Consider the following 71,757-nt stretch of genomic DNA (forward strand, 5'->3'; position numbering starts at 1 on the left):
GGCATGTCCTTGATCTGTATTAGTGTGTGTTGCCGGTGTTAGACGATCATGTGTGTTTGATCATTGCTCTGAAAATTGTCCCCCTTTACTCTCAGACCGTACGCTGAGTAGGTGGGTGGAACGATACCCGTTCGAATGCTTAAGTGCTTCGTATTGTCTTCCCAGGGCGGGTCAATTTGGTGTCACACGATCGCGGAACATTCCCGCTCGCTGACTAAATGGTACGCATCCTTTCCCTCGAAAGAGGGCGTTTAGCTATGGCGTGGCTAATTTCGTCACTACATTTTTCGTGAATTCCCTCCCAATCCGGGGCTGTCGGCTGTCCGAAATAATCGCGTGCCTCGAGCGCATGATTTCTTCACCCACTCGGCCGAAATAGGTCGGCCAGTGTTTACCAATCACCGTGCCGTCACAAAACAACACTTACTCTCCGCCACGGTCCGTGGATCGGAAAACAAAACCCAGGCAATGAGTGAAAAAGAGAGCGAGCGAGAGAGGCTGGAAAAAACCCCTCTGAATAGGATGGCAGTGGAGCTGCGAGTTGGATAAAGGAGAAAAGAAAAGCACGGTCGAGGGCTGCTACTTGAAATTTGCATTTCATTATGAATCGTGTAGTAATATCGCCCGCCCTTCAAATTCACCAGCGGAACCGAACGGGCCCTCTACTGCGGTTGGATAGCAGGAGGTTGGTTTTGCCTGCAGCGAGATTCCAAGCAGCGAGATGTGATCTAGTCCAAATGGCCCAATTCCTTCGGTGCTGGTTCTGCTGCCCGTACGATCGCGTTGATCGCGCTTAATTTGTGTGCTTTGGAGCACTAATTGCAATCAGCGATGCAACGCGATCGGTTCGCTACTGACACGAACGGACAAGCCGTTTTGATAACCGGCTGATTAGGTTCTCTGAAAACCCATCTCCGAAATGATGATGTTTGCCTCGGGATGCTCGAGTCTCCTTTGACCAAAAAAATGATATGATACGCGTCGCAATGGCGTACCCTTCACTTGTCACTGAAAGTCGTTCACTGGCCAGCGAAGAAGAAACGTGGCGATCGTCTGCGCGAAGCGTCGGTCATTTTTCGACCACCCCAGCTAAACGGTACATGGCTCATCGACTTTACTGCTCCACATTTACAAGCCACTAATAATGGGCTATTGTGTTCGGGCTGCGAAATACAGCCGCCGAGGGAAGCATAATTTCGCAGCCGTCTGGGGACGATAAAACGGTTCGTCGTCCGAGCCTGGATGGTGTAGGCGGCCGCTAGTTACCCTTGCAAAATAGGAAGCATTCTTTCTTCAATATTTTGCCTTTATTACGGTCCGGGTCTCTTCCGTGCTTGGAATGGTGACGCAAGCACCCGAAGACGCCACCATGAATTTGGGTCTGATTTTTTTCAACAGCGTTTTCAGCCATTTATCGTAACGCCATAGAGGCCTGTTTGCTTCGCCGATAGGGAGACAAATGGACGTTCAACGAGAGTCGCGTGCCAAGTGAATTGCGTTGAAATTATTTAGAAGGGGTACTGCGTGAATGAACGAAAAAAAAAAACGCATACCAATGGTGCGGGTAAAAATAGATGGAATGTTATGAAGAGATTATTCATCCATGGCCGAAACGTGGTCTATACCACTCTCACCGGATCGGAATTTCAACGATGGGCCCATTGACATTTTATGCTTTTATGCGTTCATAATGGGGTATGATTATTCGCGTCGAGGTTCGCGGTTGGTTCGCTTTTCCTATCGCAATCTACGAGTAGGCATGACAATGAGCATCAAATTTGTGAGACGATCAATTGGATCAAACTATCAGCTGTAGATATTTGGCGAATCAAAGGTGTAGTATAGTGTTAAATCCCCAGCTTATACATAGCCTATTACAGACATTATCCAAAACACGGAAATTGAGCGTCAATTAGCTTTTAATCAAACTGGAACTAATATGGTTCATTTTTTGTTACTATTCGGTTTTTGAAGGCTTTTAACTTCTACTATGTATCGTAATATTTTTTCAATCATTTTTTTGAACTGCACAAATTATAACACATTTGATATTAATTATGTTTTTTTTATCGATTTTTACCACAGATAGGTCAGTTAGTTGAACTTTGCTCATACGAGATTATTTATTGTAGCAGAAATATCATAAAAACTGTGTTCATTTTTTTGGGCAAATTATAGATTTGGCTATACTTTGAGGACGGTATTTCCTTTGTTTGGCAATTAATTCCTTTTTCGGCTCACAATACACAACGTTTGGTTGCAATTCACCAGAGTCCATCTCGATCTCACTCTCTCTTTTCCTCTTTTTCGATCAAATTTGCCCAAATCATCCTGACAGTTTTATTGACACGGCTCCACGGTGCCATGGCGAGGAGTGCGTTAATGGGCACGTGCTACCGAAACGCACGCACAATGAGCCGAGGACGCGCCGAGGCTTCCCGGGATGCTCGCGGGCGTACGCCCAGGGCCACCGTCAACGAGATACCACCAACGATGGCACCGGTTCCGTCGGTATTCGCTAAGCCCCTAATGGGCTAATGTGCGTAACCAAGGTTAGGAAGCTTACGGACGGCCCCGTGAGCTCGATCGAACCGGGCCAGACGGTTCGTAACGCTTTCAGCCCGTCCAAGAGGGCGAACTTCGTCCTGGGCTGCGGGAGTTATAAAACTATTTTCGCTAATTCTGCAAGATCATATTTTTTCAAAGGTGTTGGAGTGATGCGACGCCTCCGACGCGGCCTGGGATGCCGTTTTGGTGAGGATTATGTTTCGACAGGCTCACGCACGCCTCGGTTAGGCATGATTTATTGTTCCCTGTGGCACCGGCGCCGAGCTTCGCGTGCTAATTCCAAGCCGAATTTCTGCTCGCTTTTTTCGCGGAAGTCTTTCATTTTACAGGCCGTCGGGCTCGTTGGCGGTACGGTTGTTTTATGATCGCCAGTGCCGTCTGCCCGAGGGACCAATTAAACGCCTGCGGATCGAGCAATCACTCCGCTTTTGTTGTCACTCACAGAACGACGCTCGGAATCCGGAAGTATGATCTCAAGCAACGTCGAGTGATTTACAGAAACAGCACAAAAAATTTCCTAATCGTCGAAAACAAAAAGGCGAGTGAAATTTTATGATCTCCTCATCCGGGACCCACAACACCAATTTGCATCGCCCGAGGTTTTGCTTGACGAGTCGAAGATCCACTGGCCCCCGGGGGCAAATGATGTCCTCAAAAAGCGACCGCATCGGCGACCGAGCCAAATTCAACGAGTTGTTAAGATGACGGACGCAAGACAAGAAAAAAAAGCTACAAAGATTCCGCACCCAGTCTGGCCTCAGGAAAAGGAAGTCCGAGTTGAACGAGGGGAGCTCGAATAACACCGGAGGGAGTAATTGACATTTCGCGGGTTGTTCATTAAAGGCAGAGGCTCACTCGCTCGGGGCGTTGAGGAAGCGCCGCCGTGTCGGGTTGAACGAACGGAGAGCTTGGCCAGTGGATGGTTCCGGCTGATGGTCAAGTTCAAGGGGAAAATGCACCCCGGTGATTCGCGATTTAGGGTTGCCGAAATTTAATCCGGCTTTGCGACTCGATTGTCACGTCACGGATGGGAGAAAGTTTATTTTTTTAAAGCACTTCCTGCTGCTTTTGTCGTGACGGGATACTGGGCCGTGCAGAAAACGTATCTGGCTTTCCATTTGTGCGATCGCTCGGGGAGAATAAATCAGAAGATAATGTCACTAGTTTGCTGTTTAATGTTGGAGCTGTTCGATTCAAGTTTGCTTGCGAATTTTTTAAATAAAACCTTACACACGTGTACGATTGGTAGCGTTTGGCTGCAGTTTGTTCCCACCCATTCGTGATAGGTACGATGTTACCAGTAACATGAGCACGTAAAACGCTTCATTTGTAGACGATTAGATTTTAGCTTAGATAAAAACTATCGCACGTAACGTCAGAGCACCTGTTGGATCTAGTTGCGGTTTGAGAAACATCTTTAATATTTTCCAAGCCCCCTGTTTCTTTCCTAACTCCGTTCTCGGAAGTTTCGAGTAGCACCTTCTGATTGCGCGCCCTCGCCCTAGAACTAGAACTGCGGCCGTGGGAATACTCTCCGTACAGATTAGAACAATTGGTTAAACAGCGTCTGAATAAAGCTTCCTTTGCACAAGCCGGCGGCGCGGGGTCGTAGGGCGCCCATTGCAAATTTCCCGGAACTGTTCCAGTTGGGTAATTATCGTTGGCCGTTGCTTTGGTTTGATGTTTGGAGCTACACCACCCGGTCGAGGCTGAACCATGTCACGGCAGCACCATTTTCCGAAAAGGGCTTCCGGATGTACTTTTTAGTTTTAATTTTCGATGGCCAAAGAAGCGTTCGTTTTCCGGGATCTTAGCAGCAAGGTGGAGCAAGGATGTGGCAAATGTGTTTAAAACTGACTTAATTTTCACACACCTCACACGCGATTGTTCTGTGAAATTCTCCCACCGTTCTCAGTAGATGTGCTTGTCAAAATTTTCTCATAATTTCGCATTACAAAAAATAAAACGCGGCGAGTTAACGAACAAACGGATTTCGTGGTAAGTCACTCCGATGACACCAGCTGAGCGTGAAAAATTGTAAATGTAAAATGTTTTATTGCCATTCCACCCTCCTGGTCGGGCAAATACTTGCGCCCTTGCCTCAGAGAGATTGAATCGTATAGTGCGGCAATTTAAAGTTTATAATTTCCTCATGAAATTCCCCATCTACACGGGTGGCTCCCGGATAAGCGCGAACAAAACACCGAAGGAACGTTCCCATGCAGTTCCGGGATGGGACAGGATCCTGGGGCCATTAAAATTTGTCCGCGTTGACGTCTTGTACTTGTGCTTCTCGTTCTCCAGCGGTGCGATAGTTTGGTTGATTGGAGAGCATCCCGTCGGTCATGGGCTTTGGAATGGGACACAAAGAATCTCCACAAAGGAAAACAAAAACGGTCCATGTTCGGAACATCCGGGTGCGATGGAAATCAGTTCGCACCCGGGAGGACCCAACGGGTGCCAAACCGAGCCACGAAGCCCGCGCCTGCGGTGGTGCTGATTTGCTGATTAATGGCCAGCGATGACGATCGCAAGACGCGCCTCAGGCAGACGAACTGGCGGTGCCTGGCAATGGATCGAGGATCGAATTTTTTTATTATCATCCTCAGGTGCCGTTGTTTCGCATTTTTTGTTTTGTTTGTTGCTCTTCCCTTCCTTGCGATCGCTTCTAACAAGCGCTCCATCAGATGGTTTGTTTTCTTGCATTCAAACGACCTCGATGGGATTTCTTCCTTTGTAATATTGCCCATTCTGCTATTCTGCCGGAAATGGAATTCAAAATTACAGTGCGTAAGCGAAACGTGCCAATTGAATTTAGAAGTTTAACTGGCTTTTTCCTGCTCTCTTGCTCGGGTCACGACAAAGTGAACGGAACCTGCTTGGGGGGTTTCCCCGAGACGGTGTGAACGTTCTTTCACGGATCACGGAGCATGTGGCGTACGAGGGAGGAAGAAGGATTTGTCGCTGTTTTGTTTCGCCGGGAAACCCGGAATGTTCTGCTGGAATGACTCCATTTGTCGACGCAAAATGGCTTAGCCGAAGGATTTAAAATTCCTCTCACTGTTGCTTTCCATTTTGACATGATATCCGATTTTCGGATGTGCGTCATGCTTACTAGAGGTTAAAATATGCATCGCATCGAAGGAAACGGTGATGGGAACCAAAGCTGGTCGATTGTAGACCAATCAGCTGAATCTTGTTACTGTCTGCTGGGTACATGATACATGCACGATAATCAACAAAAGAAAAGAATGTTAACTACGCGAAGCACTTGAGTAACGAGGTGGTTCAGCAAAACTATCGCGTTCTAAAAATAGCTTTGACCCAACGGAACGGAAAGCGAAATCGCAAACAATCTTCGAACGGGGCACAAGCTACGGCGCTGGGAAAAGCATCGCTTACCGCTACCGGAAGCAGAAACAGTTAGTGAGGTTTGCGCAATTAATTATCGGAAAAGGTGTTATGGTTTTCAGTTAACCTTTGCATGTCGACGAAGTACACAATTACGGTTTGCCGCGAATTCTCCTTGAGAAAAATTGATTGACGGAGCGTCAATAAATCATTCATTTCAATGAAAAGCTAACAATTTGTTCATTGTGTCGTCATAGCCGCCGTGGCGGTTTAGCGTACATGCGTAGATGACTCTTAGTAAATCCGGTAGACGATGGGCTTGTGGCAAATGACACCATACACAATATGAGGTGTGTATGCCACAAAACAATCATGGCTTCATTACCTGAGTGATTAAGGGTATAATTTGTTCCTCTAGCTACGCTAGTCTAAAGAAGATATAAATGATGCGAGATAAACGTTGCTGAAATCATTCAACTTGGAAATGTCCTGAGTACAAATCTGTGTTCGCTCGAAAAGGCTCTACAACACAGATAGTAACCTGACCCATGAGGTGATCATCAAGAATCCACAGGAAACGATGCTGACGCACATCTCTAAATCATCCGTGTTTATCTGCATTCCAACGCATGTATATGGTGCGATCGTTCAATCGACCTATCACAACCATATTACTGAAAAAGATGATCGTTGCAAGGGAATTTCCTCTATATCTTTATAACGTACTCAGCCATCGAAAGAGGACATGGTTCGATTCTTAGAGCGATCGCACTAACCATAAACATTGTCTGATGATGTTGTCTCTAGGATTCTTCTTCGTTTATCTAGCTCCTCCTCGTCCATTTATCGGAGCGCTTAAGAATCTCGGTTCAATCGAGGCTAAAAATTACTCATTACCATGGGAAATAAAACCCGACCACAACCTGCCGATATGGAAGTGAATCCAACGGGCTAATGGACCGTCGGGCGGTACTGTACACGCACGGGTTGAACAAAACGGTGCTAAAGTCCCTCGACCCGATCCGCAACGAGCACTTGCATTCGGTGCACACGTTGCTTAGTCATCGTTTTAGTAGCTTTGATCACATTAAGATCGCACAATTTATGACCCTGTCTTTGAGGCGCTCCAATGCTAGAGCACAGATTAAGACGCGGACCTCTTGGAGGTCCCGCAGAAGACGCCGAACATTTGAGGACACCCGATCGGAATGCGATCTGCATCCGGCTCTGGGGCCAGCCAAACGAAATCACCTTAACCTACTGTTTGTGTCGGTTGGAATGCCGGTAAGACCAGTATCAGACACTAGCTAGAGGTAGAATCTTCTGAAACGGGCTCCGATCTGTGCCACCGTCGAGGAATGGTTTTACTTCTTTGTCATACCCAAAGAGGCCACCCAGACTGTAGCGGGGACGTAATCGAGACCATGTCCCACCAATGTGGTGAAGAGTGGATGAAAAATCACCACCGAAGGCTGCTGTCAAGATCGAGGATGGACGATGGACGCAGATAGCACGGAGAGACCACCGTTTTGCCGCTATGCCGGTCGTAAGAATCGAAAATTGATTACACCTCTTGCATTCTCGTTTAAACGGGCGTAAGCGCATCAATCAAAGCGCTGAGTTCGATCGACCGCTTCGGGTCCGTTGCGGTGTGGTTTTAATTGGTTGCCTGATTGGGATGTCATTAATTCCAGCGTACCGAGGCACGGTCGGACAATGACAAGCACGGTAATAAGTTTGCGCTAAGTGATCAATTTTTCTCCACCAATTCACACGATGACACGATGTTTTCGCCACCGAGTCCAGCGCGGAAGGGCCAGCCAATGGGTTGGGAATTCGTCCAATAGGATACGTTCGTGCATTGGACGGTCGCGTTCACGGGACGACTGAGAAGCTCTCGAGCCATTCGCGATATTGTCGATCACATCGAACGAACCGAGCACCAAAACGGTAGGGATTTTCGGGTCCAGCGCGTCCAGCAACGGGCTGCCAGCATCGGAGAATGATCAACCAGCCGATGCTGGGGTGAACGAGAAATTTGCATCTTTCGCTCGGTTGAGAGCGAGTCACTCATGAGTAGCACGGAGGGTTCGTCGCTTTGCCGCATGATCGCGCCCTAAGTCTTCGCGGAGAATCGCGATCTCAGCCGCGGAGAGTGAGCTCCATCGCGTGAGAGCGATCGCGTGCGCGGGATTTCCGTGCGTCTCGATCACGTCATGAAAGGAACGGGTGCTGCTAAGATCGACTTCTAGCCGGTGTCGACGCTGGCCGGGAGCGTGGCTCTCAAGCATGGGGGTGCTTCACTCACGCGCCAAATTCCACCCGGATTCATCTGCTTTCCTCCCACCCCATGGTGGGCCCCTCACGGCTGGAACGGGTTGAGAGAAAGATCGCGCGAATCGGACGCGGCCGGGCTAAGGAAATCCCCGCCGCCGCGGCACTGCGGGAGCTATATAAAGTGTTGATCTTGGCGACCCGCACTCATAGTTTAGGTGGTCGTTCACCAAAATCGTTCGTTTTGCCGACTCGTCTGGTTTTCGTTGAAAACCCGGGTCGAAGCGACATAACCCGCATCCGTTGGATTGCACAGTGCTGCGACAGAGCAAATTACGAACCCAAACGAACCCGAAAACGGTGCGAAAGCCCGTGCGAACCCAAGTTAGAAGCGGTCTTACGGCTTCCCGAACCATCATCCGCCTCGAACCGGGAAAGTGAAACGAAACCGAAAGTCCCCACAGGTGTTGCGTGTCTTTGCGCGTGCAGTGAAGTGCAGTTTTGGAGTTTGGAGTTTGGAGCACGGTGTGGCTAGAGCAAATGTAAGCATCGCGTGGTTACGGGAACTGGTGCCAACTATCGTAAGGACAAGATGACGATCAAACGCATCCTGAGGGAGTGTAAAAATGTGCTTGGTATCGGATGCAAATCGGAAAAGCGTTCAGTGGCTGTAGCGCAAGTTATATCTTTGCAAGGAACAAGTAGCAGACAAAACAGCATAAAGAACCTTGCGTAAATACATGGGCCAAAATTTGTCTGCCGGATTGTCCCATTTGGCAATTTAGTATAAGGCTTCACACAGAGATCTGCTGCATGTTTATAATCGTTCGAAAATGTTGTGCAGTTTTGCAGCGTTGCGGTGTTGTACTTTTTTGGGTGGTATAAATTAAAAGACATCAACGACCGGGAAGCGATGAACGGTGGCTTACACTTTTCGGCTTGTTCGAAGTTGCACGTACACGAATTTCTGTCGAGTGAAATTCGAACGAGCGATACGATCGCGATCATGCTGTAGCGCTGGCGGTGGTGTGCATTCATAATGCAGCGGCAAAACCCAACGAAAACTGCAGTGTGTCTGCGGTTTGAACGATGTTAAATTATAGTTTTTATCGTGTTAACGATGAATGTGCAAGATGATATTGCGCCCGTTTAGCGATTTCCAGCGATCATCCTGGTTCGTCTCGAGTTTGTGTCTCGGCTATGTCTTTTTGATTCATTTAGCATTCATTATGCTTCTGTATCCATGTCGTAATTGTTTACCAATTAGCTGTTCAGTTTGTATTTGGTTTATTGTCTTTGTTTCAAGGCGATCAATTATATCGACTTAATGCTAAATTTAATTTCACAAAGCTCATTTTATATTAATGCTTAAGTTTGAATAAAATGAGTTTTTGATTTGCAAAATATCGCTCAATAATTCAGCGAATTGAAACGTATAAAATTATACATGTCTTTCTCGCGCCGCTCTCGGCTCTTGCAAAAACCACCACCCATGGATCGAAATCGGTGAAAACGTTTTAACATTTGACACATCCGCCTGCCCAGCTACGCAAGAGCCACGGATCCTTAATAGACCAGCACATATCGAATTCCGAGCTAGTGTCGGCGCTCTCCGTTCGCCATCGCTACATTTCGAGCACGTGCTGCAGGCAAACGTGTGCTTGCACACTGAAACGATCACGCGACCGACCTGTGCCGAACTGTAACGGTTCGCCTGCCTGTTGGACAAATCGCGACAGCCCGCGGGCAAGCGTGTCAACGGATTTCGAGTTAATCCGAAATTGATTAAACACTTTCAATTATCGTTGACTTTGATCTCTTTCCACCGCCTGGCAGTGGGCCAGCACCACCGAGAATTGCCCTCGAACCGCCTTCGGCTCAGCAGTTCGAAGCAGAAGTTTGTGAAAGTATCCATTTCTTCTCGGGTGTCCGAATGTCCGCTGGAAACCGAACACATAATATTAGAGTATCATTAATTACGCCACGATGAATATTATTTCGGCTTTTTCTTTTCACGGCCCCGGTTCGCGAACCGCTAGGAGCTTAGCCGAAATTCAAATCCTTCAGCCCACGGCCCGAAATGCCACGGTAGTTGGTTGGCAGCGGTGGACGTGCCAACAAATAAAAAACACAAAAAAGACGTCTGAAAAATGGGCCCCCAGGGCACGGTCAGGGTCTGTAATCGTGTCGGGATCGCTTTGGATGAGGTGTATTGCTATCCTCTTTTGTACCGCCGGGTTTCGCGTTAGTATTAAATAATGCAACTGTAATTGACACTTTATTTCTGACTCCCTGAGGGCACCGCGGCCAGAGGAGTGACACCGGGCGAAAACATTTTTAACGACTATCATTAGTCGGCTATTAGTTTCCGAAATGACCGGGGCCGTTCGCTAAAATCGAGCGGCACGGTGAGAAAAAATTAAACGGTTTGAAACAGGATCAGAGGGGAAATTGAAACGCCTGTTGTATAAACCGTTAAATGATATTCGATGAACCGATCGTTTGGATGGGAGCTTATGCTAAAACGGAGTGAACAGCAAAAAGAAATGGAAAGTCTTATACGTTCGGGATTGTGGCTTTCAAATCACATTAAAAAAAGCCTTTCGCAGCTGATTTGATGCATGCAGACATTATACGGTGTCAGTGTGTGGTTTTCATATTGTATACGGTTCAGCCAAAGCTTTTCCATATGCGTAAATGGAGCTTAAGCGTCATAAAATCCTCTCTTTAGGCAAATTGACATTTCAAGACATAACTAAGCAGCTGTTCTTAGAAACGACACTCTCCTTGCTGCCCATCTGTATGCTTGTAAAAAATTGTTGTCTTTTGATAAATTTCATGACTGATCGTCTGTTGCGCAGCTGTTTGGGCTCACTTCGAGGCTCCAGTAGATGCCTTGAAGCCTTATGTGGCCGAAAAGTGGAAAAAAATTATGAAAACCGTCCCACAAACTGGAATGGCCAACTAACGCATCGTCGGTAAGGTCAAGTTGAAGACGAAACGGCATCGAATGCGCGAGTCTATCTGGCACCTCGCTCGAAGCCAAATCAATCGCTATTTTCGGACAAAACGCACCACCTCAACGCAACGGAACGTCTCCGATGCTCGTTACCCAATCCTATCGCATATCCTCGCTCGAGGACGCCCGACAACAGGTTCGTTTTGGACTGCGTGGAGAAATATGTTTTTGCTCTCGTCCCATCCGGACAGGTCCGGGTACGATCGGGTGTTTTATTTTCATTTTATAACATCTAAATTAATTCAGCTTGAGAAGGGTTTTTGAATGTGATTGCTAAATTTTATCTCAACTGATCTGTGGGAAGTTTGGTCATTACGAGCTGGCTACAAAACGCGAACGAGTCTCATCCTTCGTTTCGTTTGACAGTTCAATTGCTCGGTTGACAGTGCATGCTTGTAGCCGTGCGATTAGTTCTCAATCATTTCCTCCGGGTTTCCAGTTCCTATGGGCTAAAAAAGTGAATATAAACTTTAGGATATAGCTTCGTGGCCGCGCGGTTGCTGTCGCTTATGCAATCGGGAAACTGGTTTCAATGTTGTGCCATTTTTTCGTTTTTTCACTGTCGTCTCACACCCGACGCCCATTTTCAATCCACTTCCTCGCGGCAGTCCATTGACGGCGGATGAGGCTCGGCATCCTTTCGAGCTATACACCGTAACGGTGCACTCTTTTCTTCCCGGCTCTTTTTTTTGTGGTGTTGAGTGTGCTTTTTGGCTTCTGGGATGTTTCGAACCGATTTGACCTGGTTCGAAAACGCTTGTCGCGCTTTTTGCTTCATGCCCTAGGTCAGGTTTGGGATGCCGCAATCATGGGATGCCGTTGCATAAGCGGGTCATCCGTGGCGCCTGATCGTGGCCGATCTTTTCGCCATTTGGCAGCATGGTGACAATGTAACAATCGTTGATCATTGTTTCCAGCCAGCCAATTTACACCTTCGGGAATCGGTTCGAAGCCACCGCGGAAAATTACTAGTAGGCGCCAGTCTGGTAGAGTTACTTTCTTCTGCAACTCTTCCGTGAGAAAGACGAATCGTTTCCGGGACGAAACGGGAGGTTTTCGAAATCGAGCGGAGGGAAATCAGTTAGACTTTCTGTTAAGCGAGCGATCAGAAATTATCAGCACTGCACTAATTGGTCGGTGGCACAGTAATCGAAAAGGGAGAGTTGGAACGAATGGGTTTCAGGGCATAAAATTTCAATTAGCACTCTGCAGCAGACAGTACGGTCGAAAATGCGTAATAATCAAACAATTTATTGACGCAAAAATTCGGTTTAAATGTGATTGATTGTAATCCTCTACGATCACGTGGTCGTAGCCAAAGCAGCATATTAATTAGTACACACTTAAGAGTAAATTCTAAACATCGAAAACGTTGATATCCGCCTTTGAATTACGGCAATTTGTAACTTTGTTCACTTCCTTGAGTGATGTCAATTCTGACATTGGCCTCACGATTTGCCTCTGCTTAAAATCGCTCTCATCAATCTAGAACGTCCCGTGCGGACTAAGGAAACATCTCTTCTGCAGGGAGATTTGAACCGTTTTGCACTTTGAACCGGCAGAAACAGCTGATATTCAAATGCGAGGCGGCCCATCACAGCCTCCTCACACGCCCGTTAGCCTTGGACGTTGAGCTCTAGGCAAGCGGATTACAACTGATCGTGATTACCATCAACGCGTGGAATGTTTGACCGCGGAGATTACGCGGGCAGATAGAACACGAGGCTAGATCTTCAATCTCCGCCGGTGCTAATCATCAAACTGCGAACGAGGAAGAGCTACACTCGAGCCTATTTGATTTATTCATTCAAGTGTGATTTGTTTTGCCACACGGATTATTATATTTGGATAGGCCCTTTTCGGAGCGGCGTGTTTTATTTAAAGTGGCTGATGCCGCATCCGATAAGCCTAACTAGTGACGTCGCCGACACCGCAGGCACCCGGGAACGAAGAAGCGACCTTTAAGGACATATAATTATTTGATAGCCCGCGCTGAACAAAAGCGACTATTTTGTGAGGCTCGTTTTGTTTAGTTTTTTTCGGTTTCTCGCTCAACCGGGGCCCGTTTCAAATTACACCCGAAATGGCCAGCAGCATAATATGGCACCTAGTGGTGGCGCGTTTGACAGGCGGACCATTTGGAGGCGTCACAAGGTCGTCACTTCCGCCACTGATGTCCGATCGGCTGGCGAGCCCTTTCGGGTGCCAGGTTGATCCCAAGCCTCGACCGAGCCTCTCAGATCGATTCCACTCGTGCCACTGTGGCTTATTTCTCCGGTGGTTAAGGTCACCGGGTGGTGCGTGGCCTGACTTCTCAGTCCAGGGCTCCCTTCCGGTGAGGAGGATGAGCGCGACGCATCGAATCGTCGACGTGTTTGTGTTGCACACTCGAAAACGGTCGAACCAACCCGCTTGGGCTAAGGTCGAGCAGGCCGTGCATAGTTTTTAATATATTTTTTTAAATGTTAACTTAATTTTATTCGTACACCGCTGGTGGTAACGTTAAATGTTTTTTCGATCGCCACGAAACACACACGGCCCTGGTCAAGACTGCGTGGTGTTGCGCGGAGAAAACGCAGCAAAGAAACGATCGGCCCATCAGCCTGGCTTGCGCCCCGGGGTGGCAAAAAGGCAGCGAAAGGTGCGCGCGTAAATAATGTGGATTTAAGAGGCCGGCGGTAGTAGCAGCAAACAGCAACAGCACCAGCACTCAGCACCAAAACGGCAAGCAATGTGCGAGTGGGAAAATAAAAGGAAAACAACACAACGGCCAAGAAACAAGTTGTTCAGGCCCTGGGATGGGAAGATGATCACGAAGTTCAAGGTTGGCAAGTTGATGCTGTTTGTCACGGGTCGGTTCAGTGGTGGGGTGGTTTTTTTTCTGTTGAAATTTTTCTGTCCACACGCACTGGGAGAAAAACGCCCCTCCGCACAAAACGATCGATCCGAAAGCCGGGGAAATGATCGCGTCGGTGATCGCAAGCCCGCGCATTGATACGCGAGACACAAATCACGCACGCTGAACTTACGCTGGGGTCGATTGAGAAACAGCTAGCCCGGATGACGGTTTCGCAATGATCCTCGCTCGTAGGCACGACCAACACAGGTGGCCTAATGAAGCTGTCGATGGTGGCGATGGGCTGATGGACGAATTATTAGCATATCGAGCGATTAGGATGCCTGTTGCAATGATGCATTCCACGCCCGGCTATTTCCTGTGCCCGGTGTTCGCACGGCCACCATGGCGATTGACACACTATGGCTTCTGCACCCGCCCCAAGGGCCTGTGCCGCAGGCATAAAGGCGAGCATGAAGATCACTCGTGAGATAATCTAACAGCCGAAGACAATGGCCTTCGGTGGTGCGACGGCGCTGGACTAGGCACAGGCCAAGTGGATGGGTTAAAAATCGATTAGCGACGTTCAGTGGCGAAGAAACGCTCCGGTGGCCTTACGGTGGCCGATCCATGCGGTATGTGCAAGCTTTTTCGTGCCCCTTTGCTGCATCGCAACACCACGGGTTAATGAAAAAAAAACAAGCCATCTTTACATTTTCGTGTTCCCTCGGCGTACGTTCGAGATTTGGATGTGAGAACCTTTTTTTGTTCTTCAACTGTGTGTGAGAGAGAGAGATGAGAGAGAAAGAGAGAGAGATAGAGGTAGATTGGATTCCATTGTGTATAGGGCTCGCGACTTTGTGGGATGCGTTAGGTACACACGTTGCGTAAACTGAACCGTTCGGCCGTCTTGGAAGGGGTTCGTCGCTTTGAGTCTCTTGTTTCTTTCACGCGCTAATGAGGGAATTTCGTGCCGCTTAGCATCCTCTGCAATGTAGCTTTGTGTTGTGGGTCGTGTGTCTGCAGGTACTTTAATTCTCGCCCTCTTTTTTTTCCCATCCACAGATGAACCGTCGAACGAGGGCCCTGGTGGGGCTGCTGTGCCTAACCGGGCTGGCAACAGGCCAGCTGAACCAAAGCTACCGGCCGGAGTTCTTCTCGCCCGGGCAGGGTTTCCAGTCGGTGTCGGCGCAAATCTCGAGCAGTAATGTTCAGCAGTTTAAACGTCAAGCTCCCGGTGGAGGTGGCGGTGCTGGGGCTGCCGATGTCATCCCGCATGACCAGAAAAAGCAAACCACCTTCTGGTGGGTGGCACCGGACACCCCTTTCAAGGCTACTAAAATCGGTGGTGGTGTCCAGAAGCCGCCCGAAAGTGCTGATGGGCAAGACGGTGCGGCTGGGGCGGCAGCAGGTGGTGCGGCGGCCGCAGGAGCCGCAGGAGTGTCTCAAACAGCCTTCCAGACTTCTGCGGCTCGTACGACGAGCCAAGCTGGCCAAGCGTTTGGTGCTGGCGGAACCGCGACGTCGATCCAATCGGCATCGCGGACGGTCGGTACACAGACACAAGGGTTCCAGGGGGCGGGTGTGGCTACGGGTGCAGCGGGGTCGACACGGACTAGTATTGCCAAGAGCAGTACGAGCACATTCGGACAGACCGGTGTCACTCAACCGGGTGTGATCGCTGGATCGTCTCGAACTAGCTCCACTACGTCGAGCACGCAGGTCAACACCGGTACGACTCAACCAGGTGTTGGAGCAAGTGGCGTTCTTACGTCCTCTGTTATTCGGCAGTCAAAGACGCAAACTACGACCGGAGTTGCGCCCGTTCCCGTGCCACCTCCGCCACCACCGACCACGTCTATCCAAAGCACAACGACGGGCGTGCGGACGGACACGATCACGACTAACGTTAACCAACCGCGGACTTCCGTAGGCGTCACTAACGTAGATACGCAGCGTACCAATACCAATATTCAAACTAACCTCTATCCGGGCCAGCCGGGCCAACCAGGCCAACCGGGCAGTTCAACCACCACGACGGTCGTGGGGACGACCGGCACCAGGACGATCGGAACTCCGCCAAGTAAACTGCCTTTGCTATGCTTTCTATCCTTTCCGCTAATCTCGTTTCAAGTTGCAGCCTACGCGATCTGTATTCCGCTTGTCCAGCGTTCCGAAGTGCCGTTCCGGATTGATCGATAAAGAAGTAGTTTTGCATGCCGTAGATTAGACTAATCTTGCTGGTTGATGTCTCAATTTCTCGCCAATGGTCTCTTTCTATTCTCTTTTCTTCTTACTTTCTTACTGCCCTCTCGTTCTTCCGAGTCGGCAGCGGCATTAACTTGTTTGCATGAGATAGTTTTCGCATGTGGCTGGCTTTGTTTTTTCTCGCCTTTCTTTTGTCAGTAGATTGATAGAGCTTTGAGTACAAGTGGCTCGTAGATGATCGTAGATCTGTTTGGACCAAACCCGTTTAGTTCGAAGGCTCGTAAACTAATGTTCCGATTTGTCTCCGCGTGCAGATAACTACGGTGGTACGTCGGTCACGAAAACGCAGAACCGCTCGGACAGTGGCATCACGAGCAAGGTCATCACCACTGGCACGATACAACAGCCCTTCTTCAAGCAGACCACCGTTTCGACCGGGTACCAATACCCTGTGCCTGATACGGTGCCGTGTTACGAGCCGAACAAGATTTGTGCTCCGAACCAGTACTGCAACAACGGACTCGTCGAAGAGTCGCAGCTGAATCTGTTCAACACGAACAACCAGGTAAATGGAAACTTTCCCAACCCCACTGAGCCATAAATCACAACCCATCAAACGCGGGACATTATGATATGAAGGAGAAGCAGCGAACAAGACTCGCTGAAGGAAAATGGGAGGTAGATCTACGGGTAAATCGAATGGTAATTGGAGGGAATTATTCAATCGGCATCGTCCTCACAGCGCACCTTGGGAAATGCACCCACGGAATAGGTTATGCATCCCGGTGCGATAAGATGTCGCCCGCGGCGGATGATTGATGGTGTTAGCTTAATCATTCGTGTCCGCGTGCAGGGAATGCTACACTCACTCTTTAATCGAGCGTCGATTATTGTTTTGAGTGGTATTGGCATTTGACAGTGGCACAGTTGGCATTGCATGATAGGAAGATGGCATTGTCGACGTATGCATTCCGTCTGCCTGCTGCCACTTTTGTGTTAGTAGGTTAACGGATCGATCGAAAGGACAGTGCCCGTTGACGGTGGCTGTACAATAGTTTTCGATCGGTGCGATCGTAGAATAAGGAATAGTAGCCACCGACCGAGACGTTGGTTAAACTTTCACTTTCAACACAACTACGCCGCTGCGGACACTTTGCTACCCGGCCCGAAGCACTAACTAAAGTGACACAAATTGAGCAGTTTGTGTCGTTGTAATGTTCGGTACGGCCATTTCAGATGCTCATTGAATGTGATCATTAGCCATTTGCGAGTTGCTTATTGAAATGTCACTGCGAAGAAGTACGACCGCAAAATACCACCGCACTAGAACCACGTGCGTGTGTCTGGGGCGTGACATTTTGCCTCCAGGGGGCTTCGCAACATTTTAATTCCCAAACGACGCCAGTTGCGCGTTCACAAACGTCGTCATCCAGGACGGATCCGTCGGGGTGGTGGTGCATGATTAATAAATTCATAATTGACGCCCCTTCATTCGGGTCGACCACGAGGGGCCACGGTTTGAAGATTGATCTTCGGTGCGATCGTGGTGACCCAAATCGCGGAGGCGAATGCCCGGCACTAATTCGCGCTGTCGATAGGATATCATTCAGATTGGCGCGTTTTGGTGATATAACACAGGTGGATCGTGGGTGATCTCCCTCCCACTCATGGGCGCAGAGTAAGAGATCGCGTATCGAAGAATGGCGGCTCTTTTTATCGCGAGGTCGGTCCCATCCTTTGGGCCGCCCGAAAATCGAGTGACATATCAATAAGCGGAATGCGCGAAATGTGACACGCCGTCAGCGAACAGCACGGCGGCGTTCCGAGTCGCATCCAAAATTAACGTTGGTGTCGGTAGCCGTTTTTGGAATCTCCGGTCAGACGTGCTGGATTTTGTTTTGGAATGTTGTTGTCCCGCGACAACGACGCCGACAGCGTGGAGTATTCATGGGGAGTATTTTTTTTTTGCTTCTCTCTGTCTTCCCGCGCTCGATTTGTTACCGAATCGAGCAACATCTTGTCACCGCGATCGACCGCGATGGACTGATCAGGACGTGCGGAGGATGAAGAAAGCACGAAAACGGATCAAACAAGCTGACTCCGCTTGTGGTGAGAAAATAGTCCACGAATGTTGTGCGCGTTGTCAGTGGTGCCAAATAAATTGCCATCGTCGCACGTGCCTCGACAAAAATGGTGCTCATGCAGCGGAAAATCGCCCATCGAATGTGGCAGGTGAATGCGAATGGAATGTGAGGTCTTTCTTCTTTTTCCTACTCGTTTCCCGCGCGTGAGATGCCTCCAGTCTGGTGACAATTTGTTTGCGATTTCGTGAACGCATGTCGAAGCTTCCCGGCTGGCGTAAACGCAAAGACATTCTCTTTCGATCGCGCATACCATGCACCAGGCGCCTACCCATGCGAGGTGTCATCGCGTGATGCTACAGTGTGATCACCATTTGCATCCTTATTGCATAATGCTGGCCAGTCTGGTCGGGTCAATTTGTCATTCAAATGAAGCAACCTTGCCATTTCTGCGGCTCACCATGGCGCTTCGTGCCGGTGGGATGAATTATTGCTATCGAAACAGAAGCTCCCGCCGGTTGGTGGCGCACTACGATCGGTAATTAAAATGGAAGCATCAAGCGATAAATTTAGCGAAAGATAAACATTCCTCGCGAGCTGCAAGTGCATCAACCAAACAACGTCCATGTAACGACGACGATGTTGTGCTCGTGTCCCGCTGGGAAGTAATCTAAGATCGGCGCTAACGACGAATGACCGCTGGGGTCAACCTTAGAGTGGCGCTATGCTGCTGCGTGACGTGTGAGCAACCGTACCGAAAAGGTTAAACATGGGTGCCATTTAAATCGGTTTTAAATCATCCACCGTATTGTAGAGCTGATTAAAACGTATCGTCTGTCCTGGACGAGGACGATAGATGCGTTTGAGCACCGGCATTTTGGATGCTTCTCGTACATACGGCTTATACCGGTTGCAATCAGCTGGTGGGCGCGTTGAAAACGACCGATTGTATCAGCAAGCAGGTGGTTCTGCTAAAATATGCAACCAGAGACGAAGCATAATAAATACTCTATCATAAACAAACCGTTGCTCCTCATGCTCCACACCACAAACATGCAAAGTGCATTCATGGTGCATTCGCGTTGCATTCGTATGCATCGTTAAAATGAAACCCACGCATGGGATCCGCAGCACAAAGCGTTCGTTCGCATTTTTCGGCTTCGATCTACGGGGGGAGCGTTGTTTCCGTGCGATGCGGTGGCCATGGGCTTTAATGATGCTTTGGCATGCTCTTGTACGCGCCTCAACCGGTAGGAAGCAAGTTGATTCCCATTCCGGCGAGGTTACGAGTGGATTAGGCCACCCATTCGGCATTGGTTTGGGTGTTTACGAGGAACCAGCTGACTCGATCACGCACACCAGAGTTCTCCACCAGATCGTATGAAACCCTTGCCAATCCACACTCACGCGACCATTCCTTCTCATCACATGATGTCACCTGAGATTTGCTCGGCTCAGCTTCCTGCCAGAAAACCTTCAACTGGGTACGATCGATCGATGTCATCGAATTATTACGACCGGCAACGCCAGCCGCTCCCAACCAACCAAACCAACCACCCAAGCATCACCACCCGGGGTGGGCCACCCTTCGTGGGTGCGTCAAAGCCGCCGCGGAACAGGGGTGCGTGTGCGCACCTGCTTGTTTGCGCACGAGAATTCTCACACGCATAAATATTCATCGGCCCATTGTGCACGGGCGACAGCATTAGTCAGGCATTCTTTGGGGCCGGGTTTTATGTCACTTCATCGCGCACGAATGACTCCCCAAACCGGGTGTTTGCAACTCGCAACTCACCATTTCCTACTCTTGCTTCCTTCTCACTCGCAGAACTGCAACTCAGCCACGGAACAGTGCTGCAAGATTCGACAGACGCCGGCCACGCGCTGCCCCGACGAAAGCTACGTCTGCGTGTCGCCCAGCTTATGCAACAACGGTCTGGTGAACTTCGACGCACAGAATGCCATCTCCACGAGCCAACAGGTAAGTCGAGCGCCCGTTCTCCCTCTCAGCCGCAGCGATCACAAGGAAAAAAGAAAAGCAATCCCGTCCCGAGAGTCCTGCGACCGTCGTTATTCAACCAATGCCATGTCTTCCTGTCTTACTTAATGGTGTCGTTTTTCTTTGGTTCGGCCTTTACTTTTGGGCCATTTTTTGGAGGCTCCCTTGGGGACGTCTCCCAGACGGCCTTGCCGTGTGCGGTTGACTTTTCACCTCGATGCCGATCGGGGCACCGAATTGGTCCCCAAAACACCTCAACCTCAGGTCTGCGGCTTCCGTGAGGTTGCCACGCAAGCGTGAAAGCTGCAACCCTGCTTCCCCGTTTCGCTTTCGTTTCGGTTTTGTTTTGTGATCCTTTTTTTTCCTCCGGAGGGTGGGATATTTTTTGCGAAGGAGTCTCGCTTCACTGCGTCCCGTGCGATGGCTCCTTCTCTCTATCAGGACCACGCGAACGGCTTCGCTTCCTCCAGTGGGTCACTTCCAGCTCACTGGCGGCGGCGTGGTGTGAAATGTTTTATGTATGTTTGCTTTCGACTTTTTTTTTGCTGTTGTTGTTTTCATCACGATTTTTCCTTCCACACACGCTCCTTTCCTATCCGGTGATTGGCGATCAAGTAGCCATCACACGACATCCTGGGAGGGAGAGCGAGATGCCACGTGCGCGAAGGCGACAGACTCCTACGATATAATTGCGATCGACCGCTGGGGAACTCATTGCGTAATAGCCAACCGCTCCTCCGTGCACCCCCGTCTCGGTACGTCTCGGTCCGGCTCGAGGATCAGCTGCATTAACAACCGCGAACGCGCGCTGTCAGGCGAGATATCGACATGTTGATAGCGAACTAATAAACGAGGCGGAAAGAAGACCAGTGTCCAGAGGGGTGAGGTAGAGCATTGAGTGGTTAAGGAGAGATGGCAGGGAACGAGGAAGGCGAGAAAGCTCCATCGCAAGGATCGCAACCGGGCACTCGTGCCACTGGCGTAACGTTAATTTTGCCTCAAGGATGGGCGCCGTTGCGGACGACTGTGCAGGTCCTCGAGGTTACGTAAGGATCTCGCTCTTCTCTCTCTCTCTCTCTCGCTCTCTCTCGCTCTTTCACCCTGTCTTGTTCCACATGCATATCCTCACGAAGGTCGCTCACCCACTCACGCGGATCCTCGACGCGGATTCCCGGTAGTCGGGGCGTTCACCGTGAAGCCATCCTCGCTGGGAAATGACGTCAAGCCATTCCTGGGATGATGGCGTAAGCGTCTGTCTGAGGACGCGTGCTCGCACATGTTTAGTCAACAACGGGAGCAACGGCAAAACGGCACACACGAAACCTAACGCAAATCCAGGGCTGACGAGCGGTGAGCGTGCCGTTTGCCAAGCTCGGGCGTAATGTTGGCTTAACCTTGACTTTCGGCGCAGTGCGTTAGCGTACGTCGCCAAGGAGGATGGAAGTAGTGGTTCAACTCAACCAGTTTGCTGTAACCGTCGTCATTCGCGATGTTGTGCAAGGCGCTTCCTACCACGTGGCGCGGGCGCACCGATCCAGCACCTGGCGTACAGCGCCCCCTGGCGTTAATTACTGGCGGCTAAGGCGATCGAGTCGATGTTGACTTTTGAAATGCCAAGGAACGATTTGTGGGGGGGCTGCTTTCGAAGTTCCTCTTGTTTTTCTTTCTGGTTTTTTTTTTCACTTCTCGCCATCGCCAAGCTCGCCAAAATAGCAAGGCTGCCAGCGCACCGTTGTTTGCCGAATTCTGCTGCTGGAGGTTACGGCTGTGGTTATTTTGCGGTCAATCGCGCAAACAAACGGCACACGCGATCGAGCGGACGGACCTTTAGGCGTCATTGCGAGCGTTTGGGTGGCGATTTTCTGCCCGATTCGCGACGATAATGGGCGTGTGATAAGGCGGAGAGCGAATGTTTGAGTTTTATTTTGTGGTTGTTTTTTTCTTCTTCCATCAGCGATCGTAGAAGATCGCGCGCCTTTCAATGCCATCGCCATCTAGCCATGGTGGTGGTTCAGTGTCAAAGGTGACAAATGTGGTGGCGAAATTCGTGTGTGGTTTATTGATATTTTTTTCTCTGCTATTTCGTCGCTGTTCCTCGCCGAGTTCCTTCCGCTCTATTGCTTCGTTTGGAGCCGATTCCGATGCTGATTTATTTTGGACGACAGCCGAAGGTGAGATGACGCCGTCGTCCTCCGTTGAGGTGCCGCTTGTTTGAGGTGATTATGGTCGATTAATGGGAGATTATTAGCGGTGTGTTAGGCGCAGGTCCCGCATATGGTTTTGTCAAGGATTTGCCTCCGGAGCCCGGTTGCTGAGCCGATTGGAACTGGACCTGAGCAGGCACTCCGAACGCGGGCTCCGAATTCTTTTTCCCGCCAAGCGTGAAACACGACCGCGCGGTTTGCTTACGCAATCGGCTCATCGTTCGGGCGAGTCCTGCGGTTGGGTTTGCCCGCACGTCCCCATCCAATCAATACGTCTACCAAAAAATGATAAATTTTACCGCAGACCAAACGGTTGCGTAGCTCGCAAGGAAATGGCGATAAAATAAAGCGATGGAGGACGGCGCGAAATGCGAGTACGCGAAACCGCAACCGCGCCCTGGTTGGCGGGCATTCGTAAAAATTAAATCGTCAATTCATATCCTGCCCCGATCGAGATCTTGTTTTGGAGCGATCGCGCACTTCGGGCGTGTACGTTGGGCTTACTGTTTTCTTGTTTCGTCGACGGTCTCATGTTTTTGGTGGCGCAAAAGGAAACTTCCCTCGAGGCGTAGTGTGTACCGCATTATTCCACTTCATTAAGTTGTAATTGATGAAAATTAAGCAAAAACTCAATCGAATGCAAACACGATCGACGACCAGTGGTCGTATGGAATCCGTGCTGTCCTCTTCTTCTGTTTTTTTGGGACCAATTGGGCCAACGGGTTCAATTTTTCCTGCCAGCACGGGAGAAGATGTGGGCTTAATGACAACGATTAAGCGTTATTTGCCTGCCTCCGGACAGGAGCAGCCCAAAAGGCCGGGTGACGTGAGATTAATATGACTTACTCGGAAGATCATTTTTCTCGCATCCCCACCGTGATCGTACTCGCATCACGATCGTCAATTACGGTCCGGGGTGTTTGCGTGTTGTGAAAGAAACAATTTCATATTTAAACGCAATTACGAGAAGCTAAATTATTTCCTTCTCCATCGATCCGACCGAAAGGGGCTCAAGTTCAAGATCGTTGCGATCGTCACTTTCGGTTTCGTCACTTTCCCTACTTTCCAAGCGAAATGCCGCCTCGTCCCAAGGCGACTGGTCCCAGAGATCATTTTCTCTTTTCCCCTTGCATCACGGTGACCCCTTTCGAAAAGGTTAGACGACCGCACATTCGCTGATCGTCACTTATTCAATACCCAAACGAAGGACGCTCGAAAGTGCCACAACCCGACAGGCAAATGTACGTCCACCTTAGTGTCCTAATCTGAGGATGAACTCGCTGATGAAGATTTCATCGCGAACGTTTCCCATTTCGATTGGTCGGCCCAGGACGACCCCCGACCGGGCCTGGGTGTGGATGGTGATTTGCACATTGATTTGAATTCGAAACTCCCGGGACCCCGGGGGTGCCCCAGAGCCGTTAAAATCGGCACCAAACTGGCAGAGAAACGGGACACATGGTGGTGTCTATTTTTTTCTTCCTCCTTCAGACACTCCCTGTCCGGCCACTGGTGACTCTCGATTTCATCTAAGAAATCGAACCCAGTGTAGCTGTGTGTAGCAAAGAAAAGGGTGAAAAAAGCACGTACGCCAAGTTCCACTGACCGACAAACTCCACCGACTCGTCACGGATTGGCATTTCATTATACATGTGCGAGGGTTTTGGTTTTTTTACTTCAACACTCTCGTTTTCTGAAACATCTTTTGCTCACGGCAATGCCTGCCCTCGGGTTCATGAGGATCGATTGGGAAGGCCAGGTCAACAGTCCCTAGGGGTGAAGACGACTCGATGAACGGACGCCCCAAACCGATCGGTTGATGATGCACGCTGCAGTTCGAACGATCATCGACATCATATTGCACAATACGCCACAAAGGGAGAAATGAAAACGAAGTATACGCAGCACTTAAATACGTACCCAGGGACGATGCAATGAGTCGTCGAGGTGACGTTCGATGGCCAGTAATCCGTGGATGTTGCTGCCATTAGTACGTGAATGGCTCGCGACAGTTGTGATGTGATTCGCCCTCATCGTTAGGATTACCGGAGCATCTTGCACGGAGCCGATCAGGACAGTCGTAGGATAAATGATTTGCATCTTTCGCTCTCCGTTTAATCCGCCTTCTTCTGCAGTGGCGGGAATCGACGGGTGCGACTTGTCCAGCGAACTCGAGCGCGGGTGGACGTTAAGACGAGGTTTACGGTCGTGCTAAAAAAATGTTGCGCAATCGTTGCTGTCTAAATGTCAGCGTAAGCCGCTTTGACGGAACCGTCCACGAGCAATGTGCGCCAGTGAGCAGTCAGTCGTACGGTTAGAGGCTGATGGTATCGACGAATTCTTATCGACGATTACATCCGAACACGCCTAGACTCACACGAGCCATTCCAGGAATGTTCTGATGCATGCCGATTAGCTTCCCCCGGTTTGATGGACAGCTAACAAAGCACGCGCGGCCCCGGGTGGTTCCGCATTTTTCCATCGCATATTTTTCCATCAATTGCCCCGAATCACGCTAATGACAGCGGCACGAAAGCACTCCACGGTGGATTCACGCGAGGAATAATTCGAACCCGGATTTACGCCCGCTCGAGAGTGAAGCGCACTAATGGGGGATGGGATTTTTGCCTCGTGGGCATCGATGCAATCGGTGCGAGAAGTCATGCGGCCGGAAACCGATTGCAATCACCGATAAACCAACCTACTTGCGATTAGGTTCTCTATTTTCTGAGGGATGCTAATGAAACGGAAGCAACCACAGGGAGCAAATAAAAAGGCTTCCATTTTTAAGCGTCCCACACCGGTCGGTCCGATTATGACGGATTTCCCGCCGTAAATTGTGCTCTTCAAGTGGCCAGTGAAGTCAGCCGTTAGTCATTTGATGACAATCGGGATGAAGAAAAATTCTGTTGACAGGCGAACCACTTCGCATCCACTTGACCGCGCAACGGTCGGTCTGGGTCGGTTCGTATCCGGGTTCGTCGCTTAGTGCCGCGTTGATGTCTCTTGAACGTTAGAGCGACGCTTGCGTGAGTTCGCAAAAAAAGCGCCGTTCGAATAGAATTATTCCAACCCGTTGTGTAACGCGGCATTGTGGTGAATGAAAAAAGACATAAAACACACACCTTTGTGGTGGTTGACCATCTAATTGGACGAGTGGTGTGAAAGTATTTAGGCAAAATATTCCCTCGCCAAAGAGTTGCATAAGTAGGCGCGAGGGTTTGATTCCACCAAAGCCATTCAGTGGTGTGTTATACTAGATGTAGGAAAAAAAGCAACTTTATTCTCTCTATCCCCTAGTATGACCACTGGACGGCTTTCGTCCAATCGATTAGGAGCTACTGACTCTTCGATGGTGGAGCGTGAAAGAGCAGCAATCCCAAAGGCACACAAAAAAAGCAAACTCCGCGATCCAATTATGCAAATGATGACCAGGGACTAATTATAACCGATTACGAATGGGATTCGCGATCGATCGGGATTCGATGGAATAGCCAAAGCGAATTATCTCTCGTGTGTGCCTTTTTTTATCCTCCTTTGCCCCGGCTTGCTTTAGCGTGCCGACTTTGTGTGTCGTTTACGGCTTCTGACCGAATTCCAGCAACGGTTACGATTTTATTATCCTTCCAACGGGCGGCTCACACAGCCGGACGATGATCAGAGATCCAATTTCAAAACAATAAACACACTTTCGGGGAAATTGTTCGAAATATTGCGGGCACACGTCCCATTGCTTACTCTGTTAGGGCGTTCGGTTCGATTGGAGGAATGATCTGCGTTGCGCAATGATCCGCTTGCTGATCGCGGAGCTGTCATTAATCAAATTTCCCATGATTTACGATCGGTTTCCCATGGCAGGTCGATATCGCGGATTGTGCCCGAGGTTTTGCGCACGAAATGCGTTGCATTATCGTTTCCTGTGCATTTGTAGCGTTGCGTAGACGCATCCAAGCGGAATGCGATCGAAAAGTGCAATCTACAACTGTGCGTATGCATTGTTCTCGTGAGACGAAGCGAAAATAAAACCACACGGGCAACCGCTGTTGGGTAGAAATGTATATTTTTTTCAGAGTATTTGCTTTCAGTATTTGCTAACAATTTACCACTTCAATGGTTGAAATGCCGTCGTCTCTGCCGATCGATCATCAGACCGCAATCGATGAGTGGAACGAAATCAATTTACTCCTTACCGGTACATTTGCCGTACGGCAAGTACCATGTTGAATATGAACATGCCGCTTCTTGACCACTAATTGACGCTCCTTTGCCCTCTTCCCTGCCTGCAATTAGTCAATCTCGCTGCCAAAAGATCAACGCGGCAATCGAGCACCACGTCCGACACCTTCGACCGCTGGACGCGCGCGTGCTCATACTTTGTTGCACTAGGATGTTACCCTGTCGTATCGCGATCGTAATCGCAGGTCACTTTGGCGATGGATAAGCGTACAACGTTTGATCCTATGCAACGAAACGAACGATAAAAAACACATACATCTTTTCGATCACAGCTCGATTCGTAGCCAACGTGAATGGTGTATCGATTCAGCTTGGACTCACTGGCGTATTGTGACGGCCGTTTGGCGTGCGAAGCGTAATTGATTGCGGATCTCACGCTGAACGGAACGGTTGGGCCGCTGATGGGACGCAGATTCTAATCAGTTAATTAAGTACACACGGGTGTACAAGACAATGCGCATGTCGAATTAATGACGTGCGGCGTCGCAATCGCACTCTAGCAGCGTCTGACGCTTTGAGAAACATTTTCATCCGTGTCGGTGAGAAAAGAAGAGGATCTTTTTATTTCGACGCTTCTATAAGGCGTTGTCTTTTCGATGGGAAAATCGAGCACCCTGTTTGTCGGAGCCATTCATCGTGGATTTTCTACGAAAATCTTAACTATTCGTTCTTAAAAAATGAAAACCGGAATCAGGAGATAAGTTATGAGCGCAAATGTCTGGAGAGCACAGTAGCATCGTGCCTCAAACGCAAATGATGCTGACATTTGAGCGGACGCGATAGCAAGAATACGCCCGCTCCCGAGCACCCTTCTAATTGGGTGTTTTGAGAGGATTTTCATGCTAATGACTAGACCTCCTGCTGTTTGATCCCAAAGAATCCACCACAATTATGCCGCCATCGAACCGATAAGCCTCGCGGGGGAGCGCGACGATCAGCTTTTATGAGCAAATAATGAAGCAAGGGCTTCGCAAGGGCTCCATTCTTGAATCGCTAATCAGGCGTTTTCGGTTGATTATTCAAATGAAGTGAGGGCAACTTTTTTTGGTTAGCCAGTTAGTAGTCCCATTCAACGCACACCTTTTGTGTGCTGGTTTGTGGTCGTTTGCACAGCATATCTAAAGGGTTCGTTCTACTCGTAGGCTTTCGATCGGTGGAATTTGCTGACGAGCCGTAAAGCAAGCCATTATTTGTCGAACATTTCCGATAACCAAGCACTTATGAAGGAAGCTAATCGCTGGTGGATTTGCTTATTCGCTGATATAAGCCAACCACATCAAATAACGAAATTATTTGTACGTCCATTGGCGAAGGTGCGATCGAACTACCATGCACTGTTTGTTCCTTCGTCGTGCGAGTGGGAAGTTTGCAAAGCATTCGAAACAAACCCTGACTGGGCGCGTGTTTGCCTTCATTTGCGCACAAAATTCACACTTATTGCACGCAGCAAGATTTGCGCTTCCGCGCACGTATTTCCTAGCGATCAGTGGGCACGCAAACAAGTGACTTCAACGGAAATGGTTAAGCGACGAACCTGCCCGCGATCGATCATCGATCCGGTGTGCGAAAGATCTCACGGCAAACAGCAGGAACGCAAGGCCATTGGCACATTGTATGCAGTTTCATTAACCACCAGATGAACCCCGGAGATCTCGGATGGACCGTAATTATTTCGGCACCAATCGCTGACCCGATGGGTCCGAACCGGTTTATCGGCAGCCTCGATTAGCGCGGGTGACATTCTGGGGCGAAAAATGGTGCCGGTGACAAATCTTCACCGATGACAGCAGAAAACCATTACCGCTCATATTAAGGGTAAGCCAATATCGTACATCGCGGCACGCTGAATGTCACACCGTCGCGGCCCGTCGTGGAAAATGTGAACCAGGCGTCGAGGAATTGTAGCTGATCTCTAACGTAGCAACTCTCGGCTGAGGCCACCTCTAGGCGCACACCATTAGACGGATGCTTCAAGTTGTAGGCTTTTTTCTTCTTTTCGAACCCTCTTCGGCGTAAAGTTGATGGGTGGGTTGTGAAGGCGCCCAATGCCTCGCTTGGGAGCTCATTACGTATTCCGCCTACGTGCATAGCACGCGCATGCTCGGTCTTGTGTCTAACAAGGTTAAATCGGCACCGCAGTCTCGACACCTCGGCGTACGGATGGTGACAAAGAAAACAAAATGAAAAAAAAAATCCCACCTCTCCAACGGTGCCCTATCTTGATGCCAGAAAGTGCGCTAATCCCACGTAAATTGGGTGCTTCCGTCAGTGGTTTTATTGCTTAATTCGGCGGCGGTAGTGACTCACCGTGGTTTGTGCATTGACGGCTGTTCGGGATCCACGTCGTCAACAATTGGATTACGATATTGATTGGGGAAACGCCGTGCAAGTAGCAAACAATCACCGCTTCATTATGCTTCATGTTGCTGCGTTTTACGCTCGTTTGTTTTACCTTTACAAGCGGATGCCGAGGTCACTAGAAAGATTCAGAGTGATGTTTTACCATCATCAAAGAGCCAACTGATCGCCATTCTGCTGCCAGTCAAACTCATTCAACTTTTCGTTACGTCACACCGAGCTCTGACCGCGTGCGATTATCCGCAAAAGGCTCCCACAATCCGTTGGGGTGTTTGGTTTTTGGTTTTTCATTCCGTCAACACGGCTGACCTTTCGAACCTTACGAGCCGCGGTGTTATTTCTTCTGACGGTAGATCGTTTCGATTGACATGAAAACCTATAAATCCCTCTGTCGATCGTGCTCATCGAATCGAACGGCTTCAAGACGCGAGGGAAGAAAAAAGTTCCACACAATACAAAAAAAAGGACGAGAGACATTATTCCAAAAAGTCACTTATCACGCGGCCGGTTCCGCGTGCGGTGATCAGCTGGGAAATGCACATAAATTACCCGCGTTATGTCAATGCTCGGCCGAGTGCAGGGCAGTAATTGTTTGGGTCCCTTTTTTGTGCGGGACCCCAAGGCCCATTGTGCGTTGTTTTCCTCCCAAGCGTCTCCGTCACCGGTTAGCCAGAGCCCGAATTCACCCTCGAGGCAAATCCCTCAAACAGAACCACAATTACGTGGCCAATCGACCCGAGTCTCGTGTTGCGGAGCCGTATCGGGAAGCGGAACCGTCCAGCGGGTTCGGTGGTTGCGGTGCGGCATCTTATCCAATTCACAAATTGGTCCTCCCGCCGGTGACACATGACCGGGCACGAAGAATGCGGTTTTTCGGCAGGTTTAACCGTTCGCTTGGCACGATTCGGTGCGATTTCCTTACTCCAGGCCTAGGACGAACGACGAGGCGCTCAAACCGGTTCGCGTTACCTCCAATGACCTGGCCAGGGTGAAACCGAGAGAATTCCGTAGTCTACGTCCCCGCAACAGGTGATCACGGCTAGCTTTGGGGTTCGGTGTTCCTTTTTTCACATTTCGTACACCTCACACTACGCCTTTTGCTGCGTTTCCAATGGTTAAAGAGAGTGAACGAACCCGAAAAAACAACCCCTTACCAACATGGCAATGCGTTTACTTGTGTCGTTTTTGTAACATGCACGCAGTGATAAGTTATCACCACGGCCAGCTGGTTAGTGGCACGAAATGGGCAATGGTCTTATGCAATGATACAATTGTACCGCACGCGCAATGGAAAGTTGAGCCCTTTCTTGGACATTTCGAGCTCATTTCGGCTACAATGTTGCCGTGCAATTGCTTCATAATTGCTGAGCAATATGGCGTTACTGCTTAATTAAGCGGTACTCTCACGACAAGGATCTCTTGTCCTCGGGTAGTTCCGGAGTGCTGTATTGATGGATGAAAACTCCGAGTGTCGTCACGTCAGCGCGGGAATGCACCACGCCATGAATCATCATGCGCCTCCACCGTGGCAATGAACGGTGAAGGTCGATGGAGCTGGCAGCAAAACTGTTCCCCCTGTCGTATGGCACACATTGTGCGAGCGATCGTTGACCTTTGAGGTAAATTAAGAACCTATAAGAGAACTAGCGACATCAAAAACAACACACATTCATCTGTTAAACTCGCTGGAATTTCAGACTTTGGAATGTGTCAGTATTATGGCTTTTTATAGCAAAAAAATACCCCATCCTAGCTCGGTTTTAAAACCCATCACGTCCGGTTCCTAAGCAAACAAACGATAATTTAATTACTATCCACCGCAAAGCCACCTCTACGTCGACAAATTAGCTGACGTTCTCCATCGCGGAATGTTTCGCCGAGGTCAACCGTTTAGGTGGCCGATTTTATGGGTCTCTTTGAAAGAAATGTCCGTTTTTCTTTACTCGTTTCGTAACGCTGGCAACGAAATAGCTGGAAAGGAATTTCGCGGCTAGGTTTATGATCGCGTTGGATCAACGGCGCGAAATCTAGTGCGGCATGAAGCACACGTCACCCAACGTTGCGAAATGGTGAGATTAAACGATAAGACATGACGGTTCAGCAGGCGCCAGCCCGTGGGTGGCTAATTGGACCGCTTCGCGGTATGATCAAGGACTCCTGAGAGAGAGAAAACGGTCCTGTCAAAGGACGTTTGTGTCCCGGCGCCAAAGGTGGCAATAAAACGTGAAATAAACGGAGCAAAGCGTGCGATGGGGCGTCGTTTACGATCCCTAATTGATGGTGATAGAAAGGAGCAGCTGTGCAAATGGGGAAAAAGAGACTGGAATGAGTGCCATGAAATTAGATATGGCTAATATCAGCCAGAAACGGCCCCATACGTTCGAGCTAGTTTGGCCAACCTGACCGTTGGCGTCGTGTTTTGGTAAGCACACTTGTTATTTTCTATTTTCGGACCCCCTCCATGAGCCACTCGACGAAAATTACGAGCGTGGTTTACAGCCACTTGTGGGCACCATCGGTGGCTTCCAGTGGCTTCCCTAGCCTTGACGCCACCGCCACTAATGGGTTGTTTCGGTGCATTTTATTTACCACAAATGCTGCAGCAACAGCCAAGGCCATCCCAGTGTTGTCAAGCGATTACCTTGTCAGTTTGTCGGTGGTCAGATTTATGGCTGCCCTTTTTTATTTTGCTCTTCCATACGCTTGCCATCGTGCGCATCTCCGCGCTGCGGTTGCTGGCCCTTGGGTTCGTCTCTAATTTCTTACGATCGAAGGAAGAAGCGGAGATAAAACTAGTCACGGAGGCACCGAAGGGCGATTAGATTGCGAGAAACGCAGTGATGTTGATGAATGTTTTTTTTTACTTGTTAAACATGCCTCTAACACTACTCGAGTGCTAAGAAAGTCATGTTTACGCAGCTCTTTTTTTTGTCACCGTGGCGTTTCATTCCGGTTCGCTTGGTTTTGTCTCCATTTGCGACCCCTTGACGATCGCTTGAGAGCTGAAGATGTTTTCCCGCTCACGGACGCTCCAGTAGCAACCTCGCGTGTCAGTGTCGATGGCGCGTAAGTTCAAAGATCACCCCCGTCCGGCATGGGACCCCAAACGAGGAAAAACCTGTGGGTCGTTCGTGCGATGCGCCACTCGACGTCGCAATGTTAATTCCGAAATCCGCCCGTTTGCGGTGATGAATTTCTCGCACGCGGACACCTCAATGGGGCTCGCGTTGTCTGCATTCGAGCCCAAGAACTCAATCTTGGCCAATAAATCTCCCGCGATGGCGGTGTGTCCTCGCGCGGATGCGTTCGCAACCAACCACCGTCACGCCAGTCAATCATAGGCGACTCCTGAACGGCCGCCAGTCGTACCGTACCGGTTCACGGAGTATCATAAAAAAACGCTTGCTGTTGTCGTCTGTAAATCAGGCAACGGCCAACGGCGGTGATGAGCACCCACGGCAGTAAAAAGTACACCCGCAAAGGGCCTCCACGATCGCGCGATCGATTGTGTTCCGTTCTGTCAAGTTGACATTTGTTTACGGCCGACAGCACAACTGTGTCAATGGCAAAGTTGGCCACCGGCTGCGATCCGACTGTGGCTTAATTTGAGCACATCATAACCATATTGGCCAGCCCGATCCGATCCGGGCCATGTTTCACTATCGGCGGACATCGGCGGTTGCCACGGATTGTCATAAATTCCAGCTCGAGCTCATGTTTCGCCCGAGAACGAACGCAACCCGGACACGGCTAGTCAACGTACATGACCCTTACTGATGGTTGGGCAGCCGGGCCAGATACCATCTGGGGTTTTGGGATTCTGCTTCTTTTTTTATGGCGCGTTCTTCACCCCCCCAACACGCCTCTCTCGCTCTCTTGCTCCTGTCGGCCCTTCCGCTTTCTAGGCGGGCAAACAAATGACGGGCGATTAGCATACGATTTGCATACATCAGCGTGATGGTTTCGATAACGCGGATCTAGCTACGCAATCCCTACGGTTTGACCGGCTGGACCAACTGACCAGGATGTAGCAAGATGCTTCGGAGAAAAAAAGGAGCCGTTTGGAAACGTGGAACCGATATTTTCGATCCGATCGCTGAATTGCCATCCTGCCAACCGAAGCGAGAGATTTGGGCGTCTTATAAGGGCTGTGTTTTTTTCAACCGGTTTTTTTTGAAGCGATAACTCAAATATTGATCGTTCCCTTCGCTACCCAGTCGCCCAGTCGTTTGTTTGATGAATCGACAATTTGCTGAACAATTAACCGCGGCAAACATTGACAGTGACTACCGGCACACACCGGCAGTAGGTGATCGTGACGTTGTCACGCCCGCACTCGATATTGGGTCAATATTTTCCTATTACACAAAACCCGATGACCCATCGCAAAAGCGGGTCGCAAAACAACTCCCTTCGCGTGCCCCCAGGGTGGGTCTTTTGGGGTTCCAAAGATGACACCGATCTGGTACCGGTTGGATCGCGCCAGTGGCACGTTTTGCTCGGTGATCATTTATTTGCCGATCGTGATCGACCGTCCGATTCGTCCGCTTGGTTGTGTCGTGTTTTTTTTTGTCTCTACCGGCTGATGGGGACATTTTTTTGTTGGACTCCTTCCCCGAGTTCCCCATCAGCCTGCCAGGTCGGTCCTGCCGATCGAACTATGCTGACCCAATCAGGTGGTGGGTTATGTAAAAAATGAGCAAAACACGCGGCGCAAAAACACCCAACGCATGGTCCGTAGCATAGCTACGGAAGGGAAAATAATAACGAAAAGAAACGAAAAAAGAACGCAGGTGGTTCCACGATCGTGCCGGGTGCGAGCGCGCGCATAATCGCTGACCTACCTACCTGGGACTGCCTACATCCGGGATTGGTCCGGTTTTTCTCACCCTCTTCGTTGGAGCTCGGGTTTATGAGTTTGGTTTTTTAGTTGTAGTTTTTTTTTTTTGATTTGGTTTTCGGAGATCCCGCTCGCTCTCCAGACAAACCGGCCGGCCAGGACCAGCCACGGGAAAGGGCCAACCAATCCGTTGCAAAACGATCCCTCCGCCTGGTACGAATCGCGAAGGATTACGAAATGTCCACTGATAAGAGCGCGAGTTCGCGCCATCGAAAGCACGATCCTCGATCCACCCAAGCGGATGGAGTGGTGAATTTTTTGGGGAATTTCTACGCCACCACCGTCGCCACTTTATGACAGCTGTCACGGAAAGCCGACCCCGAGTGGGGGAGAGATTACACACGCTGTTAAGCAAAATGTCGCCAGCTACTGGCCGTTTCGCAAGCGCACACCTCGTGCTTTGGGTCAGGTAAATGGGTAAAGCTGGTAGCAATTAATTATGCACGTTCGCTCGCACCAGCGCACCCGCCATGCGCGGATTGAACGACGGCATCAATCGCCATATTTGGTCGCCAACAAAACGCGCTAATGCTCATGCGCCGGATGCGAAGGATGATCCGATGAGCTAACTTGGAGGTGTAGAGAACGCAACATGCATTTGGAGGGTTTGCTTACTCTGGCCAAAAAGGCACTCCATCGCATCGCAAGGTTGAGCAAGATTAATTGGACGATGGCTCGCGTGTGATCGATGGGCTCGGTGAAGGACTTTCGGACCAGCAGGTGGTGCAGACTCCTTGAGACATCCATCTTCAGAAATCAATCATCGCTCGATCGAACGCTCTAACGGTGTGTTTTATTGTTTCTCTCTCTCTCTTTTAGACTGGCGAATGTTACGCACCGGAAGTTTGCTGCAAACAGCAATCCCTGCTGTCCGAATCAACTGTCCTGACGAATGAAGGATACGTCGTTAAGGTACCGGAAAATCAGTACCTCCCACCAGAGGGCCAAAACACCGTCACAAACATTCAAACTGCACCCCCACCACGACCACCTACCACCCCACGTCCACCACCACCACCACCAACCACACGCTATGTTCCACCACCGACCACCACGCGTTACGTGCCACCACCAACCACCACCCGGTACGTGCCACCACCAACAACGACGCGTTACTACCCACCGCCCACCACGCGACCACCATTCCGCGGCGACGAGTACATTCCACCACGGGAAGAGGTGCCAGCACCGTCCAATGACGACCCTAACAAGATCAGACCTCCGCAGGACGAGATCCCGAATCCGGCCAACGAAACACCGGTGGTGTTGAGACCAACGACCCTACGTCCGTTCCAGCCCCGTCCGGATGATCCTCAGGCTCCAGCACCATTGCCACCGGTTGGTTGCTCAGCTGCGATGAACTGTACCGAAGAGGAGTTCTGTTCTTCGACAGGTGTCATTTCGAAGACACCTGTCGTGTTGACAGAAGAGCAGAAGTTGTTCCGTGTGCCTGTCACCGCTTGTCGGAATTTGGAGCGTAATTTCGTCGGCGTGTGTTGTCGTGATCCGGACTACGTCGATCCTTGGCCCGTTGGTCAGCTTGGACAGTACAATCCGGAGATTCTGGGCTTCGATGATGGCTCGTACAAACCGAACGGCAATAATGGTAACACCGTCAATGGCAACGGAAATGCACGTCGCCCGGGTGAGCCAATTCAGGCGTCACCATCGCAGGTAACGTCTACACAATCGTTTGCACCGAACCAGTTCGTCAGCCAGACGGCGTCAGTCACACAGTCGAAGTCGCAGTATGATCGCGGCGTAACGGCGTCCGCTTCCTTCCAGTCGACTGTTGGGCAGCGCGTGAATGCTGCACCGGCTGGGTTGCAGTTTACCAACAGTGGAAATACCCGGTTCCGGCCGTTTCAGAACCAACGCTCGGAGAGTACCGTGACCAGATCGCAGCAGTGTGCCCCGAGGAACTATGTAAGTATTGCGAGCGTGTGGAGGATGATCGCGAGCAGCAGGTCAAAAGGTTTACAAGGCGTCATAAAGACCACCTTCATGAGGCTAATATGCTAATGCATCGCTGTAAACGGGGGGGCGTACGAGTGTGTGTCGTACATCATGGAACCATAAAATTGATTCTAAAAGTCATTCAATTGATTGCCTTTTGATGTGGGATGATGTCTTACTTGATTTGTGTCTGATGCACCATTCAACCTCTATCGTTTCAAACAGAACACTCAACCGCGCGGTGCAGGACCCTTAGGAACCGGATTCGGAGAGTTCCCGTGGCAGGCGATGGTATTGCTGGAAACGAACAAGAGTCTTCTGTGCGGTGGAGCGATCATCTCAGACAACACCGTCGTAACGGCTGCTAACTGCGTCTACGGGTTAGAATCCCCCGGCGCGAGATCGCAGGACTTCGTAATAAACCGCATTTTGTGTTTCTCCACAGACTCAACCCACGTACGATCCAGATCAAGGGAGGTGAATGGCGCCTGGGAGTTGACGCCGAACCAAAGACATTCCAGATCGTGCGCGTAAAGGACATTGTGTACCATCCAGCGTATAACCCGACCACACTGAACTACGACGTGGCTATGCTGGTGTTGGAGGATCGTCTTAAGTTCGACACGCACATTGGAGCGATCTGTTTGGATGAGAACGATGTTGTACCGAGTGCGTCCTATGAGAACTGCGTCACCACTGGTTGGGGCAAGGAGGTCCTTAAGAGTAAGTGCTAAAGCCACAGTTAGGCAGCTGTGGACGAGATGATGATCCTTTTTTTTTGTTCGTTTACTCCTTCTCCAACCAAACAGTTCACATCCAAAACGCGCTGATGCAACAGATGTCGATCTCGCTGCTGTCGGAAGCTGAAAGCCAGAGCCAGCTACAAGCGAACGGTTTCACCGCGGAATCGCACATCTGCGGGCGACCGTCGGGAGATGCCTGTGAGGTTGATGTTGGCAGTGCACTGGCGTGTGCTGATACAAGCGGCACGTACTACCTGAAGGGTGTCTACTCGGCCGACAATGGTTGCAATCGTCCGGATCAGATCGTGTCCTTCTCGAACATTGACGTGCAGTGGCTCAAGCAAGCGTTGAAGAACCCAAACCAGTTCATCACCCCTGTACCGAGCTATCAAACTGCGGCCAATAGCCCACAGGTGACGCGAATTCAGCTTCAATCCACCCAGGGACCGGCGTACAACAACAAGTACCTGCCACCGTACTAAACAGGGCCGGTACAGCTCCCGGGCAGGACACAGCAGGACACCAACTAACATTCAGTGATAGTACACAAACACCGCCCACCACACGAACACGCAGACGGATCCACTCGTCTGGGGAGAGAAAGAGTGATCGACTTTTCCGGAGCGAGCGAGTGATCCGCATTAAACAATGCATACACCATACCATTTTCACACCGTCACAGCCAACATTCCGCACACGATCATTGAGACACGCATTGCATCGACGACAAGGACACATTTTACAGTAGATCAACACACCACACCGCTGCATTGTGCTGCGTTAGTTTAGAAAGTTTAAGGATCTTTTATTTTTACCCCGCCCGAATTTCTCTCACACCGTGGAAAACCGGAGCAACCGGAGTCCGTTCATTGCCCCGTTCCCAAACGTAACGATTTTTCTTTTTTCTCCCATTGCCTGTGTGTGAGTGTGGTTGGGTGTCGGCCCTCTGTGTCCGGTTTCTTTTGCGTAGCTTTAAGTCCTTTACACCACACGTGCACCAAGTAATCGCAAACACCGAAAAGCGCTCGTATCCAGATCAACGCACACGCATAATCACCCGGATGGCCCGGAAGGAACGACATCTAGAGTATCATTTATTGCAGCGCATTCGCATGACAAATGCCGCCATTCGAGTGGCCATTCGCGAGCATATCCTGCACGAGACGGACCGTACGGTCGCTTCAAGAACACTGTTTCAGGAGATTCCAGACCGCGGGCAGCTGCATCTGGCGTAACGTTACCAATGCAAATGCCACTGCTACGATGCGGCTGCGTTGGCTTGGTTGCATTAAGCCTTTTGTTTTCGTCTTCTTCTTCATCCTTTTTTTTAACGAGAACACCGACAAACATTCACCCCACACTAGGCACGCGCGCGCGCTATTGACCGGCGTGAATAGGCAGAAGCACACAGAAGCGTGGCGTTACTATTCTTTTTGTATCTGTAATATTATTTAATTACCTGTACATAATAAATATTGTAAGCTTTCATCGTTTTTAGGAAATAACCATTGGTTTCGAGACGTTTTTATTTGATTCGATGTAATGATGACAATACCTGTAACTTTCCCCATTTTAAAATATCATGAAAAAATTGTGCGAACAAATGAATGCGGTAAGTCGTTAATGCATGAAGAAAAAAAAAGATTTTCGTACAACTGAATTTATCGCTTGCCTGCTAACTCTTTGGCGCACCTTTAAATACTTTGACAAAAAACGTTTGCACGTGCTGCGACAGAAATTGCGAGCCATGCCATGTGTGCGAAAAAGTTTTCTACATCTTCCAAAACCGTTGCAAATTATTCAACATTAGATGTACAAACGATATTGCGAAACCATGTATTCGCAAAGAACATGCGAAAAAAAAAACTGAAATCGAGATCAAAAAGTATCGCGTTTCGATTGCGGAAAAGCAACGAAAATTTTTCGCTAAGTACCAGGAGAGCATGCGAAAACAAATCATTTGAAAGAACGCAGTCAGTGGCTGCATCGCGCGCAAAAAATTTCATTCGAAAGAATGCAGCCAAAATTTGTGAAATGTTTCACGCTTGAAATATTTCATTTTGATCAGCGCCATCTATGAGTGAAAAGTTGCACTAAATTTTCTCTTTACCGTAATTAGCGCCATCTATTGTTTGAAAGTGGAACCACCAAACGCGGTTGAAATGTTTCATGAAATTGAAAAGTTGCAGCCACTGGTTGCGGTCTTTCATATGGACGAAATTTTTTGGCTGCTGGTTGCGTTCTTTCGAATGATTTGTTTTCGCATGCTCTCCTGTTACTTGGCGAAAAATTTTCGCTGTTTTGCCTATGCCAATTTCGGGTAGTTTTTGAACCTCATTTTTTTATGTTTTTTTATTTAGCATGCTGATGTGTATTCGCATTAGCTAAGCATGTTCTTTGCGATCCCACCTATTTGCAATATTGTAAACTTCGGAGTTGAGAAGAAACCGAGCCAAACGAACTAATTAACAATAAAAGATAGTATTTTGATGTCGTTTTCGTGGTTTATTTTCTGCCTATAATATACATTTCGTATTCACTTTCTCGCACGTTCGTAGTTTTCGATATACCACTGGACAGTTTCCTTGATAGCGACATCGAAGTCCGTAAACTGGAATTGCGGCAGGTGCTGGCGAAGTTTCGCATTCGAGGCCGTCTTCTTGAACTGGCCGTCGGCTTTGGTGGTGTCAAACTTCAGCTTGCCTTTAAATTCAAACGCTTTAGCGAGCGATTCAGCTAGCTGCGCAATCGACACCTCGGCGGATTCATCGACGGAAAGGACGATCGGTTCGACGCTGTCGTAGTGGCGCAGAACCCAGATGAACAGCTTGGCCAGATCCAGCGAATATATGAACTGCCGCAGTGGCTTTCCGGTTCCGTATACGGAAAATACCTTCTCTTCTTGAGGTTGCTGATGAATGAAAGATATAAGAACGGTAAGAATTACACCGCCTACAATCATACGCTTGTAACGGCATACTCACGTCGGTATTATTAACAAACATAAGCTCGTGCAAACGATGGATCATCCCGGGAATGACGTGGCTTACACCCGGCACGAAATTATCATTCGGTCCAAACACGTTACAAGGCACTACGGAAGTAAACATGTCACCGTACTGTTGATTGTAGGCTCGATTCAGGACATCGATCATACGCTTTGCGTAACTGTAGCCAAAATTAGAATCGTGCGGCGGTCCATTATGAATCTAAACAAAACAAAGAACGTCAAGAGTTTTTGAAATGCATGTATATCTTCCTCTCGGATATCCTTCGTCACTCACCATGGTCTCGTCTATAGGATAGGATGTTTTATCGGGGAATATACACGTCGATAGGCACGATACGACTTTTTTCACTTTTAGCTCGTGGCTCAGCAGCAGAATGTTGTCGTTGATTGACATGTTCTTCCGTAGAAAATCCAGATTGTTGCTCATGTTGTGGAATAACCCTCCAACCATTGCTGCCAGATGGACCACGTGGGTTGGTTGATGTTTTAGAAACATTTGTCGTGTCGCCGCTAGATCACTGAAAATTGAAAAATATTCAATGAAATATTTCACAATCTAATACAACCATGTTTAAAATGCTCTTTGTAACAAAAACTATAGCTCAGTGCATTTCCGATGAAAGAAGGTAAACACTTACGTTAGATCCGCATCTTTAGAGCCCACGAAAATCCATTGTTCATCAAGAGGCTTTTCTTTGTTGATCACGGATTCGATGGCTTTACCGATAAGGCCTGTTCCACCGGTAACTAGAACCATTTTATCCATTTTAACGACGGACCGTTCAGTTCTCGAGAAATCTGTTTATATTAAATAGGGTATACGTAGCAGTACATGCACCGCGCCAGCATGGCAATTAGCGACAACCAATAAAGTGCGACTAGTTTTCTGATCACTTGATGATTTATTTCGCAATAGCTTGAACCATAATATTGAATCAGGGAACGTTTAAAGCTATAACTATTTGTCACTATCATATAGGGCACAAGTTATGCATTAAAAACACTTTAATTAATAAGTTTATCGTACGTTCCTCTTATCATTGAACTAGCGCATTGTACGTAAACACACAACATGATAATGTCAAACGATAAACGTCACAATAATTATAACATAGCGTGGCGATGTTTTTTAAAGCTTTAATTTCATTTGAAAAACATTCATCTTTGAGCAGTTATCTTGTTCTTAAATTGTCTTGAATTGCAAGCATAAATTTAATAATCTTTATTTGATTACATTAAATGCTAAATTTAAGAGTTTGCGGTGTCTTTCGACTCTGTGTTATTGTCCGTAATTCGAACGATTCAAACAGAATATGTTGTACCGAATGCCGAATACCGTTTGATTCGACTTCGAACATTTATTAGCTAGTATACGAACCAGCTCAAAGGGTGAAATTGAAACGGTTTCAACCCTTATTTTCAAGGATCAAATAAATGGTGCCATTTGTTCTTCAACGGTATTAAAATGAAATTAAATGTGCTAAATATTAAGGACTACTCAACAAATCAAGCAACATACATTGATCACATACAAATGTTATCTATGCTAAGCTGGTGTTGTGTTTTGATTATCAATGATTTGAATTCAACAGAAAATAATCCATAGAATACCATCTGTTATTAACCTCATGGAATGCTGGTTTATAAACCAACGGTCGTCTCCAAATAAGCGTATACCAATGCCATGACATTCGACGTGCTTCACTTATGATTCGCGGGGAAAAATACCCTTCACATCATTTTCCTCTCGAACCTATCAACCTCACTTACCCCCGCTTTGAGTGCAGACATCTTCGACATCTGCAAGACTGACGACAATGAGCCCGGGTGACATTATTGCTGATCTTCGATCCCGCACACCGTAAGGCCGCGCGCATGCATACAGTTCGCATTAATGAGCGCCAACCAGCCATTTCCAACGCGGCAAGTACGCCTCAGCCACGGTTCAACGATCGAACGACTCGACCGAACAACTCGCGAGTCGAGATTAAGGTACTCACGGTGCGGACCTCGCATTGTTATTGCGTTCATATTTCAGGATAGTTACCGCCGCGGTCGCGCGAAGTGTGAAACGAAATGGAACCAACCGATTCCCTCCCCCCGGGAGGTCCATTTGGGGTCGGAAGCAGAGGACACTATGAGGGGGATGGAGCGACAATCAATTTCCTGGCCCGGTGGTAACCGCGGTGCGGTAGACTGAAGCCGGTGGCGTACCCTGAAATGTCCTAATAAGCCGCTCAGGGACATGTAAATAACACCTTCCTGCAGAGACACGAGAAGGGGCGAGCGCCAGCCGTCCGATTTATGCACCTCACCCAGCCAAGGATCCGGTGGTCCGCGATGTCCATCGAGCGTGATTTACTTGGCGCTAGCGAAAGGCCGGCACGGTCGCGAGTAATAACGCTTTACCAGATAAGAGCCCAGCCTACACACGAGCGAGGAGCGTGGAAGGCGGAAAAAGAGCGGCTAAAAGTTGATCCGCCAGCTGCTAAGTGAGCGTGGCCGGAGCAAATATGGCAACGGTGAGACCTGCCCCGGGTCGGGTCCTTCCCTGGGGAGGTGCTTTTAATGGAAAGTGAATAAGCGACCGCGATCGAGGACCACTTCTGGAGCAATGGAAGGAACAACACCTTGGCGACAGTTGATCTAGACGGCAGAACACCCGAAACGGGCCATCGGTCTCAGTTGGCCTAGACGGAGCGAGCCGATTAACAAATAATCAGCATTAATAACAATGGTTTCCGAGCTGAAACATCATCCAAGCGATCGTTCGGGGGCAACCCTGCCACGTGGTGGTGCGTACGCGCGTTAAATAAAAGCGTAATTTATGCCTTCATTCTTCGGCCAGGATCTTCTTGGGCAGGGCGAAAGAAAGACGAATAGAAGAGGACACCGAGGGCCGGCTGCGCAAAGTGAGCGCTGAATTTATGACGGGATTGGTGGGGATGTAAAATGCGTTTTGATTATGATTTGAATGGGTGCTAAATTTCAATTTCTGTCCTGTTTTTTGCCTCACTCCGGTAATTCAATTACCGCACGAGCTCCAGGACATGCAGAATGCGAGGCAAGAGACGAGAACTTTCCACTTTCCCGGTTGGCTCCCGTATAGAAAGTGCCTGTAAGTGTGTGTATGTGTGCATTTCCGAAGAGGCCGCAGAAAGCTTTGTCACCGGCACAGGGTGACCAGAACGGCCAGCAACACAAGAACCTCTTCGAGACCCTCCACAGCGCGCTGCTTAATCGGGTGAGTGATGAGGGAATTTGTATTTATTAACGCAGACCGCGTTCTAGGATCCTAGCACCAGTCGGGCGAGTGGTCGCGCCCATGAATCATTTACGGGTCCCGTTGACAGGGTGACCGGTTTGATGATGCTTCTTTTACCGAGTCGGCTAAGCCTGGGCTGGGCTGGAGCTTCAGCTCACCATTCGTGCGAATATCTCACTTTATGGGTTTGGGTCGATTTATGGGCCGTGGGCGCGAACACACAAACGCGCTCGTCCCCGGATGCGCCATCTTTGCGCCATTCGGATCATTTCCTCCACACCATGGCACGGCCGCACGGCGAGTTGGGTGGTGAAGTGTGATTTAATTAAACGAACCGATGTTAAACGTGACACGCCTGGTCATGGTGGCCGTGTATGGTTGCATTTATAGGCCTTTTAAACGACGTCCAGCTATGGAATGGTGTCTAGTTGGGGAGGGTGTGGTTGTGGCTATAGAGAGTCCATTATCTTTCGGGGTTTAACAAACGCCATATGGTCTCGTGTGGCAGTTGGGCGCATTTTCTGTCGAAAGGTATGATTTTTTCTCCATCGAGTCAAATTTACATCCACAAGCAATTACGGGTTGTCTTCTCGACGGTGATGTACGCAATATTCACGCCACCAGTGACAGTGAGACTGGGACTTGCGTTTAATCCGTTGCTCCCGTCGAAGGCTCGAATTCCGGCAACTGGCCAACTTTCGAAACCTTGAGGCAGCAATTCCACTCGAACGGGGAGGCAGAAAAATCCCGAGACGACGCCACCAAATGACGATTGATGGCGCAACGGATACGGCACGCTCCTTCGAATCTAACGATTGATTTCGCCATCTCCACTTACCGATCACGTAACGATCGGTCTGTTCAAGGATCGCACCGGGCAGGCTGGGAAGCGGAGAAACAAACAACAACCGCAACCAAATAAAGCCCACTAAAGTCCCGAAATGAAGGCCGGTTTCAGGGAGATGGATGAGTGAAATAATTTAGCCTGTGAATGGAGAATTGTAGAAATCGCATCCGAGCAGAGCGATCTGGCCCGTCCATTGTCATCCGTCAGGCGCGTTCGAGCGTGTGTTTCCCTTCGGTTTCATGAAGCTGCTACATTTGTGTTTCACTCTTGTGGGTTTTAGAGGAGGGTCTGATTTATTTTTTACTTTCAATTCGATTGCACAGACCGTGCCCGAGGGGTTTTTTGGCCCAACCGATGCCATTCCAATCGGTGCGGCGATCTGCAACGTGGGTGCATCGGTTGGGCCCGTTTCGCAATCGGTGAAATGAAGCCAGGGAAAATAAGACCCAGCGAATCGGGGAATCCACTCCTCGAGTGCCAGCCCCCAAGAGCGGATGAGATTAGCAACCTTACTGATCGGTTGGGCGATCCTTACTTGGGGATGATCGCGTGACCCGAGCGTCATAAATATCGTCGTTCCGGGGGAAGCACGCCGGAATGGGCTCGAATTTTCCTTCCCAGTGCCGCTGGCTGGCGTACTTTCGCTTTCGCCAACCAGGTTAGTGAGAATAGAAGAAGTGGAATGAAACGCGAGAGAGATGAAGAGAAAAAAAGGCACACCGTTCGTCTAGGGATGGAATCTATTTCAAGGCGATGGCTTTCTCGGTGGCGTGATTCATTCGCGACCGGGATGAAGATCGACAATACCTTTTGCTGCTGCCGGGTTTTGCCTTTTGGCCGGTGCGAGGCTTCGTCATCATATTTCACCGGTGGCATGGAGGGTTCCGGCGCCATTTGCCGGGTGGGTTGCGGAAACGGCGTGATGACGAGAATGATGACAGCAACGTCTCGATGGCGATAACGCGTACCGGTAACCGAGAGTGCTAGAGATGCCGCTGCGGGTTGGTTGAAAAGTTAGGTATCTAGGTACAAAGAAGCTCTGAAAGCTCGCATTAAGATAGTTAAAACTAGAACTCCGCTTGTGGGCTGCTTTGGTTGGAATTTATACACGTTCGTTTGTAAATAACAGCGTCGTCAATCAGCGAAACAACTACCAAGTGTCAAAAATGACATGTTGATCCTTCTTTTTCGCTCAACTCAACTCTCCCCAAAGGCAAAGATCGACAGTAAAAAGGATGCTAAATAGATGTTTGTCCATTTGCGCATAATTTACTGTTTGAATGGCATCCATCGGGGGTGGAAATTATCGTTTAACCCCTCGACATCGAACGCCTCCTTTCCGGCCAGGCGGATGAAGCTTGTCCCGTTTCACTTTCGCACCGGTAGTGAAAGTTGCCGCACAACGGGACGGATTACCGGGTCGCCTTTTTTGCGATGAAATATGATTGGCAGGACAGAACGGCCCCATTCCGTCCGCACCGTGAAGCTGCTCGTCCATTCGTCCTTCTCCTTAGCCCGTCGACTGTGACATTTACGTACATCCCGCGGGCGAGGAATCGGAGAAATCGATCGCCGGCAAAGGCATTAAACCCGCACCGCACGGTGGCCGCCTCGGGCTGGCACTGGAACGGGAGAAAAACAATCATCCCGGTTTATGATCCGTACCGAACCGTGTTCCGGAACGACCTCTCGATGCTAATGGTTTGGCCAAGACCCGGCAGCTACCTGTTGGTGGCGGCCAGGACGACAACGATGACGACGCTACCCGCGGTCGCGTCGTAAATCAAATCTTTTAAATGTTATTATCGTAAATTAGACTTAAATGTGGCGGCTCGCGGTCGTGCCGCGTCGTTTGGCCGCTTATCAGCAGGTTTTGAAGGTTCCGCAGTTCTGGAGAGGCTCACCGGACGACGTGTCCGGCGAATGTCCGGGCGGTCCACCCGCAGGTCTGGTGGGCCATGTGGAATATTTAATGGGGCGCACGCGGGACGTCCCGCTGAGTCGTCGGTGGCCACAAGCGTTCGCCAACGGTGGCCTCAGTTGGGCTGGGTGGAAACCGTTTCGCACAAATCCTCACTCCGAAACCGTGCCAACGATGGTTGGCTGATGGCGGCGACACACTTCAAAGGAGCGGCTACCGCGAGCCACCGGACGGGTGGGCCGAAAAAAAGGGCCCAAACTCACCCCTTTTTTCCCGTCGGCACACGGGGCGAGAAGCTTTGAAATATGATGTCCGAAAAATTCGTTGACCTACAACGGTGCGGTGGAATAAATTTTCCACCGATGGGCCGTTCGTTCTTTCTCGCCCACCCCCAAACGAACGGAGGTCGGGCTTTGTGTGCCACCGTCCTGGCGGGCGCGCGTGAGTTGATTTTCTAAGAGCGGGCGTTCGTTTGATTTATGGCTGGATGCAGCTCATTTTCGGCCGCTCATTACGAGCACGAGGCGTTTGGATGAGGTTTGGTTGGGAAGGAAGCGGTTTGGAGCGAGCTTGGACAACCAGAAACTGTTGTCACCGAGGTCGTGTTAGTGTGCCAAATGTGTGCGTTGCAATGGCATTCGTGTAAGCTCGCGGAAAAGGGCCTCCAAACTTCCCACCGATCGTCGGTGGTGATGCGCTTTTAATTGTTTTTGTGTTCTTAGCCGTTTGTTTTACGCATGCGAGCAGCGACGTGTCATGCTGCGTAAGATGTGAGAGGAATAAAGATGAATATGGTTAAATGTGGTGAGTGTTTTAATATTCTAATGCATTTGTTTCAAATTTATGGTGTCGTGAAATTTATTAACTCACTTTGACCCCCATTTACGTCAATTAGTTGCTCATTTTGTTGATTAAGTACTGCTAGTCAGAGCAAACTTTTGCAATCCGTACCTGATTCGTCGTGATCGCGGTTCGAAGCCTATTATCAGCTACATCCATCGGTTAAACGAAAATCTGATTATAGATCTTGTAATTTTTCGCTGACCTGAATAAAGTTTCGCGCTTCTAACGACGCGAAAAACGAACGAGCCCAAAAGAACTGTTAGAAAAAAGATAAAGTTGTGTGACAAAAGCACATTAAATTAACCACCGATTTGCACCTTACTGTGCTTGTTTCTCAATTGCAAAAAATACAACACACCAAATGAAGCTCGATTGATTCCGTTGATACGAATCAAACCTCGCTTTTACCAAGTGGTTTCGCGAGGCCCCAACCTAACGAGATGCTGATTACATCCGGCTGGGAACGCAGCTCGATCGATCGTAGCGATCAGCGATCAGCGATCACGATCGATCTCGCGTACCAAACCCTGCCTGCGATGCTGCTGCGCTCAAAGGGCAACAATAAAATAGTCAACCGCCTCACCACCCTGTTCGGGGCTGCTAAAGCCCCTCTGTTGGAACCACCGAACCGATGATACGCTCCGCTGTCAAGCGTTTCATTGTAATCAGATGATTTAATGGGCAACTTGCCGTTTGGCCACGGCGACGAACGAGAGCAAATTGAACAACCGTGGAGTCCTTCGGCGTCGCCTTTGGGGGAACTTGGACGACTTGGTGTAGAACCGGTACTAATCCTACGCCAGGAACAGATTGATTGCCATCAAAAAATACGACACATCAAGATTTGTGTTTCGATTCTTGCTCTCTCGGTTGTTCCATTCTTTCCTGTCCGGAGTTGGGCATCCAAATTCTCGTCCTCAGCTCCCCGGTGTCACTGGCAGGGGTAGATTCGTGTGCGCGTTATGCTACGCCTGGGAGTAGTTTTATTTTACTAGCCTTTTTCCCTCACCCGGGTATCCCAACTGGACGGGCTGGACCCTGCTATGGATCGTGTGACGCGATCGGTGCGGCAAAAGTACAAACGACTGCGAACGATTCTATCGTTTTGTATCTAGCGTGTTCACAGATTTAATCTGTTCTGTTCTGGGCGCTCGGGAACGAATCGAACACGTTTGCTGTCGGTGCTGGAGCTTTTCGCGCAGCGCCTCACGAACGCTGGGTCGATTTATGTCGATGAGCTTTAGCGGCATCGGCCACTTCGAGCTCAACGTTCTTTCCTTTTGGGGGAAAGTGAAAATGGCGTTGGACATCACGGGAACGGGAAACTAATAGGTATTTGATGTCAAAATACACTTTGCTTTAATTTAGGCGAAAGCTTTATGCCGATCCGGTTCCGTTTAGAGCAACTTAGAAACAAAACATAAATTAGCCCCCTTAATCGTCACCTTCCCTGAAACCAGGTGCCTGGTGGGAGGCCGCGAAAATGGTGCCTCTAGCTTGAAGGGGATTCAGCGAATCGTTTAAAATTCGATCACACAACAGCACAACATGTCACCGGTGATCGTTTTATGATGCAGATGTCTTTGCAGATCGTTAGCGCGAAAGGTGGGCCTCCGTGGTTGGTCCTTTTTCAGCTGGTTTGCTCTTTACCTGTGTTTTTGATACGCTTAATTCATCACAAGCGTTCCTCGGGTGACGCCAAGACCGAAGTCGATCCTTGCACAGCCCTGGAAAGCCGCGAACCCCCCGAGGGGGCAACCGGGATGGGCCAGAAACATGTAGCCCATAATTATGGCCTATCGATCGAAATCGATCGCCCCGGCGTGGTCCGGCCTCGGACCCCGGGCAGATTATCTGCACTCCCGGGGACCGGTTTCATAATTTACAGCCCCATAACATCCCGAAACTGTCCGCCAACTGTCCATCAACCCGGTTGCGGTGGAAGTGCGCGTCAGTCGTCGATGTTCCCTGCGCGATCGTGGGGTTTTTGTTTCGTTTTTTATTTCATTTTTCGGATGTTGTATTTTATTCGCCGCTGCAAAAGAGATTGATGACCACGGGACCGGCTCGGACGCTTGGTGAGGGTGTAGAATGTCGGGTAACATCGACCGGACGCTTATCGGGGCCGATCAACGCCGGAAGCAATCCGCGATCGACAGCGCTAGCACCGTGAGTTCTGGAGAAACATTAATGCGAAGGACTCGGGTTCACGGAGCGGAGAGTTTCCTGCTATCTGATATCCGTTCGGGCAGCATTTGTAGCCGGCTACCGGCCAAGGACTTCCAGGAGCCTGCGAGCAGCGTAAGTAGCGTAATGTACCGGCGGTGATAAGAAACAGGCGACGCGTCCACTTTCGAGCGCTGCTTTGAGGCAAAATTATAAACATCAACCCCGAGCCCACGAAGAATAATTCTTGCATGGCACATCTTTTTGAAGAGTTTTCCAGTTTTACCTCCGTTGGGTGGCCGTGCGCAGCTGGTGTGTATTCCTGGGGCGATGGATGCATATCAAACGACGAATTTTTCCCTTTTTCCACAGTGCTCGCTTAATGGCGGTGGAAAAATTACCAGCTCCAGTTGCCGGGCTCAAGTCCTTACGGAGGATCAGTTTTTTGTTATCGAAAATAATAACGTTCCACAGTTTAAATGTTCGCTCTTGGCCATTTTCAGAATGGAGTTTTGATATTTTGCTCTGTTTTTTCCCTCACTACCGAGCATTTTTCAACCGCCATCCGTCCCCGGAAGCGTTTTACGCGGCGTTGCAACGTATCTCTGCCAAATTCGGCATATCGATGCACATTTATCTATCGCGATGGGAGGTTGTTGTATTCAGGATGTTTTGGGTTGATTGCCGGTTGAGATGGCCATCGACACCGATTGTCGATCGCGAAATTGTTCATATTGTCCTTGGTGCGGCCAAAGAGAATATATCATTTTGGATCGATGTTTTGGAAGTATCCTTTAAGAAGCTTCTCAATTCTGTAGACGACTGCATTTCGATCGTTTATGGTCGAAAATTATAGCACTAGCACATGGAGCAGTTTTGATGGCAAAGACTAACGACCCACACGATGATTATAATAATTGACGATCTTACACCGCGGCTCAAACAGGCGTCCATTCTTTATTGTTAACATCATAACGCGTTACCGAGAATAGTCCCAAAATACGTATTTTGCAAAGCAGTGAAAATGTGACCGGGCACTAAAAGCGAACCAAACGCCCATTAAGGGAAAGCATCTTAATCGAACCGAAACCGCAGGCTCAATGCCACCGCCGCTCAATCGATTCCGTTCGTTCAACGGCAACGCACGCGCCTTTTAAAGTATCCGAAAGTAAAGCGAGTGTCAAAAAAACACACAGTCCACTCGAGCAGAGCAAACGCAAGACGGGGGAATGAAAATCGAAAACAGACGAACGAAAAAAAAACACAGTCCAACTAGGGACCCCGTAGGTACGGGCGAGTACCTCATCACCCAAGCGGCTGACGGTGACGAGGACGAAGGCCCAAAGTGTCCCGAAATGTCCGAAACCGTCGTCGTACTGCGTGATTTATCGATGCAATTTATAAATGGACACATGTATGAAGCCGTACACGTCGCCCCGAACCTCGCGGGGCTTAGCCTTCAGGGCCAGGTTTTCAGCGAGCCCGGCCAGTCGGAGATAAGCTGGCATAGGGAGGAAACCCGCTTCAGGTCGTCTCCGGGGGCGTAGGGGAGAGTCGGGAAAGAACGGTAGGACGCGAGGGGCCACCTCCATGTGGCCCTGGACGCCCTGGTGCACTTGGACCGTCGAGGGCGGTCCGCGCATGGCATTAAGTACCCGGGGCGATTATATAATATTCACAAACACAGCTCGATTTTATTTATCCACACACGACGCACAAGGGGGAAAAATGTGGGAGAAAAGCTATTTATCTTGCTGCCGTTGTTTCAACCGCCCCATGCCCAGCCGACCGGCTGTCTGTGTGCTTTTTCCTCCTTTTAATCATTTGCTTCCCCTTCAATGCGACATCGCACCCAAAATCCGTCGCGCGCGCGGGACCGAATCCGGGGGTTCGTCGCTTTCGCCATCGATGCTGTCTCTTGTTCCTGGGGATCGGCCGTTTCGCGCAATCTGGTGGCAGATGGTAAGACCGCGTGTGACCGCACATTGTTTGTGTGTGTGTATGTGTGCAAGCACACGCATTCGATCGACCGTGACGCGGTGTGGTCCGAACGGTTCGTGCGCTCGGGTACGATCGAATCGATGTGACAGATAAATTCGATCGCCGGGTGGCAAAGTGACAAACCGGCGCGTAATCGTTTTATCAAGATTTTACGCTCCGGAACGAGCCGCAACCACCCCGATCTGCCGTGCGCCATGGCCATGCCATGGCGGCGGGTGTCTTTCGGTGATAAAGTGATTCCCATTTAGGAACGGTTCTCGATCATATCGTAATCAGATTTGTGCGTCCGGAACGTTTCGCGGCCGCTTTCGTCGTCGTCGTCGTTGTCGCACGCACAGAACGCCACAGTGTCCGGATGTTTTCTCTCACACACTCTCTCTTTCTCTCTCTTTCTATCACGCGAGCTTTCAAGAGACCCTCCCTGGGCTAAGCTGGGAAAAATATTCGTCTCTCGACGATCCATCCCGCGTTTACCGAAAGGAATGTTTCGTCGCCCCTTCGATCGCAGAGAAGAGCGACGGTCAAAGGATTTTGGATGGTTTGTTTTAGTGCTTACATTATTTACCGTCACCTCAAGGCGGGCGGCTCATTGTGTCCGAACCGTCGCGTCGTTTCATTCATATGCGCTGAAATTAATTCGTTTATAATTGTCGCAATGGATCTTCGGTACGGGTTTTATTTTGATCGCAATCGAGCGACCTCGGCAGCGAGCAAGGCTTAAGCCGAACCAATCGTGATGCGATCGGACCGGACGAGCGGGTAAGGAGCTCGCATTAATCATGCCACTATCAGGTCTCGATCGAGCCTGCATTCTTCCCATCGTCTGCGTTGGTGTGGGAAGGAATCGATCGAGCTACTCAAGCAGGATTGGATTGATGCTGGAGAAGCAGCTTCGCAAACCGATGTCAAAGTTTTAAAAATAATCAAAAACAAAGAGAAAACAGAAAGCCTGCTAGGGTGCGGTGACGTTCGAGGGGAAATACAGCTGTTCGGCGAGCTAATTCTGATGTAATACACTTGCTCGTTGGTAGGCGCGCTTCGACCTGTTTGCCTGACACTCCAAGCCAGTCAATCAGCCAAGTTGCCACTTGGTGAACTGGCTCGAACAGGACGCTCACGGGCCTCGAGCAGGGGAATTTCATTTGTTCCTATTTGTTCGCGCTACTTTCGCGCGCTTCCCTGGACTAGTGCCCGTGCCCAGGTTTTCCGCGCACTTCACCAAGCACCGGCGAACGAGATGATGAATGATCGACAGGCACCGATCGGGTTGCCGAGCGATCGCTTTTTATGGCAGGCAGTATTTTCCACCGTTCGCGCTAAACGTCGCACGGTACCGCTTACGGGAGGAGGATCCTGCGAAAACCGTTTATTGTCACTTCGCAGCCTATTTTAGATATTTCACAGAATCACACACTGGAACCGGACGCACATAATGACGCGAAAAGGAAGGGAATCTGTACAGCAGCTGGTAGAAGGAATGAAAAAAGCCGGCTAGAAAGCAAAAACACGCGTCAAGAAAATTAAAACAGGATTGAGGCAGCGCATGACACTCGGAAGGCTCGGGAAAAAAGCAGCATCCCTCTAGTCCATTTTCACCATTTCCACCGGACGTTTGCCCGTGTGTGATCGTGCGGAAAACGCCCGAGAATGCCGCCGTATGTCTCCGTGCCCGTCAGCCCATTCGCAACCGGGACCGAAATGTTGAAAATTTCATTAGAAGTAATTACCCCGGGCCCTCGTGGTCAATCAGCCAGCCGGACGAGCTTCTCACACTTGTTGATTGCGCTTAGAAATCCGCGTATACATCTTCCCCGGTGGTTTTTCACCGTTCGATTGCGGACCACCGTCTATCCCGTTTGGTGAACGCTCTAATAGCATGGAAGGTTTTCCTCACAATCGGCCATTGTGTCCCCCGGTGCTGACAGCTGAAAGGGCCTGCAAGACTGTGAACGCATAGCGGAGAGGCATGAGAGTAAGCACCCCTGTTTCATAGCAGCATAGTTTTCCCTCGCATGATAGCACACCCATCATAGGCCATCATTATCAGCCGGACATTCTGCAATCCAGCTGGGTCCTCAGCCATCCCGAGGCACCAGATGAGGCTTCCCATACGTGCGACAATTCCCTATCGCACCGTGAATCGCACCGCCAGTGCGGTTCGTCGTTTTGCAATCGTTGAAATCTTGCCTTTACGTTGCCGAGCACTGGCCGTAGCTAGCTAGCCATCCATCTGGGCTGGGTTTCGCGTTTCCGCTTCGTGCCTGCGACGCTAAATGAAATATAGATATGTGCTTTAATTATGAAATATTTTCCTATACAGTGGAGCTTGATTAAAACCTGTTGCTGGCTGGCCCGTTCTGTGGCGCACGGCTTGTACGCATGGGCCCGTATTGTTGCGCCCGTGCGCAGCTGCCACAATCGCGTTCGGCAATGCGACGGGGCTGTGAAAATGTGCCTTTAATTATTTCTCGCTGGTTGCGATTCCGGGAATCGCTCCTCTCGCAACCGGCATCGGCTTTGTGTGCCATTTGATCCGCTCGCTCGGGATGCTGCAAGTGCCCGGTGGAACAGACGCTTCTATGTGAACGACCGACACGGCATACATACTGATGAGTGCTCTAGGCGATCGTAAGCTTGATAAATATTCATGCCGTGATAAGTATGGGTGAATTTGGTCTGGTGTGGATTACAATGTAACAGGTTAACTAGTTGTAATCAACGCTAGAGTCTTAATTACAACGAATAATTCTCTCATATGTATCCACTATCGGGATTGTAACGACAGTGTTTTGAAGAAGAAAAACTAGCACCTCATTTTAAAAGTTGTGATAACGCTAATGAAAGAGTGTCACATTCGTTCTTAGAGCTGCGATCCCACTGAGGGTGTCAGAAAAAAAGTGGAAAGAAATCGCACAGAGGTGCTGACCAACAATGCGGCATATTTTCACATTCAATTCGCGGGCTCTAATTAAATCAGTTCAGGCCACGTCCCGGACACCTGCCGGTGTTGGTTTTAGGAAATCGGCCAAACCGGAGTGGCCCAGCTTCATAAGGTTCGCCCGATCGACGCAGAAGGCCGGCGACATTCTCCGCGCGGAAGCACGCGTGGTGAAAATGACATCGCACCTGTTACGCCTGGTTCGGATCATTCCATGCGTACGCCAATGCCAGCAAATGGCAAATGGAACGACGCATGCCAGCTAGTTATGGTTACGCTGTGGACGTGTCATGTCTCACAGCCGAGTGAACTGGGGGAGCGAAAGCTGCGACAAAAAAAAACGTTATAATTTCAACACTTTCCATGATCGGTCCGGTCCATGCAGTAGGGAATGTCTGGGCAGTGGGCTGCATTATTTATAAGTAATTCAATGCCATCCGACTGCCGTCTGCTCTGAATGCATTTTTATCACCCAACCGGAGCCGAAGGTGTGCCGAAGGTATGACGAGAACTGTTATTTAGTCTTATTTATGGGCCAGACGGGACGATCCGATCCATAATGCTTATGCTCAACGTGTGTGTACATTTTTGCTCAGCCAACGCCCGAGTAATTTAGCAAAGAATTTCGCGATTCAAACTGGCGATCCATCCTAGGAAAGGCGCACTTGAGTGTTGCTAATTGCAGTACAAGAAGCCACCTGACTATCTTCACCCGGGTGTTTCAGCTGGAGAGTTAAATCCCAACATCAAAGCGACGAACCCGATCGTGGTGTTTTCTTAGCTCGCGGACGGCGTCAAACATGCGCTCTCGAAAATTTAGCAGCCTCGAGAAGCACACGGCCGGTGCTCGCTCCCGGCCTTTTGATCCGTGGCATTCCGGCTCGCGGGTTGAGATTTTGTTCCTTCGGCTTTCGCTTGCTCCCCCACACCCCACGAAACCCGTATCGAAGCCGATAGAATCAACCGAATCGCCCAATCGATCGCTTGTTTGCATAATCAGCTCATAAATTATGATCGTGTCATTACAAATTGCAACTATTCGGGACCGTGCGCGGAATGAGGACCGTGATCGCATCGAAAGGCGACCGAACGGCAAATGCCAAAATGGGTGGAAAATCGTGACACGGTACTAGGGACGAGGTGGCTTCGTAGGGTTTGGTTTGCAAATAAGAGGCTGAAGGGGTTGAGTGGAAAAACACACACACTCACACACAGACATCGACCGACCGATCGCTCAAAACGAAGCAAAAATGCCGCACCATAGCCCTCGACGAACGGATAGCATCGGTTATGATTTCACCGCTGCTAGAGTTCCTGATCGTGGTCGTGGCGGCCTACGAGGGTGACTACTTTGATTCGCCAAGTTTGCAGGAAAAGGTTCGAGTGGGAAAGAGCACCAACTAGACGCAGATCGCGCCGCTGGAATCCCGTTCAGGTTGCGGCCTTTTTGGGGTGATTTGGGGCGGAAGCCCAGCTTTGGGGTTGCGCCGAGTGAACTATGGCCAGTATGCGGTCCCGAACAGATCCGCTGTTTGTTTTTCCGATGGCCCGATGGGGAAGGACCGATATGCCGCTGGTGGATGACGGATCGCGCGCGCGATCGGAGGCTAAATGAGCCTCGAGTGAGGTGCGGTCGCCTACCAAATTGCTTCATCAAGCGCAGCAGGGATGGGCTCACCGGTTCGGGTGCGGTGCCTTTGAAGGTGGCTTTTTCGGCGGAACCTAGGCAGCTCTGGACTTATACATTGTCGTTGTGGAGTCAAACAGCGCCGAAGCGCAAAACCGGCGACGCATAATTGCATAACGAATGGTGGGGTTTTGGATTGAAAAATTAATTCAATTTCGATGTTTGTTATGGGCTTTCTATTCATGTTTTCGTCCATGTGTCTCATCCAAGCTCCTGCTCAGATGAGCGGAAGAAAGAGATAGAGAAAATGGCATGCAAAATCCTTCCACCAAACGGCCAGTTTCTTCATAACATTTCTACAAGACTACGTCATTAGTGCGGCCTGTTTTGAAAGCATTTCTTAACAATTTTTATGTTAATACCGTATCAGGCGCAACATGCGTCAGCAGGTTTTGAAAAAGATTGCTGCTGAATGATTCATGGCCCCCACTTGCCGGATGCGTAATGTGCGATTTTTGTCGAAATATTTTCCAGAACCAATCCCCAAACGCGCTGCAAATGGTGCCTGATTTGTAAGCTAAAGATGTCCGCCTGCGCGCAACATAGTAGCCGCATGACGAACTTACCGAATTCCAGCGAAAAATTGTCATCCACACAGCGACATTATCGCTCACAAGTTCGCCCTCTCCTGTCTCTTCAAGTCCACACGCTTCCCCTTAACCCGCGAGCTGGCCCTTGCATTTCCGGTACAAAAATGTGATAGCAATTTTGAGGAATCAATTATTTGACCTCGACATTGCCGAACGACCTGCCCAGTGGCCCATCGTTCGGTCGGTCGCAATGCGGTTTTATCGTGGCTTACAACCGTACACCCATGTCAGCGCCAGCATTCCGGCGCGCTTCGCCCTTAGAGCCGCTCCGGTTGGCCCCGGCCGTCCCTTTTTTGGACACGCTGGCCCCCGGGCTCTAGATATAGACCTCACGCCGCCCAGACATGGTTCCGCCCGATAATAAACGCACCCGTGAATGTAATTGCGATGGTTGGAAGCGAGTCAAGAAGGAAAAAAAAGAAAAAGCTTAACCAAAACCCCCACCGATCGGGCTGGAAGTTATGCGAGTGTGGAGACAGACCGGAATGCTCACTACCCGTGGCCCTCCAAAGGATCGCGCCGGTGGCGAATGGGCTCGTGGACTCGCTCTGAAATGACACGCCACGAAAAAGGACCGCAATGAATACGAACATGAATGGACAGGGGCAGGGCAATGGCAGCGAAACAAAAAAAAAACCCGCACTCGAGAGATAAGAAAACGGACCCGCACGGCGGCATGTTCGGAATCGAAATCGGTGACCGCGCGCGACCTCACCTGTTGCTTGGGCGTGAAGGGTGGTGCACTTTGCTCGACCGAACAAGCGAAATATTTTGTTTCATTTTGATAAACCACGCGCTCGAAGGCGACCGGGGCTCGTTATCGGAGAGCGATAAGTGGTGGCGCATAAATTATGCTTCACGAGCCTGCTACGTAGCGACGTAGCGAAATAATGTTGGCCCAAACTCATCGCTTAAAGTGAGAAAGCGTGTTTGCGGTGGAAGATCTTGGCTCAATTGTGAGACACCGGAGAGCCTTTTAGAGCGATGCGTTCGTCTAATTGAGTTTGGAAGAGCTGGGTGCGCTTGCGGATGACTCACACCGGTTGTGGGAGGCCAATCCGACGGACTGGGGACCGCTTGAAGTGGCTGACCTGGCCGATAATTTATGTGCAGCGACGACCGAGTTCGCGAGCCGGTTGCGTCACCGCATTTGCTGGCCGGTTCTCGGGCGAGGGCAAACATAAATAACGGCCATTATTCAGCGGCTGTCATAATGCACCGTACCGCGTCGGTGGCCGAAAGTTTGGCCAGCTGGTTTCAGCTCGAGGCTGGTTTCCGTGCGGCGCCAGGAAAAGCGAGAAGAAGCTGCTGCATCCGAGATGATCCGTGGCGATGTTTGATGTTCGTGTAGTGGCCCGTTGTTCGGTGGCGTCGTGGGTCGTTTGATGGCAATCATTGCAACATTGTGCTCGGGTGCTGGAGATTTTTTTTTTTCGCAACCGATCGTCGTTCGAAATCAAACACTCGCGTGAGAGATGGTGGATGCAAGTTCTCTGTTTGTTCCCGAAGGCGCCTTGGGACGAGATGGCTAGACGGACGATTGTCGAGCTCTCGGCTAGCGGCCGTTACGTCAAGCCGCATGATTCATGAGCCCGTGTGGAGCCGTTACAAATTTGACGTTTTGTCCGGCAAACGGCGTCGGTAACGTCTAAATATTAGTTCACGCTCACTCGGAGCCCACGACCGGTCGGGATCAATCTTGTGCGCGAACGAATTGCAAATGAAAATGAAGGGAATAAAAAGCTCTCTTTGCACCCATGAGACACCCTTTGCACCGAGGCACGATTGCGCGCAGACGAAATTTACGTCACCGCTTGGTCGTGGGCTCACGAGATTGATCGCTGAAAGCGCCCCAGACTCCTATCGCGGTGCAATCATAATTTATTTTCGCCTTCACTCCAGCCCACACCCACGCCACGCGGGGATCAGTTTACCAGACCCCTCGTTCGTGGACTCTCTGATATGGTTGAAAAGTGCATAACTGACTGCAATGGGTTCAAGGGAGAGGGTGCAACACCGGTGCAATCCCGCGATGTTGGCCACTCGATGACGAGGCGATGAAGTGCCCTTCGTAAGGTGATTGATATCGGTGGCCTGGATGGCACCGAGCTGGGGGTGTAAGGATATTTATTCTGGGTCGAGTTCGACCAAAGGAGGATATTGATTTAGGGTCGTAAATCAGCGATCGAACGGGGTACGTCCGTTTCCGTGCCAGGGCACGCCCTGACAGAACTGTACAAGTATAAATCAAGTGCAGGAAAAACCGTGCACGTTGACCTTATTGCAGATTTTGTTTCGCGCATCTATCCTGCTTTTGACAGACAACGTGAAGTGGTGCACGTTTGAACTCGTCTATTTCAAACCCACGAAAACGGTACATGAATTTTAAGCTCCTTTTTTTTGGTTCTCTGAGGCTGAGAATCCACGACGAGCCCGCTGCCATGCGCGCTCGTAATCCACCTGATACCGACAAATGATCGCCGATTAGGGCTTCCAGCCGGAGCCGGACGACGCCACGGTGGGTGCAGATAAGCTGCGGGCTTCTCAAATTTCCCGCTTCCCGCAAGTGAGCTTGAAACGGAGGGCAGCTAAAACAACCAAACCAGCCCAGAATCGAACAGTGGTCGATCGGACGAATAAACAAAATTGATACGTTCAAAGTGCCCACTACCGGGTGGACGCGCGATACGTGCGGACTACGAGCGCCCCTGGGGTCACGCTTTGTGTTTGAGGAGCTCGACATTCTCACGTATGTGACCAAATCGGGTGGACAACCGGGCCTAGGAGTGGAGCTAAAGAAGGACAAACACACACACACACACGCGTGCGCGCACATAACTCATCCGAAGTGCTATCCGATTAGCTCAAATTGCTATTGGGAAATCTATCAGGCTAACAAATTGCCATAATTAACTGGCCCTATCGGGGGTCATTTATAAAAATTAACGATCGAAAAAGCTCAGCTGAATTGAGTCGAATGGATCCCGATCCGGATTCCGGTCGCGAGCGGGTGTTGCTATGATTAGCGGGTGCGGACGGACGACGGGTGGCCCCGACAGGGACGAAGCTGATGTGTGTCTAAGCTCGGAATATTTCACGTCTTCTCTGAGGTCTCGCATCCAGGGGACACCTGTGACGGAGTCGAACGGATCTCGCTTGTAGCTCCCTGGGCGCGAACCCTTTTCTGCGATGGCCCCACGTGGGCTGGGTTCCCTGGCGTGGAACCCTCAGCATGATAAATCGGCTCCGTACGGCCATTGCCGGCGTAATATCTGCATTTACATTTCCGCCCGGACCCAAACTCGGACCCGTGACCATCGAAGGGGAAATGGAAAATGTCTCCATTTACCGACAAATTTATGTAAATGACGGGCATGGGGTTGCGTGTGTCCGTGCGTGTGTGTTTGTTCGACGATTTGGCCAAAGTGCGGGAAGAATTTTCATGAGTCGCTTATAGTTTGTTTTCGCACACACGCGCCCCGAAGCCACTCCTGTTGGGCAGGTCCCGGGCAGGTCCTAGGTCCGGTCTATTGTGTCGTTCAAGAGTGAGCCTGCGCGAATGCGAGCCACGAAAAGCGAGCGCTTGGACGAGAGACGGTACTTAAGCCATATTGCCGGCATTAAGATGAGTAATGGAGCCTATTTTGCTCTAGGCTTTGGCCGATAAATCCGACCCGTTGGGTGGTGGGATGCGATCGGTCGCCCGCCGGCGACATCTTGATGGAAAAGCCGTGTTTCAACAAAATTGCATTCCTAGATGGGTGTGCGCGAGAACGAGAGATGTGCCATTGTTGTGAGGATCGAAAGCTGGGACACACACGTTTGAGTGTGAAAAAGGTATACACGCACTCACATTTTTCCTGCCCATTGACGGTGTGATGGGGTGTCATTTGCTTCGGAGGAATAGAAAAGGCGAATGGAGATTATTGACGGTGCGTACTTATCGACAGGTGACAAATGGGTGGATTGGACTGTCTGCTAAATCCGTCGACAGTTCGCATCCTGCCATTGAGATCACTAATAAATTCTAGCCAATTTTTGGAGTTGGACTTACAAATTGACTCACAAAGCAGAGTTTTTTTTCAGGAGATGGGGAAACAAACGAACGATTCCTTTTTCCGGTACCAGCAGCGCGAACGATCAATTCAGCGTGTTCCAGCAATTGGTACATGATTATGTCATATTTTTTAAAATTTTTGCCGCCGAACGCATTCATTACATTTTTATGCCGTTCGAGCGTGGATCGAAGAAGAAATGAACCCCTTCTCAAAAATAAGAAGAACCCAAGAAGTAAAACAGTCTTAAGAGCGAAAATAAAACACACCCGAACTTGCACCGTTTGGCGTGGTGGAACTTTCGCGGATTTCGCGCTACTCCGCGGGCTAATGCGTGGCAAGGAGCTTTAAAAAGGCATTCAGCATGCACCGACCGCTCGTAACTGTCAGGATTTGTGTGTGCAAATTTCCTTTTCCCCGTCCTCGGTGCAAGCGGTGGTTGGAGCAAGCAACCGAATAACAATAACAAATGTTCAACAAGCATTCATTCAATTTTGGAAATTTTTATTGTGCCCCGGTGTGCATTGGGTGATTTTTTACTGGCCTGTTTCCTTTTTGCCTTCCGTCCCCTTCGCGCTGCTCGGGCGATGCGTTTTTTCATCCGTTTTAAATGTTTTCCCGCTCGCTCCCTGCATCGCGCTAAAAACTGCAGTATTGTCGTGTCGTGTCGAGGAGGTTTTCAAAAAATATTTCCTTTTTTTTCTTTCACTCGATCTCCAGGCCAATAAGCAGTGGGGTGTTGCCGGTGCTGCTGCTCCCGCTGGCACTTCTAGCTTATCCACTTGGAATCCTTTTAATCCTTGCGTCACCTTCTCCCGAGTGAGCCCTCCTACTGCGGTCGAGAAAGGGGGCGACGATAAATTTTGCGTTTTATTCGCGTGCTGCATGTAACTCTGGGGCCCGTCGTTTTGGGGTGCGATTTGATGATGGTCTCGGAAGTGGTGGCAACGTTTTTTTGTCCGTCCCACGGCTTCTCCGATCCCTCCATAGGTTCAGAGCTTGGAGGTCGTAAACTGCCGTAGCGGTTAGCAAATTTGTGATCGTTTTTTGAGGCCGACGATTCACTCGCTTTCGGGTGGTGGCGTCTAGATGCGGGTTACAAACGCAAATCGGAACTCCGTAAGCGTGAGCGTAAACTGTGTGGTATATTTGTCGCAATTCCCTCTTGGGAAGTGGCTTGACGGCACCGATGGTTCCATTAGGCATTTAATGTAGGTCCACTCACACGTACCCCGTGATTTGAATGCGTGCTTGCAAAGGTCACCGCAAATCCACCAAATGCGCGTTCCATCAAACCGTACAACAAAGCAAACCGTTCCGAAAATCACTCCGTCAATCTGCGTGATTGACGCAAGGCAAGGAGAGATAGACAGAGTAAGCGGGACGGAGAAAAAAGCACTCCCATATCCTTGCACCGGGAACGCACGAATCATTCGAATAAATTTACGAAACGGCTCCGACCGATGTAACGATAAAAAATGACATCTGTTGTACAAATGATGCATCCCGTCGGCCGCCGCATCCGGGGGCATCCGGGGGCTCATTGAAAACTCGCCCACCCACCCACCCGCACACGCCAAAATGGCAGCATTCGATGAGATCATATTTTACGCCCATTCCCAGCCAGCCAAATGGCCGACCACGCCGGCAAAAAGGGGGTTCAACATTTGAAACATGCTTTGCTACAGAACGGACACGCGCCCGCGTTGCTAGGGACCGCAATGAGCATGGCACGCTGAGATGAGCATCTTGCAGCAATGTAGAAAAAAAGTTCAAAGAACAAGAAAAATTAAGCCATGTTTGTTGGGATCGCAGCAAACCCTACACCGGGAAGCTGGCCAACCCAGAAGGGATGATGCAGCTTGCGCTTTTGAGTCATCGTTTAGCATTTTTTTTCGCTTCGTTGCTGTAGTTCTTATTGCCCTTTCTCGCTCTATCTTACTCTCCCTCTCGCTCTCCCCCATTCCATTACCCGTTTTGATCGACCCTTCCCCCTCCCCTCCCTCCACCCTCCCCCAAAAACGGCGCATTCCTGCCCTCAGCGCGTTTTTATTCGGATGTACATTAATCTCGCCCGTTTTGGGGGTGAACGATTTCATGCAATTTCAAGCTTCTCGAGAATGCGTTATGCATTTGCTTTGTTTTGCATCGTTCCAGTTCACCTACCACGTACCTCCTCTGAGACTCCCCTTTGGAGACTTTTGTGCGTGTGTGAGAGTGGGGGTTTTATTGCCCCGACCTGGTGCATGGGTTTTATTTAGCAAATCAGCAGGTGGCAAAATGTATTTTACCATCCGTTTTTCATCACCTGCGATGCCCTGCCACGGTTACCGGAGGGCGGATGGAATGGAAGTAAATTGTTGTATCGAATGTTCGCCAAATATAACGCCACCAGCGTGGTGTGGGAGAGCGAACAGGAATAAGAGAGGCAAAAAATGCACCATCCAAAGACAGCTTCCAAAATCCCGCAAGAAAGGCTCGCATGATTGATCATGATCATTTGGGACGATTGCTTGCAGATTTTGCGGTCTGTCGATCGGCAGTTGGTGGCGATGTTTGTGATTGTTTCTTTTTTTTGTGGGTTGTCTCTCAACCCAGTAGGCTAGTGGGCGCTGCATCACGATGGTGCATCGACGATGACGCGCTGTGATTGAGATGGTTTGATCCGCCACAGACGGGGCTGATTGGCGTTAAATTCGAACACGCCACGAAGCCGATGCGACTGATTGCAGTTCGTTTTTTCTCTCGACGAGAAATATCTCGACGTTTTTTGTTGTCATTTCTGACCATTACAAACGAAACGGCAGGGATTGGGGCCGGTTTAACGGTGATTAAGCGCCCATTGAGGCGGCGCAAGCCCATTTGACGCGTCGGATGTCCTTGGTGGAGACGCTTGGTCGCTTCAATGGGCAGGGACGTGATAATCGCTGCAAGCGTTGCACATGTTTTTTTGTCTGTTTGATCGCACCGTTCTCTGCAAATAAATAATTGAATCGAATGGCAAATTTTGCCATTTGAGTTACGGCTGGCGATGAACGGGAAAAAAAGAAAGAAACAACTCCTACCCCCAAGAGGGATGGGTTGATCGTGCGTGTTCGCGTGCAGTTAAAGTTCCGGCTGGCTTTCGGATCGAATTTATGAATTGCACTCAATGGTGAGCATTAATTCAATTTGGGTTCCCTGCCGGTTGCTCCTAAAATGCTTCGGCTCCAGCCGGAGGGTATTCGCAATAAATGTGTGGATTTTTTTAACCCCCATTTTATGCGAAATATTACGCGAATTTAAATAATTTCGACCCACTCAGCGACCGCTTACGTTTCGCTTTGCTCTACCCCTTTCGTCTGCCCTTTGGATCCAACCACAACTGGTCGATAAAATAAACAAACCTTTGCGACGACTGTAAAGATAAATTAAAGGCGAGAAATTGAATCAAAGAAACTGGCCCAAAGGCGAACGTCCTCGGGGGTGAGTTGGGATTTTCTCCCTTTTTTTCGTCGCCTTGCAGAACGACTCCCGTTCGGGCCCCTTTCCGCAGGACGACACAAGGTGGCTTCGGTAGGTTCGTTGTCCTGCGCAGGACTCCCACCCCAGGGGCTTTGATCAGGTGGGGGCCGGTCTAATGTATGGCTCACGATTAAATCGCCCTAGGAGGCGTTCGATCGCACCGGTGCTTGGGAAAGCTGGGTGAAAAAACGCCCGCTTGAGTTATGATCCGGGCAACTCTCCGGGAGCACCTCCGGGGGACCGGCTTTTGAGGCCTCCTGGGCTTTTCCTTTTTTCCCTGCCCTCAGTGGCCCTGCCAGAATCGGTCAACCTGGCGAGCGGTCCGAAATTGAATTCTCGCTAAACGGGCGCCTCCGCCTTCGTACGGGAGCGCTCCGAAAACCGGCCCGGAGAAACCGCGAGAAGGGTATTGTAATTTTAGAATTTATTTACGCACTTAAATAAAATCATCCTCCTCGCGATGAAATACGGCCGCACGGGTACACCGGCTACCTGACTCTCGGGGGCCACAAAACCGATCGTTTGTGGGGGTGGAATGTTCGCTTAAATACCGTCAACTGTGAGCGTCCCCAGGAGGCACAGGACTCTTCGCCCAATCGCGCCATTCCGATCGAGTTATTTGTTTCGATTTTATTGCTTCATCGCGTGCAAAGGGGATGGCAGCGGGGTGTGCGAGCTCGTTGACCTTTCCCGCTATTGGTGCGATGGTTTATGGACAGAAAAACATATAACCGAACGGTGGAATTGTTCGTAAGCATGCATTTTTGCATAACAAAGCGCTTTATGGACGCTCGTCCTGGATGAGTGTTTTATTTTGGTGCATTCCTCATTACCGCTGGTGGTCGATAATTCCGGGTATTTTTTTTTTTACGAGCACTACTCTCTCGTAGCAAATGCTTCAGCTTCGGTGAGGCTTCCATCGATTACGGTGCAATATAATCCATCCGGGCACTTTATGGCTAACGACGCGCCCCGAGTGAGCGGCGTGATTCGATTACCCGCAAATGCACTGGGTGCAGCAGATCGCACACAAATCACACAAAACCGACCAATATTGGCCCTTGTCGGCGAATGTGGCCTCTTGTGCAGACAACCGGCACAGGAAGTGACCCGCCGTTTGCTTTGTTGGCACCCGGCAAACATGCACCGGGTCGGTCTTCGGGCCGCCTGGATCCTGCCTGGATCATGGATGGTCGGATTATGCAAAGCGATCCTCCAAATGCGATCCCGCCATTTGCGAGGCGTATTTGCCACGAGACCAGGTACCAGGAGGTAGGTGGTTTTGTTTGGCATTAACGGAACCCGTACCCTCCTGTCCACGCGTCCTGCTCGCCCGTCCACGATCACCGATCGAGATCAAAGAGGCAGCTTCGGTCGGACCGAGAGAAAGCCAGCTCTGGCAGGGGCTGGGAGCGAGAGATAAAATGAAAAAAAAATGCAAACCCAAAGGCAAACGCCATTAAACGGAGAGGAAAACCTCACCCCGAAAAGCTCATACACACCCCGTATGCCACCGGGGGAGGCGATCGGGCGTGATTTGGCGCGCCGGCGGCCACCTTCAAGGCGGATTATAATCTCCGCGGCCAAATATCTCCAAATATTTGCGGTGATTTGTGGCGTTTTTATGTCTAATATCTCTATCAGACACGCTACTTTGTGTGGTTTGATATGTGTGTGTGTGTGTGTGTGTGTGACGACGGCACCATTTCACAGCACGCGGGATTCCGTCCACGCCGCTTCGTTGGTGGGTGATTTGGGTGCGGCCGTGTTCGATAGGCGACGAACCCGGGATATTTTCGCTCTGGAAGGGAAGATCGCGCGTCGGTTTCGCAGTTTGGTACGACATTTCACACATTGTCGGCATGGTGGGTCGAGGGGCTAGGGCGGCCGGGTGGGGTCAAATCAAAATCGAACCAACATTAAATATCCGACCGTTAAGGCACCATTAGGGCACCAGTCTGTGAGACTTTTGGCGGTGGGCAATAAAAAGTTTAGAGCACACTAACGACATTATCGGTGCCGAATCGAGTAAACTAGTTATAATCAGGTGCCAGGAAAGAAGGAGGGAGCGAGAGAGTGGTTTATGTGTTTGTATGCTTATTTTTCGGTTGCGAAAAATAGCACATACCATCGAGTTCAGCCTGCGAAACGCCTACGAATGGATCGTATGCTTAACGAGACGCCGAACCGAACGAGTGGAGCGAAGGAATCCAGCAAAATATCCAACACCATCCAATCACACCCGTCGTCCAATGCATATGCAAATCAGTTCTAAAATGGTTCATTTTTTTTGTTTCCCTTCGCTCTCCACCAAGCGCTCCGATGAAGTTGCGCTCGGTTCGATCTTATCAGCGCGTTTTATGTAAATCAGCTGCAGTGAAGCCTCGCGGGAAGCTCATGCTTCGGGCGCACCGTAGCATAAAGCTCACGTCTGGAGCCTGCACGGGGCTTCGGATTGAGCCCGAGGCCTGAAGCAGATTAATCGATCACCATCTGGTTCGCTCGTTGTGCCGGCTCCTAATCGGGCCGGCACGCTGTGACAAGGTACGACCACGAGATGGAAACGTTTTATTGTATGTAAATATCGGACACGATCGGTTGCCGGGTGCCGGCCACTGTTACGGCCGCGTGGATGGATGGATGTGGGAAACGAGACCCTCTAAACAAAACGGTCCGGTGTCACAACGGCGAAGCGCAATCAATGGGTCATATTTAAAATTGTGAGAGCAAAACCGGAGCGGTTATCGGGACCACGGGTCCGAAATTCGCGCGGTCACTCGAAAAAGTTGCACGGTGGGCAAACGAAAACGCTTTAATTCGATCGTATCTCGTGGTCCACTGGACCGCGTGATTTATGTGCGCTAGGGGTAAATTTAATCACATTTTAGATCGTAAATGTTGTTCCGCGAGCCGGTCGAACAAACGGTGCCCCTCGGCACCGACCATACCTGACGGCTGCTCACGGCGGATGAAGATGTTGGCACCGATGTTAGGCGCAATGGCACCGGTTTCGAGCGCCAGCAAACGAGCACGCGGAGACAGATGGAACAAAGTGGAAATATAAAAGGAAGGTGGTCACCAGTACAATAAGTTCTCAATTGAGCGCTTTGAATATTGGAGGAACCACGGGTACTCGTTACGGGGCGGGAAAAACCCTCGACCGTGGGCAATTGAAAACCGAAAAGGGCAGCACAATAAATGTTTCGCAATGGTTGGCGTTTGGTTGCGCAAGATTAAAGTTCAGGTCGGTTTCTCTTCCCATTTCACTGCCGCTGGCGCCAATCGAGACTGGGGCCGGGCTAGCACGACGCGAAAACTGAAACCCTGCCATTCTGAAGGGCTGCCGATTCGATTTCCATTTCACTCGGAATGCTCGCGGGGTTGGAGACCGAGTGAACCGCAATGTCAATGAATGTTACGCTTTTCCCTGTCGGACGGTTCGTGAGAATTCGTTAGAGTCTCTGGGATCTAGACCGGGAAGCGGGCTGCAACAATGTTTGCTAATTTTAGCGTGAATGGAGCATTGGGTTTAATTGGAATGCGAGTGAAGCCTCTTAATTGTGGGTCATGCTTGCTGAAATAGTACATTTCACCGAGTTGAATAGGTCTGCCAGATAGCGGCAGACCGAAGTGAAAGTACCTCGATGTCAGAAACAGGCAGTTTCAAGACAAAGTACCTCATTGTACACGAGATAAACGATACTAAACCAGATCGAACAGATGTACCAGATAATGCTTCACGTTCCGCCAGGGTAAATACAAACCCTCTGGGAGGTTGCTACCAGCATTGTCCTACAGGAGGCGCCTCTCGAGTCCTTTTGCTGTCCACCTGACAAGTCCGGCGCAGCGTGTCAAACAACGAAAATGATGATTGATATCTTTCAGCCCCATGACATCTATCCGATAGAATTCTGCTACCCGCAAAGGGGTTCGTTTGTTTTCCCAGCGTTGAAATTCTTTGAATCCATCGTCCATCGGTCCTTCGCTGCGGGACCGCGTGTTTTCAGCAATCGAGAATGAAGCACATACGAAATAGAGAGAGTAAAAAAGTGATTGAGAGAAGAGAAAAAATAACATCATCAAGTGTTTTTCGATCGGTCGTTGTGCTGGGTCTCGTGGAATCGATCCTGCGCAAAGGACCCTTCGTATATTTTGGGTTGCCAAACTCTTCACCACCGGGCGTAACGAGCCCGCAGGAAGCAAACATAAGCCAAGTGTCATGTTTTTGTTTCATTTACAAGGGTTAACCACTCTGGCGGATCGGATACTCGGGGGCACTCCGAAAGAAGCGATCCTCGGCAGGCTTCTCCGGGGCGGCGAATAAATATATAAATACATCCCACCGGCCCTGACCTCCGCTCGTTCCTATCCATCGTTCACGAGCGCGTGTGGACACGGTCGGGGGACTCCAGAACGGACTGTCAAACGGTCATGCTTGGTGGCAAGGATTTTAGAGCGATCCCGGAGCGGTAGCCATCGATCAACCGACGTTGACCATCCTTCATCCCTCGTTTTTTTTTATTAACTCTACTTCACTCCTGCGTTCGCTCGAGTTTATCGAGCTGCTTTTTTACCCTTTTCTCTACCTCTTTCTCTCTCGCTTTTGAATCTCAATTTTTGATCCATTGTCGATCCGAAACGAGGGCCACAAAGCGTCACCCTGCTGCCTGCTGTCTTAACTCCCCAACACAGGGCGTCCGAAATCGAGGATCATTTTTCAAATACCCGCTCGCTATCGCATCGGCCGATCTAATTGCTTGTCTTAATGTCCATCGTTTTGTGTCTATTAATTATGATGTTTTTTTCCCTCCCACTGTCATCTTTTTCTTCTCCACCCAGCACACGCTCACCATCGTGTGCGTCTGTGTGGGTCGTATTTCCCTTGACATGATTGAATTTGTCATCCTTCGAACGCTAGCTCGGTATGGTGGCTAGTTCCCAGGATCTGTTGCGAGGAGTTTGCGCCAGAACGGGCGATCAATGCCGGCGATTAGGCAACGTCGAGGATCGGCGATCGGTATTCCAATCAATCACCCTCACCCAAAAGTATCGATCGGAATAATCGAAACGCGCGGCCACATAGCTGAGGGACGACGTAATCGGTCCTCGAAACCGGAAATCCAGCTCGCTGACTAATGCCCTGACGATGCCCGCAACGGGTTATGCTGCGTGGCGCGTTATGAGCCCTCGTGTGCTTTCCCAATCGGTCGGGCTGTCGGTTGAGGCATAAATGCGCAAAATGCATTACGGCGTCTCAGAGCGTGGGCCGGCTATCCCGTCGGTCGGGCATGTTTGTTTTCGCTTCCTTCGCCCAAACCGGAGCTTTGCCCACGGTGCCCACGTGTTGAGGATCGAAGCATTTTTTTTTGGCCAGGCGCACCGCGTAACAATGTGTTGATCGAGGGTGGGGACGATCGTTGCCAAAAGCGCGCCAGCTGTTGCAGCCACTGCAGCTGCACGATCCCGGTGGCTGTGGGCTGCCAGCTTATGATTTCACTTTTTTCCGCCTCACGCGCCTGGGCCGCCTGGGTTGGGGGTTTCCGCGTCTAGCCGGTAGCGGGACGTGCGGTGGTGGATGGAACTCCCCCTTAGTGGCTGGGTGAATAAATCTTTTACGCGAGGAGAAAAGAACCCGGTGCGCACAAATGGTACAATGGTGGCCTGGGCTTGAGCCCTGAGTTGGCCAGCGATCCGTCTGCTTCTATTTCGAGCGCGACCCGGGGCATTGAGAGTAGCAATAATAAACGGCTGTGCGGAGCGAAGCCGGCGCACTGTCGGCGTGTGGTGTTGACATGCCTAAATCACCGTCTCAGATCGTTAAATCAAAACCCCGACAGCAGACTACGCCGTTCGTGAGCCACGCACGCCTTGCGGAGGGATTGCGAAATGTGTTTCCGCTGATTTCGTAACACTTGGGCTCGAGAATGCGTGCGTTTGTGTCTGGGGCAAAGAGAGGAGGAAATGTGATTTATTTGTTGGAACAATCATTTGAATTTGAATTATAATAACTGTCAAAATATGACCAAAAGGAACAATAAAGCGGGAATGTCATCACTCTGCAGAGCATTGAAGTATTGATGCTTAGGTCAGGGAAATTTTCACATTTAAGTACCTGAAATTATTTTTTTGGAGAAGAATCCATGCCCTTCTCTGTTCGAAGTACCTATCCTTAACGCATATCACTATTGCTTTGGTAGAAAGTACGCAAACTGGTAAAAAAACGCATGAAAACATGAATAATTACCTCCGGCAGAGCTTTTCGCTCACTTTCCACGTAAGGAAATTGTAAAAAAAAACCCTCATACACCCGTCAACCGATGCAGTTCGAGCCGCTCCGAAAGTGTGGTGGAAAATAATACTTTCCAGCGCACGGGGGAGCATTTGGTGAAAATGGGTTCGGGTTTTAGGTTTCCACCGGTTCAGTTCAACCACCTTTTCTCGGGGCACCGAATCGAGCTGCCACGTAGCGGCAGACGGTTGCACCGATGGTGGTTTCGGGTTCAATTTGTCAGCCGGCGCATACGCCAGCTGAAGCCATCGTTCATCAGATATAGTGTTACACCGTTGGCCAAGCGGATGAAGATGGTAGGGCACTTGGTGTTCGGGGTCCTTTTTTTATTCGATGTATTTTCCTTTTTTTGGAAAGAGCCATTCCCATTTTTATCTGCTACACGCCAGCGCACTCACTTGCCCGTCATAGTCATGTTACAGACGATTTGTTCGACACTCGGTTTGGCTGGCCGAACTTATGCCTTTTTTTTTCTCATGGTGCCCAACGCTTCCTTCCTCATTAGCAATAGCCCTTGGTCCACAGGCTCGCCTCCTGATCATACGTGTCCTGCCAAGCTGGCTCAGTCAAACGCTACCGGCGTGTCGTCTTACAGCCAAGACCGATGTCGATGACGTCGACGGCAAACATATTAAGGGCTCGCAAAAGCACATACGCAATCCGCTGACCGCGGGAACGAAGTGCCTGCACAAATGGGCAAAAGCACACACACAAAAAAACAGAACTGGTGCTTGCTTTACTTGCGCAATGAAAAAACAAAACCCGGTACCGTTTCCGAAACGGCAGCATCAAGCGACGTCTTCCGGCAGCTCTCTGATCGAGAAAAGGAGCCGCAGTTCGTCCCTTCGAAATGGACCCGAGCAACCCCCGGGCGGGCACAACAAAACACCCCGAAAAACCAACGCACACACACACGGGCTGGTATCGATTTACATGCAAACACGACGTGTTATACGCAGTGCCAAATATATTAACATAAAATAAGAATTTACTCGAGTTTGCGCTCGTTTTGCATAGCACATCGTTCTGGGTCTCGCCCGGGCAAGCCGGCGTCCTTTTTTCTTTTATTCTCCTCGAGAACGGAAGACATCGTCGGCATGTGAAGGGGCGTGCCTCCTTTCACCACCCGAGAGCATGTTAAATACTCCACTCGGGCAAAGGGAGATAACGAATTCGCCCGGTATCACAACGATCAGCTGTTCTGTGCGGAATATATCAATTGAGCAGGGGCATTGTGTTTTGTAAAAGCAGCAAAAAGGAGTCAAAGTTTGACCAGTTGCTGACCGGAGGCTATCTTCCCTTCAATGCATTCCTTAGCTTGGTGGTGAAGCAAAAAAAAGGCTCCAAATGAGCATAACAAGGATGAAGACGAAGCACACCACCCAGGAAAGGAATTTTGCTTTGCATCGCTCAAAAATGTGTTACATCTCGTAAGGGGCGGGCTGAGTTTATGCGCGCGCTTGCAGAAGAGAATGCCGTTGCAGTTCATGCAGCCTGGCAGCCAGTGAAAGCAAAGCGCCCGAGGTGTGCTGCAGGAATTTCATTATGTCAGGGCTTACAGCAACTACTGGCGGCGTTAACTCGGGACTCGGGACAGGACATCAGAAGAAGAAAAAAAAATGCTTTCTTGAAGAAGTGATGCAGAAGAGCGAACGAAACAATCTAACCACCTTTAAGCACCCGACGTCGATGCGTTCTGCACTTTGTTCCTCACGCCCGCGTGCACACAAAAGCCGAGAGTGCGAGCGCATTCCAGAACCGAGCAGAGATAAACCGCTGCCGTTGCGTTTTGGTGCCATTTTTACAACCGTTTTGTGGAGGCAAAAATTACCCCAAACAAAACAACAGAACGGTTCCGAGGCAGTACGTTTCCACTTCCTTGCCGTTTCCGTGGGCAACGCCTGCTTT

The 71,757-nt window shown here is 49.9% G+C and overlaps 2 protein-coding genes across 2 annotated transcripts; one reads left to right on the top strand and one right to left on the bottom strand.

The window, feature by feature from the left end:
* The first annotated feature begins 8,712 nt into the window (after positions 1-8,712).
* Positions 8,713-38,229, top strand: LOC128723420 (inactive serine protease scarface-like). The gene is made up of 8 exons (XM_053817157.1): positions 8,713-8,735; positions 15,114-16,131; positions 16,571-16,821; positions 20,166-20,318; positions 34,854-35,960; positions 36,216-36,370; positions 36,436-36,713; positions 36,800-38,229. Exons 2-8 carry the CDS (start codon positions 15,114-15,116, stop codon positions 37,213-37,215), a joined length of 3,378 nt encoding a protein of 1,125 aa, XP_053673132.1. The 5' UTR covers positions 8,713-8,735; the 3' UTR covers positions 37,216-38,229.
* Positions 38,230-39,242: 1,013 nt separating this feature from the next.
* LOC128725469 (probable GDP-L-fucose synthase) lies at positions 39,243-40,509 on the bottom strand. Its single transcript, XM_053819218.1, has 4 exons — positions 40,382-40,509; positions 40,018-40,261; positions 39,718-39,942; positions 39,243-39,644 (listed from the first exon to the last, which is right to left on the bottom strand). The coding sequence occupies exons 1-4, from the start codon at positions 40,507-40,509 to the stop codon at positions 39,270-39,272; spliced, it is 972 nt and encodes a 323-aa protein (XP_053675193.1). The 3' UTR covers positions 39,243-39,269.
* Between the last annotated feature and the right edge of the window lie 31,248 nt (positions 40,510-71,757).

Source organism: Anopheles nili, chromosome 3 (assembly GCF_943737925.1).
Source record: "Anopheles nili chromosome 3, idAnoNiliSN_F5_01, whole genome shotgun sequence".
Taxonomy (NCBI): Eukaryota; Metazoa; Arthropoda; class Insecta; order Diptera; family Culicidae; genus Anopheles; species Anopheles nili.

What these genes read in the sequence shown, in the direction of transcription:
- LOC128723420 (XM_053817157.1), top strand. Translation starts at nt 15,114, where the DNA reads ATGAACCGTCGAACGAGGGCCCTGGTGGGGCTGCTGTGCCTAACCGGG. An exon ending in AGTGTGCCCCGAGGAACTAT is followed by an intron (nt 35,961 to 36,215) that starts GTAAGTATTGCG and finishes CGTTTCAAACAG; the next exon opens with AACACTCAACCGCGCGGTGC. An exon ending in GGGCAAGGAGGTCCTTAAGA is followed by an intron (nt 36,714 to 36,799) that starts GTAAGTGCTAAA and finishes CCAACCAAACAG; the next exon opens with TTCACATCCAAAACGCGCTG.
- LOC128725469 (XM_053819218.1), bottom strand. Translation starts at nt 40,509, where the DNA reads ATGGATAAAATGGTTCTAGTTACCGGTGGAACAGGCCTTATCGGTAAA. An exon ending in ATCCTATAGACGAGACCATG is followed by an intron (nt 39,943 to 40,017) that starts GTGAGTGACGAA and finishes TGTTTTGTTTAG; the next exon opens with ATTCATAATGGACCGCCGCA. An exon ending in TGTTTGTTAATAATACCGAC is followed by an intron (nt 39,645 to 39,717) that starts GTGAGTATGCCG and finishes TTCATTCATCAG; the next exon opens with CAACCTCAAGAAGAGAAGGT.